The sequence below is a fragment of the Oncorhynchus masou genome, unplaced genomic scaffold (genome assembly GCF_036934945.1).
Source record: "Oncorhynchus masou masou isolate Uvic2021 unplaced genomic scaffold, UVic_Omas_1.1 unplaced_scaffold_1798, whole genome shotgun sequence".
NCBI classification, from domain to species: domain Eukaryota; kingdom Metazoa; phylum Chordata; class Actinopteri; order Salmoniformes; family Salmonidae; genus Oncorhynchus; species Oncorhynchus masou.
Window position 1 is genome coordinate 46472 of NW_027008183.1, and position 65501 is coordinate 111972.

Consider the following 65501-nt stretch of genomic DNA (forward strand, 5'->3'; position numbering starts at 1 on the left):
CTGAGTTCTGAATAAGCAGTCTAGAAGCTCTATCTCAGGTCAGAATCACAGTGTGATACCAATATGTTGTGATGTTGCTAGCTACTGTTAGCTCTATGTATAGGACTGTTTTACAATCCCACAAACAGTGGCCTTTTCTGTTGTGAAATCGTGTGGAACATTCCTTGCTGTCAATCACTCAAACTGCCAACTTAACAGGGGTGGGCTAAATTCAAACAAATCCAGGCATTCTGCAGAAATGTGAAAAGTCTGGAGTCGAGGAAACATAATTTAGACTACTTCAGAAAATGTACTATTTCTAGTCTAATCTAATGTTGTAATTTATAGGTTGAGCTCTCCTGGGCAAGATCATCTGCTGAAAGCATGTATGCCAATGAAAATGTCCAAATATCTGATATTATGTCAAGAAAGAATGTGGGGGAATAAAGGGAGTATTCAATTCAAACCAAAACACAATACAAGGCTTCTCCTGTGAATTAATGGAAAAACATTCTGTTTTAGACAGAGGTGCGGAGATACAGTGTTAGGGCCGAAGTGTTTGACTGGGATGCGATCCATGTTCTGTCAGCCACTCTGGGAAGACAGCCCTGTGTGTGTGTGTGTGTGTGTGTGTGTGTGTGTGTGTGTGTGTGTGTGTGTGTGTGTGTGTGTGTGTGTGTGTGTGTGTGTGTGTGTGTGTGTGTGTGTGTGTGTGTGTGTGTGTGTGTGTGTGTGTGTGTGTGTGTGTGTGTGTGTGTGTGTGTGTGTGCGTGCGTGTGCGTGCGTGCGTGCGTGCGAGGCCAGCTATTCCCTGGCTGGCGCTGCTCCAGTCGTAACATTGTGTGGTGTGTTGGTCTAAGGTCCTGTATGGGTTGGGTTTAGTCCCAGTCCGGGTGGAGAGGGATGCTGGAACAGTCCCTTCCTGACTGTATGTGTGTTCTCATGAGACTGTTACAGAACCGGGAGACACACACACACAAACACACTCCTCACTGTGAGATGCTTCTGAAGAATACGGAAACTACAGGTCTTCAACTTGTTCACACATCCACACAAACAAGCAGGGCAGTGGACCCACACACACACTAACATGCAGGGCAGTGGACCCACACACACACCAGCATGCAGGGAACTGGAACCCACACACACCATCATGCAGGGCAGTGGACCACACACACACCAACATGCAGGGCAGTGGACCCACACACACCAACATGCAGGGCAGTGGACCCACACTAACATGCAGGGCAGTGGACCCACACTAACATGCAGGGCAGTGGACCCACACTCACACTATCATGCAGGGCAGTGGACCCACACCAACATGCAGGGCAGTGGGCCAACACTAACATGCAGGGCAGTGGACCCACACTAACATGCAGGGCAGTGGACCGACACCCACACTAACATGCAGGGCAGTGGACCCACACTAACATGCATGGCAGTGGACCCACACTAACATGTAGGGCAGTGGACCCACACTAACATGCAGGGCAGTGGACCCACACTAACATGCAGGGCAGTGGACCGACACCCACACTAACATGCAGGGCAGTGGACCCACACTAACATGCATGGCAGTGGGCCCACAATAACATTCAGGGCAGTGGACCCACATTAACATTCAGGGCAGTGGACCCACACTAACATGCAGGGCAGTGGACCCACACTAACATTCAGGGCAGTGGACGTTCGCCCACACTAACATTCAGGGCAGTGGACCCACACTAACATTCAGGGCAGTGGACCCACACTAACATGCAGGGCAGTGGACCCACACTAACATGCACTAACATTCAGGGCAGTGGACCCACACTAACATGCAGGGCAGTGGACCGACACTAACATGCAGGGCAGTGGACCCACACCCACACTAACATGCAGGGCAGTGGACCCACACTAACATGCAGGGCAGTGGACCCCACCCAATAACATTCAGGGCAGTGGACCCACATTAACATTCAGGGCAGTGGACCCACACTAACATGCAGGGCAGTGGACCCACACTAACATGCAGGGCAGTGGACCCACACTAACATGCAGGGCAGTGGACCCACACTAACATGCAGGGCAGTGGACCCAGGGCAGTGGACCCACACTAACATGCAGGCAGTGGACCGACACCCACACTAACATGCAGGCAGTGGACCGACACCCCCACTAACATCGAGGGCAGTGGACCCACACTAACATGCAGGCAGTGGACCGACACCCACTCCAACATGCAGGGCAGTGGACCCACACTAACATGCAGGGCAGTGGACCCACACCCACACTAACACGCAGGGCAGTGGGCCCACGCCAACATGCAGCGCAGTGGACCCACACCCACACTAACACGCAGGGCAGTGGGCCCACGCCAACATGCAGGGCAGTGGACCCACACCCACACTAACTTTCAGGGCAGTGGACCCACACCCACACTAACATGCAGGGCAGTGGGCCCACGCCAACATGCAGGTCAATGGACCCACACCCACACTAACATGCAGGGCAGTGGACCCACACTAACATGCAGGGCAGTGGACCCACACTATCATGCAGGGCAGTGGACCCACACCAACATGCAGGGCTAGACCCACACTAACATGCAGGGCAGTGGACCCACACTATCATGCAGGGCAGTGGACCCACACTAACATTCAGGGCAGTGGACCCACACTAACATGCAGGGCAGTGGACCCACACTATCATGCAGGGCAGTGGACCCACACTAACATGCAGGGCAGTAGACCCACACTAACACAGGGCAGTAGGCAGTGGGCCCACACTAACATGCAGGGCAGTAGGCCCACACTAACATGCAGGGCAGTAGGCCCACACTAACATGCAGGGCAGTGGACCCACACTAACATGCAGGGCAGTAGGCCCACACTAACATGCAGGGCAGTAGGCCCACACCATGCAGGGCAGTGGACCCACACTAACATGCAGGGCAGTGGACCCACACTAACATGCAGGGCAGTAGACCCACACTATCATGCAGGGCAGTAGGCCCACACTAACATTCAGGGCAGTAGGCCCACACTAACATGCAGGGCAGTGGACCCACACTAACATTCAGGGCAGTGGCCCACACTAACCCAGTAGACCCACACTAACATGCAGGGCAGTGGACCCACACTAACATGCAGGGCAGTGGACCCACACTAACATGCAGGGCAGTGGACCCACACTATCATGCAGGGCAGTGGACCCACACTAACATGCAGGGCAGTGGACCCACACTAACATGCAGGGCAGTAGGCCCACACTAACATGCAGGGCAGTGGACCCACACTCAGTTCTCTGGCACCAGCTACAAGGTAACCCCAGAGGGAGAAGCCTATTGAATGATTACAATCGGACTCATACTTTATCATTAGAAAACACCTGGAAACATAGTAATGTCATACAGATTCTACACAGAATGATGGATGCATTAATGTCTATGTTTTGACACAGTTTGCTAGTGCGATGTAATATGTTTTCTCATCATGCCTATTAGTTGTGACTTAGTTCTATGTCGACTATGTCATTTGAGACGGGTCTGCTCAGCCTCCTTGTTCAGATCTTTTGTGGAGCCAATGGAACCCTGCCCATTCTCCCACATCACATACAGACAAGTCTATACAACATAAGTGAAATTCAAGAGCTTGTTAAGGTAAAGCAGCCAGTGTGTTTGCCTGTTCCCTGTTCCGAGGCCAGGTGTTTTTCTGTCTAACGGCTGTGTTGGAGCCTCCAGGGAAGTCACCCCTAGAGCGGGCAGACACAGGGAGTGGTGGGTAGAGAGAAAGAGAGAGAGTGGTATTAGAGGGGAGGCGTGAACCACGTGTTCTGGTGGGCACACACACGGCTGCTGGCACTCACTGGCACACTGGCTGCTGACTCACAACACTCACAGCACGCTCCTCTGACTGACACCTACAGCACACTCCTCTGACAGTGAGGAACAGAGAGAAACAGAGAGAGAGACACCCACAGACTCCTCTGACAGTGAGGGAACAGAGAGAAACAGAGAGAGAGACACCCACAGCACACTCCTCTGACAGTGAGGGAACAGAGAGAAACAGAGAGAGAGACACCCACAGCACACTCCTCTGACAGTGAGGGAACAGAGAGAAACAGAGAGAGACACCTACAGCACACACTCCTCTGACAGTGAGGAACAGAGAGAAACAGACACCCACAGCACACTCCTCTGACAGTGAGGGAACAGAGAGAAACAGAGAGAGAGACACCCACAGCACACTCCTCTGACAGTGAGGAACAGAGAGAAACAGAGAGAGAGACACCCACAGCACACTCCTCTGACAGTGAGGGAACAGAGAAACAGAGAGAGAGACACCCACAGCACACTCCTCTGACTGGGCAGTGTGGGAACAGAGAAACAGAGAGACAACAGCATGCTCCTCTGACTGAGCAGTGAGGGAACAGAGAGAAACCCACAGCACACTCCTCTGACTGGGCAGTGTGAGAGACACCTACAGCACACTCCTCTGACAGTGAGGGAACAGAGAGAAACAGAGAGAGAGACACCCACAGCACACTCCTCTGACAGTGTGGGAACAGAGAGAAACAGAGAGAGACACCCACAGCATGCTCCTCTGACTGGGCAGTGTGGGAACAGAGAGAAACAGAGAGAGAGACACCCACAGCACGCTCCTCTGACTAGCTGACAGTGTGGGAACAGAGAGAAACAGAGAGAGAGACACCCACAGCACACTCCTCTGACTGGGCAGTGTGGGAACAGAGAGAAACAGAGAGAGAGACACCCACAGCACGCTCCTGACTGACAGTGTGGGAACAGAGAGAAACAGAGAGAGAGACACCCAGAGAGAAACAGCACACTCCTCTGACAGTGTGGGAACAGAGAGAAACAGAGAGAGACACCCACAGCACGCTCCTCTGACGCTCCTCTGACTGACCAGTCAGGGAACAGAGAGAAACAGAGAGACACCCCACAGCACACAGTGAGGGAACAGAGAGAAACCACAGCACACTCCTCCTGGCCTGAGGGAACAGAGAGAAACAGAGAGAGACACCCACAGGCTCCTCTGACAGTGAGGGAACAGAGAGAAACAGAGAGAGAGACACCCACAGCACGCTCCTCTGACAGTGTAGAACAGAGAGAAACAGAGAGAGAGACACCCACAGCACACTCCTCTGCAGTGAGGGAACAGAGAGAAACAGAGAGAGACACTCACAGCACACTCCTCTGACAGTGAGGAACAGAGAGAAACAGAGAGAGAGACACCCACAGCACGCTCCTCTGACTGGGCAGTGAGGGAACAGAGAGAAACAGAGAGAGAGACACCCACAGCACACTGACAGTGAGGGAACAGAGAGAAACAGAGAGAGACACCCACAGCACACTCCTCTGACTGGGAACAGAGAGAAACAGAGAGACACCCACAGCACTGAGCAGTGGGAACAGAGAGAAACAGAGAGAGAGAGACACCCACAGCACGCTCCTCTGACAGTGACACCCACAGCACACTCCTCTGACAGTGTGGGAACAGAGAGAAACAGAGAGAGAGACACCCACAGCACACTCCTCTGACTGAGCAGTGAGGGAACAGAGAGAAACAGAGAGAGAGACACCACAGCACACTCCTCTGACAGTGAGGGAACAGAGAGACAACAGCACGCTCCTCTGACTGGCCAGTGAGGGAACAGAGAGAAACAGAGAGAGACACCCACAGCACATCCAGTGTGGGAACAGAGAGAAACAGAGAGAGAGACACCTACAGCACACTCCTCTGACAGTGAGGGGAACAGAGAGAAACAGAGAGAGAGACACCCACAGCACACTCCTCTGACAGTGAGGGAACAGAGAGAAACAGAGAGAGAGACACCTACAGCACACTCCTCTGACAGTGAGGGAACAGAGAGAAACAGAGAGAGACACCACAGCAGCTCCTCACAGTCCTCTGACAGTGAGGGAACAGAGAGAAACAGAGAGAGACACCCACAGCACACTCTGACTCTGACAGTGAGGGAACAGAGAGAAACAGAGAGAGACACCCACAGCACACTCCTCTGACAGTGAGGAACAGAGAGAAACAGAGAGAGACACCCACAGCACACTCCTCTGACAGCCAGTGAGGGAACAGAGAGAAACAGAGAGAGAGACAGTGAGGGAACACAGCACGCTCCTCTGACTGGCCAGTGAGGGAACAGAGAGAAACAGAGAGAGAGACACCACAGCACACTGACTCCTCTGACTGAGCCAGTGAGGGAACAGTGAGGGAACAGAGAGAAACAGAGAGAGAGACACCCACAGCACGCTCCTCTGACAGTGAGGGAACAGAGAGAAACAGAGAGACACCCACAGCAGATGCCAGTGAGGGAACAGAGAGAAACAGAGAGACACCCACAGCACACTCCTCTGACTGGCCAGTGAAACAGAGAGAGAGACACCCACAGCATGCTCCTCTGACTGACAGTGAGGGAACAGAGAGAAACAGAGAGAGAGAGCACACCCACAGCACTGACAGTCCTCTGACAGTGAGGGAACAGAGAGAAACAGAGAGAGACACCTACAGCACACTCCTCTGACTGGCCAGTGAGGGAACAGAGAGAAACAGAGAGAGAGACACCCACAGCACACTCCTCTGACAGTGACAGAGAGAGAGACACCCACAGCACACTCCTCTGCCAGTGAGGGAACAGGGAACAGAGACGCTCCTCTGAACAGTGAGGGAACAGAGAGAAACAGAGAGACACCCACAGCACACTCCTCTGACAGTGTAGAACAGAGAGAAACAGAGAGAGAGTGCACACTCCTCTGACAGTGAGGGAACAGAGAGAAACAGAGAGAGAGACACCCAGTGAGGGAACAGCACACCTACAGCACACTCCTCTGACTGGGCAGTGTGAACAGGGAACAGAGAGAAAGCATGCTCCTCTGAGAGAGAGAGAAACACCCACAGCACGCTCCTCTGACTGGGCAGTGAGGGAACAGAGAGAGAAACAGGAGAGAGAGACACCTACAGAGACAGAGAACAGAGAGAAACAGAGAGGAGAGACACCCACAGCACACTCCTCTGACAGTGAGGGAACAGAGAGAAACAGAGAGAGAGACACCTACAGACACTCCTCTGGACAGTGTGGGAACAGAGAGAAACAGAGAGAGAGCACAGCTCCTCTGACTGGGCAGTGAGGGAAGGGAACAGAGAAACAGAGAGAGACACCCACAGCACACTCCTCTGACAGTGAGGGAACAGAGAGAAACAGAGAGAGAGACACCCACAGCACACAGTGAGGGAACAGAGAGAAACAGAGAGAGAGACACCCACAGCACACTCCTCTGACAGGAGAAACAGTGAGAGGACACCCACAGCAACAGAGAGAAAGAGAGAAACAGAGAGAAACAGAGAGACACCCACACGCTCCTCTGCACGCTCCTCCTCAGACACCCACAGCACACTCCCACTGGCCAGTGAGGGAACAGAGAGAAACAGAGAGAGGAACACAGAGAGAGACACACACGCTCCTCTGACAGTGAGGGAACAGAGAGAAACAGAGAGAGAGACACCACAGCACACTCTCTGACTGGCCAGTGAGGGAACAGAGAGAAACAGAGAGAGACACCCACAGCACGCTCCTCTGACTGAGGGAACAGAGAGAAACAGAGAGAACAGACGCACGCTCCTCTGACTGGCCAGTGAGGGAACAGAGAGAAACAGAGAGAGAGAACGCTCCTCTGACAGTGAGGGAACAGAGAGAAACAGAGAGAGACACCCACAGCACGCTCCTCTGACTGGCCAGTGAGGGAACAGAGAGAAACAGAGAGAGACACCCACAGCACGCTCCTCTGACTGGGCAGTGAGGGAACAGAGAGAAACAGAGAGAGAGACACCCACAGCACACTCCAGTGAGGGAACAGTGAGGAACCCACAGCACACTCCTCTGACAGTGAGAACAGAGAGAGAGACAGTGAGGGAACAGAGAGAAACAGAGAGAGACACCGACAGCACGCTCCTCTGACTGGCCAGTGAGGGAACAGAGAGAAACAGAGAGAGAGACACCCACCATTCCTCTGACTGGAGCAGTGAGGGAACAGAGAGAAACAGAGAGAGAGACACTACACACTCCTCTGACTGGCCTGAGGAACAGAGACAGTGACTGGGAACAGAGAGAAACAGAGAGAGACAGACACGCTCCTCTGACAGTGAGGGAACAGAGAGAAACACAGCACACTCCTCTGACTGGCCAGTGAGGGAACAGAGAGAAACAGAGAGAGACACCCACACACACTCCTCTGACTGGCCAGTGAGGGAACAGAGAGAAACAGAGAGAGACACCTACAGCACGCTCCCTGACTGAGCCAGTGAGGGAACAGAGAGAAACAGAGAGACCCACAGCACACTCCTCTGACAGTGAGGGAACAGAGAGAAACAGAGAGAGAGACACCCACAGCACACTCCTCTGACAGTGAGGGAACAGAGAGAAACAGAGAGAGAGACACCCACAGCACACTCCTCTGACTGAGGGAACAGAGAGAAGTGAGGGAACAGAGAGAAACAGAGAGAGAGACACCCACAGCACGCTCTCTCTCCTCTGACAGTGAGGGAACAGAGAGAAACAGAGAGAGAGACACCTGACAGCAGTGAGGGAACAGAGAGAAACAGAGAGAGACACCCACAGCACACTCCTCTGACTGGCCAGTGAGGGAACAGAGAGAAACAGAGAGAGACACCCACAGCAGCTCCTCTGACTGCCAGTGAGGGAACAGAGAGAAACAGAGAGAGACACCCACAGCACACTCCTCTGACAGTGAGGGAACAGAGAGAAACAGAGAGAGACAGAGAAAACAGAGAAAGCAGAAGACACCCACAGCACGCTCCTCTGACTGGCCAGTGAGGGAACAGAGAGAAACAGAGAGAGACACCACAGCACACTCCTCTGACTGGCCAGTGAGGGAACAGAGAGAAACAGAGAGAGACACCCACACACACTCCTCTGACTGGCCCACAGAGAGAGAGACACCCACAGCACGCTCCCTGACTGACTGAGCAGTGAGGGCACAACACGCTCCTCTGACAGAACAGAGAGAAACCAGAGAGACACCCACAGCACACTCCTCTGACTGGCCAGTGAGGGAAGAGAGAGAAACAGAGAGAGACACTCACAGCACGCTCCTCTGACTAGCCAGTGAGGGAACAGAGAGAAACAGAGAGACACCCACAGCACACTCCTCTGACAGTGTGGGAACAGAGAGAAACAGAGAGAGGACACCCACAGCACAACAGTGAGGGAACAGAGAAACAGACAGAGAGACACCCACAGCACACTCCTCTGACAGTGTGGGAACAGAGAGAAACAGACACCCACAGCAGGACAGTGTAAACAGAGAGAAACAGAGAGACACCCACAGCACACTCCTCTGACTGGCCAGTGAGGGAACAGAGAGAAACAGCACGCACCTCCTCTGACAGTGAGGGAACAGAGAGAAACAGAGAGAGACACCCACAGACTGACTGAGCAGTGAGGGAACAGAGAGAAACAGCACACTCCTCTGACTGGGCAGTGAGGGAACAGAGAGAAACAGAGAGAAACAGAGAGAGACACCCACAGCACCACAGCACAGAGAGAAACTGAGAGACACCCACAGCACACTCTGACTGAGCAGTGAGGGAACAGAGAGAAACAGAGAGAGAGACACCCACAGCACACTCCTCTGACAGTGAGGGAACAGAGAGAGAGCAAACAGTGAGGGAACAGAGAGAACACAGAGAGAGAGACACTCACAGCACACTCCTCTGACAGTGAGGGAACAGAGAGAAACAGAGAGAGAGACACCCACAGCACACTCCTCTGACTGGGCAGTGTGGGAAGAGAGAAACAGAGAGAGAGACACTCACAGCACACTCCTCTGACTGGGCAGTGAGAGACACCCACAGCACACTCCTCTGACAGTGAGGGAACAGAGAGAAACAGACAGCACACTCCTCTGACAGAAACAGAGAGAAACAGAGAGAGAGACACCCACAGCACACAGTGAGGGAACAGAGAGAAACAGAGAGAAACAGAGAGAGAGACACCCACAGCACACTCCTCTGACTGGGCAGTGTGACACCCACAGTACACTCCTCTGACAGTGAGGGAACAGAGAGAAACAGAGAGAGACACCCACAGCACACTCCTCTGACTGAGCAGTGATGGAACAGAGCTAGGTCCATGTAACAGACAATATGAAGTACATTGACAAAGCACCCCAAGCCATGACATAATGCCTGTCCTCTACACATGACTGCTCTCTCTGTGTGTGTGTGTGTGTGTGTGTGTGTGTGTGTGTGTGTGTGTGTGTGTGTGTGTGTGTGTGTGTGTGTGTGTGTGTGTGTGTGTGTGTGTGTGTGTGTGTGTGTGTGTGTGTGTGTGTGTGTGTGTTTAGGTCTCTGTGTATGTGAGTCTACAGGGAGTCTTCACCCTGGCCTTTATCTGGAAAACCTGAAGAGAAAACAAAAGTAAAGCACAGCCACTCTGTGAAACCCATTAGCCTGCCATTGTCTCAGCACACTGCCACTGACGTCTGTAATGCATTAACACAGGAAGAAAGGAGACAGGGAGAGACAAAGGGAGAGATGGAAGAAGCAAAGGAACGAGGAAGAAGATGGACAGACAGGGAGAGAGGAAATGGACAGTAGGAGGGAGGGATGAGGGGAGACAGAGAGGACAGGAGACAGGCGAGAGAGAGCTAGATAGAGAGAGCGGGACAGAGAAAGAGATACAGAGAGAGTGGAGCAGAGAGAGTGAGAGACGCGGCAGACAGGCAGCCCCAGACTGAACCATATGCAGAGTAACAGAAACCCCAGCCTGTTGAGCCGAGGTAAAAGTCAGGGTTTAGCTCCCCCAGGGCTGGAACAGTAACAGACAAAAAAAGCTTGTGTGTGCGTGTCGTATGTGTGTGCACGTGTCTGTGTGTACATGTCTGTGTGTGTACGTGTGTGTGTGTGTGTGTGTCTGTGTATGTGTGTGCAAGCAGCATCTGCTGCTCAACTGATCCTCCTGCCAAGTCAGCCGTTTCATGGGGGCTGTCACCCCTCGTCTCTCTCTCCTCTCCATCCATCTCCCCCTGCCTCCATCTAGCTCCCTCCCTCGTTTAGGCCTCCACTGTCCTCTCTCCCTCCCACCCTCATGGAGTGTGTGACTTCAGTAAACGAGGGGTGGGTGAGGGAGGGGGTGTTAGATGGATGAGGTAATGCTAGATGTGGCCCAGCTCAGCTTGGAGGAAACCAAGGCAATGAATTTCCGAGCTCCAGTTTGCAGATGAGCTTCCCTTTTGAAGTCAGAGAGGGTGAAGGAGCAGGTTATTACAGCGTGAGATAAAGTGTGCACAACATCCATAATTATGTCTACCTCACAATTATCAAAATGAGTATCTCTTTGTCACTTCTTGATGCTGGGGGATACTGTAAAAACAGTTTGTGTGTGTGTGTGTGCGTGTGTGTGTGTGTATTAGTTATTATATGTAGCTGTACGTTTCAATTGACCTTTTCCTCTGCTGAGTTGCGTTCTCTCTGTTTTAGGGGGATTGTCCTTGTGTAACTGTGCTTGTCTGTCTGCCTCAGACTGTTGTCTCTCTGTTTTAAGCCTAATGTATACCTGAAGGAGGTTAGCAGTTATTCTAAAGAAATGGTAGTAAACTCACATATACTGTAGCTAGCAGAGTGTGGCACAGGACAGGCTCCGTGGGTCGTCAAGATGCTTCTGAGAACCTGTGAGCTGACAGAAGCTCATAGACAACCATTGACCCGACATGACCCACAAGGCTGCATCACCCCAGACATAAACGTACAGAGAGAGACAGCACCCAGACACACACACACAAACATATATAGTACACACAGGCATGCACACACACAGACTAAAGAAAACAAAACAATGTACGTTCTCTCACTCACACACACACAAACACACAAACACACACACAAAGCTAGATAGTCCCCCATACTCATATACAAACAATAGTAGATAAACAACCTGAAACAAGACTAGCACAACACTGGGATACATTTCACTGCCAATGTAAAGTACACAACAAACAATCACTGCTTCCTCTGTAGCCTGGTTGCCAGTCTCTTTCCACTTCTTTAGCTAACTCCTTTGTCCTGGCTATTGTTAGGCTAGTTCCTTTGCTAGTAAGGCCAAACAGCGGAAGGTACAGTAAGACAGCAGAGGCAGGAGATCCAGACAGAACCATGTAGGGAGGGGTGTTGGTCTGGCTGCTGCCCTAGTTCAGGCTGTGTTTCTGGGCTAGTTTGCCTAGACAGGTCCCCTTTAGGTCTGGGACTCTCTCTCTCTCTCTCTGTGTGTGTCAGTGGACTCATTAAAAATACATCCCCACCGATTACACTGCTGGCCAACTGCAGCTCCCTGAAATCTGTTTTCAATCTCCTCCAACTTTATGTAACGTTATTAGTTTAACAGAAGGGGATTTTTATACAGTAGATTCTGGCACCAGACAAACGCATACACGAGGACATGGACGGACGGACGCACGCACACACGCACACACACACACACACACACACACACACACACACACACACACACACACACACACACACACACACACACACACACACACACACACACACACACACACACACACACACACATCTAAATCACACCTGACACCTGACTAATGTTTCAAAAAGTGTGCATTTCAACCATTACCCATGAGCTTTTGCTTCTGGCAGCACTCAGCAACTTGATAAATAATATATGGATGGACCCCCGCCCATGAGTCTGTCTCACGGACACACACACACTCCCCTGGAGGCAATGACACACACACACACACACACACACACACACACACACACACACACACACACACACACACACACACACACACTCTCACACACACACACACACTTTCTAAAGTTGTGTTAGCCCCAAGCCAAGAAATATATACAGTACCAGTCAAAAGTTTGGATACACCTACTCATTCAAGGGTTTTGCTTTATTTTTTGCTATTTTCTACCATGTATAATAATAGTGAAGACATCAACACTTTTAAATAACACAAGGAATATGGAATCATGTAGTAAACAAAAAAGTGTCAAAATATATTTTATATTCTTCAGATAGCCACCCTTTGCCTTGACAGCTTTGCACACTCTTGGCATTCTCTTAACCAGCTTCACCTGGAATGATTTTCGAACAGTCTTGAAGGAGTTCCCACATATGCTGAGCACTTCTTGGCTGCTTTTTCTTCACTCTGCGGTTCAACTCATCCCAAATCATCTCAATTGGGTTGAGGTTGGGTGATTGTGGAGGCCAGGTTATCGGATGCAGCACTCCATCACTCTCCTTCTTGGTGAAATAGCCCTTACACAGCCTGAAGGTGTGTTGGGTCATTGTACTGTTGAAAAACAAAATGATAGTCCCACTAAGCGCAAACCAGATGGGATGGCATATCACTGCATAATGCTGTGGTAGCCATGCTGGTTAAGTGTGCCTTTAATTCTAAATAAATCACAGACAGTGTCATCAGCAAAGCACCCCCACACCACCTCCTCCATTCTTCACGGTGGGAACCACACAAAAATCTAAAATTTGGACCAAAGGACAGATTTCCACCGGTCTAATGTACATCACTGGGACTAAGCTGCCTGCCATCAAGGACCTCTACACCAGGTGGTGTCAGAGGAAGGCCACCCCAGCCACCCCAGTCATAGACTGTTCTCTCTACGACCGCATGGCAAGCAGTACCGGAGTGCCAAGTCTAGGACAACAAGGCTTCTCAACAGTTTTTACCCCCAAGCCATAAGACTCTTGAACAGGACTATTTGCATTGTGTGCCATCCCCCCCCCCCCCAACCCTCTGTTTATCATATATGCATTCACTTTAACTATAGATTCATGCTACCAACCAGTCTGTTCATCATGCCACCCACCAACCCTCTTTTGCATAGTCACATTTAACCATATCTACATGTACATACTACCTCAATCAGCCTGAATAACCGGTGTCTGTATGGAGCCTCGCTACTTTTATAGCCTCTACTACTGTATATAGCCTGTCTTTTTACTGTTGTTTAATTTCTTTACCTACCTATTGTTCACCTAACACCTTTTTGCCCTATTGGTTAGAGCCTGTAAGTAAGCATTTCACTGTAAGGTCTACACCTGTTCTATTCGGCGCACGTGACAAATAAACTTCGATTTGATTTATTGCTCCTGTTTCTTGGCCCAAGCAAGTCTCTTCTTATTATTGGTATCCTTAAGTAATGGTTTCTTTGCAGCAATTCGAACATGAAGGCCTGATTCACGCAGTCTCCTCTGAACAGTTGATGTTGAGGTGTGTCTGTTACTTGAACTCTGTGAAGCATTTATTTGGGCTGCAATTTCTGAGGCTCTAATGAATTTATCCTCTGCAGCAGAGGTAAGTCTAGGTCTTCCTTTCCTGTGGCGGTCCTCATGAGAGACAGTTTCATCACACCACAGCAGAGGTAACTCTGGGTCTTCCTTTACTGTGGCGGTCCTCATGAGAGACAGTTTCATCACACCACAGCAGAGGTAACTCTGGGTCTTCCTTTCCTGTGGCGGTCCTCATGAGAGACAGTTTCATCACACCACAGCAGAGGTAACTCTGGGTCTTCCTTTCCTGTGGCGGTCCTCATGAGAGACAGTTTCATCACACCACAGCAGAGGTAACTCTGGGTCTTCCTTTCCTGTGGCGGTCCTCATGAGAGACAGTTTCATCATACCACAGCAGAGGGAACTCTGGGTCTTCCGTTCCTGTGGCGGTCCTCATGAGAGACAGTTTCATCACACCACAGCAGAGGTAACTCTGGGTCTTCCTTTCCTGTGGCGGTCCTCATGAGAGACAGTTTCATCACACCACAGCAGAGGTAACTCTGGGTCTTCCTTTCCTGTGGCGGTCCTCATGAGAGACAGTTTCATCACACCACAGCAGAGGGAACTCTGGGTCTTCCTTACCTGTGGCGGTCCTCATGAGAGACAGTTTCATCACACCACAGCAGAGGGAACTCTGGGTCTTCCTTACCTGTGGCGGTCCTCATGAGAGGCAGTTTCATCACACCACAGCAGAGGTAACTCTAGGTCTTCCTTTCCTGTGGCGGTCCTCATGAGAGACAGTTTCATCATACCACAGCAGAGGTAACTCTAGGTCTTCCTTTCCTGTGGCGGTCCTCATGAAAGACAGTTTCATCATACCACAGCAGAGGTAACTCTAGGTCTTCCTTTACTGTGGCGGTCCTCATGAGAGACAGTTTCATCATACCACAGCAGAGGGAACTCTGGGTCTTCCGTTCCTGTGGCGGTCCTCATGAGAGACAGTTTCATCACACCACAGCAGAGGTAACTCTGGGTATTCCTTTCCTGTGGCGGTCCTCATGAGAGACAGTTTCATCACACCACAGCAGAGGTAACTCTGGGTCTTCCTTTCCTTGTGGCGGTCCTCATGAGAGACAGTTTCATCATACCACAGCAGAGGGAACTCTGGGTCTTCCTTACCTGTGGCGGTCCTCATGAGAGACAGTTTCATCATACCACAGCAGAGGTAACTCTGGGTCTTCCTTTCCTGTGGCGGTCCTCATGAGAGACAGTTTCATCATACCACAGCAGAGGGAACTCTGGGTCTTCCTTTCCTGTGGCGGTCCTCATGAGAGACAGTTTCATCACACCACAGCAGAGGGAACTCTGGGTCTTCCTTTCACACCACAGCCCTGGGTATTTTCCTGTGGCGGTCCTCATGAGAGACAGTTTCATCACACCACAGCAGAGGTAACTCTGGGTCTTCCTTTCCTGTGGCGGTCCTCATGAGAGACAGTTTCATCACACCACAGCAGAGGGAACTCTGGGTCTTCCTTACCTGTGGCGGTCCTCATGAGAGACAGTTTCATCATACCACAGCAGAGGGAACTCTGGGTCTTCCTTTCCTGTGGCGGTCCTCATGAGAGACAGTTTCATCATACCACAGCAGAGGGAACTCTGGGTCTTCCTTACCTGTGGCGGTCCTCATGAGAGGCAGTTTCATCATACCACAGCAGAGGGAACTCTGGGTCTTCCTTACCTGTGGCGGTCCTCATGAGAGACAGTTTCATCATACCACAGCAGAGGTAACTCTGGGTCTTCCTTTCCTGTGGCGGTCCTCATGAGAGACAGTTTCATCATACCACAGCAGAGGTAACTCTGGGTCTTCCTTTCCTGTGGCGGTCCTCATGAGAGACAGTTTCATCACACCACAGCAGAGGTAACTCTAGGTCTTCCTTTCCTGTGGCGGTCCTCATGAGAGACAGTTTCATCACACCACAGCAGAGGTAACTCTAGGTCTTCCTTTCCTGTGGCGGTCCTCATGAGAGACAGTTTCATCACACCACAGCAGAGGTAACTCTGGGTCTTCCTTTCCTGTGGCGGTCCTCATGAGAGACAGTTTCATCATACCACAGCAGAGGGAACTCTGGGTCTTCCTTACCTGTGGCGGTCCTCATGAGAGACAGTTTCATCATACCACAGCAGAGGTAAGTCTTCCTTTCCTGTGGCGGTCCTCAAGAGAGACAGTTTCATCACACCACAGCAGAGGGAACTCTGGGTCTTCCTTACCTGTGGCGGTCCTCATGAGAGACAGTTTCATCATACCACAGCAGAGGTAAGTCTTCCTTTCCTGTGGCGGTCCTCATGAGAGACAGTTTCATCATACCGCTTAATGGTTTTTGCATCTGCACTTTCAAAGTTCTCCACCTTTTCTGGATTGACTGACCTTCATGTCTTCAAGTAATGATGGACTGTCATTTCTCTTTGTTTATTTGAGCTGTTCTTCCAATAATATGGACTTGGTCTCTTACCAAATAGGGTTTTGGCTATCTTCTGTATACCAGGTGTCACAAAACAACGGATTGGCTCAAACACATTAAGAAGGAAAGAAATTCCACAAATGAACTTTTATTGTGATTTGATTTGTTAAACACTTTTTTGGTTATTTCTTTATTTTTTTGAATTTTACCCCTTTTTTCTCCCCAATTTCATGGTATCCAATTGTTGTCTCATCGCTACAACTCCCGTACGGCTCGGGAGAGACGAAGGTTGAAAGTCATGCATCCTCCGATACACAACCCAACCAGCCGTACTGCTTCTTAACAAAGCACCATCCAACCCGGAAGACAGCCACACCAATGTGTCAGAGGGTACACCGGGCACCTGGCAACCTTGGTTAGCGCGCACTGCGCCCGGCCACAGGAGTGGCTGGTGCGCGATGAGACAAGGACATCCCTACCGACCAAGCCATCCCTAACCCGGACAATTGTGCGTCGCCTCCCGGTCGCGGCCGGTTACGACAGAGCCTGGGCGCGAACCCAGGGACTCTGATGGCACAGCTGGCGCTGCAGTACAGCGCCCTTAACCACTGCGCCACCCGGGAGGCCACTTTTTCGGTTATTACATGATTCCATATGTGTTATTTAACAGTTTTGATGTCTTCACTATTATTCTACAATGTAGAAAATAGTAAAAATAAAGAAAATCCCTTGAATGAGTAGGTTATTTCCATATTTTGTTGTTACAGCCTTATTCTAAAATGTATTGAATAGTTTTTTTCTCCCCTCATCAATTTACACACAATACCCCATAATGACAAACCAAAAACAGGTTTGTAGACATTTGTGCAAATGTATTAAAAAAACAAAACCCAGAAATATCCCATTTACATAAGTATTCAGAACCTTTACTCAGTACCATTACAGACCCGAGTCTTCTTGGGTACGATGCTACAAGCTTGGCACACCTGTATTAGTAGAGTTTCTCTCATTTCTCTCTGCAGATCCTCTCAAGCTTTGTCAGTCTGGACAAAATGCTGCACGCCAAAATTCTGCAGTTTGAAAATGCTGCACGCCATTTTCAGGTCTCTGTGCCTAGACACAATCCTGACTCGGAGCTCTACAGACAATTCCTTCGACCTCATGGCTTGGTTTTTGCTCTGATATGCACTGCCAAATGTTATATAGACAGGTGTGTGCCTTAAAACAATTTCATCCATTTTAGAATCAGGCTGTAACAAAAATGTAGAGAAAGTCAAGGGGTCTGAAAACTTTCCCGAATGCTGCTTCACAGCAGGATTCTAAAACGGATCCCTAACTTTTAGACAAACACATCACCTGAGAAAATGGCTCATGGTCACATAGAAAAGCAACCACACTAAGGTTCTACAATTATGTACAAAGGGTGGACCATTTGATTTTCTTGTTCATAACTGCTCGGTTTGTGATTCATGTTATTTAAACATATGTCTGTGGATTACAATTTTCACCACTGTCTACAGTGGTTGGAACCTCCTAGCAGGCGAGGGATACATTCACTGTGTTGTGACAGCTCTAGCAAGCAGGATGTATGTCTACCGTCTCTCCCTCCCTCCCGCTCACTCTCTCTAATCTCCCTGTCCTCTCGGCCCACTCTTTTTAACATCCTGTGCTCACCGGGAAGACGCTTTGTGGCACTGACAACATCATTCCCTAGCTTCCAAGAGAGTCGTATTTGAAAAAAGAATAACAGTTGTGAGAATTGAAGGCCTGGAAGAGAAGCCAAGCTCAACTATTGTGACGAATGATGACGTTCTTTGAAGAGTAATCGTGGTCTTCAGGAAGTAATTCAAGATATCAGCATATCTAAAGTTTAGTATATACAAGAATAGGAAATGTGGGCAAATGTGGTTTCTGGGTAAACCATTTAAATGACAAGGGAAGATAAGATAGATGTTATGGTCCACAAGGACAAATTTGTATATGGACATCATAGCTGTACCATCACAAAAATACATGTTATATGCAAGACAAAATAGATTGAATGGCCACAATTTTCTTCCCGTCATATGAACTGATGTGAAAGAACTTGTCGGGTGAAAGCAAAGTCCTGGAAGGCATCTTCCATATTGCTTTGGTCAATTTGCTGAACAGTGTAGATGGAGGGAACAAGCAGAGGAGGCTACTTCAGACGATCAAGATGCACCCCGTGCCAACTCGAATCTTAAAACCCTTTCCTGGTGTAACGACCAATAGATGGACATACTAGCTCACAATCATTCAACCCATTACCAATCAAGCTCAGCCATTGGCCAGTGTGTTTTAACTATTTTGTGCCGTCTCCTGTTACTTTACACGTGTGCACACACACACACCTCATTAACCGTTGGTCTCCTTTGTTTTCTTGGTGGAGAAAGAGATCTTGGAGGAGGTGAGTGGGCGGGCGGGAAGGACAGGGGTCAGACAACACAATGGGAACAAGTCTGTGAGAGGAGTGGAGAACTAGGGGAATGAAGAGGGAGAACTTGTAGAGCAATTCTAGACAGTTGTTCTAGTACATGGATTGAAGTGCAAGGTGTTTCCCAGTGATGGCAAACTGTCTCATAATTATCTTAGGGGAACACACACCCTCTAATCTGCAAAAAGGATACATTATTAATTCGGTGTGTCTGAATAATGTGTTATTGGTATTACTCAATGTAAATAAAGGGAAATTGAGAGCAAAATGATTAATTATATCACTTTAGTAAATTATTTCAAAAAGGGTTAATGTACATCGTGGCCTCATCTAGTAAATTCCTCAATTACCTAAAATGTGTCATTGGTGTTATCATAATGGTAACAATTATTTAATGTCATTAAGCTACCATATTATTTGATTTAGAATGGGAAGATGTACCCAAATACATTTAAATTAAATCTAGAAACATTAAGTAATTATTTTCCAAAATGCCATGTCTAAATGCCACCACATCTCAAGAACTACCCACACACATATCACTCCTGATTAATTAAACAAAAAACACACCATTTTCTTTCTTTATTGATTTCTGGTAAATACTGTACATTTTGCTTTATGTCTTGTACACAGATACCTTACCCAGAGCTCAACATAGCACATCAACAAGGCTATAGCTCGCTCGCGTTGTCCCGAAATAATTACAAAACATACAATCCCACTTTGCATCATATTTCTGTTTTTCCAAATTAAATGCTGCTCTTCAGGGGCTGGGTACTGCAATTCAATTAGGTTGAGAGCAGAAATGAATTCAAGCCACTTCACTTAACAGAAAAACTGGATTTGAACGGGAACAGTCAATTATGCATAGCTGGAAGGGATTCTCCCGGGTAACGACACAGCTGCATGTCCAACCCATTGGGCCGGTTTCCTAGACACAGATGAAGTCTAGTTCTGGACTAAAAACATTTTCTGCTCCGTAATATAAAAGCATCAGTGGCTCATGTTGAGTGACAGTTAGAGGGGTGATGATGGTGGACGATGGGGGACACTATCCACTGGATGCTCTTTATGATGTCTGTCTCAGGTGTGTTAGTAGGAGTCAATCAGGAAACACACACACAGGCCTATTTGTTCTTGCTCAGTGTTCTCTGTTTCTCGCCGTGCTCCACTATCTTCTCCTCCACGTACAGCCCTTTACGCCGCCGAACACCGTTCATGTATTTCAGAGCCTGATTGGCGGAATCGGCCTTCTCTCCAAAGTGGAGGTACTCCTCTTCTGTGGTAGGAACCCAGGACGGATCACTGGAGATCACCTTGAGACACACACAGAGACAGACAGAGAGAGAGCGATTTAATTTCAAATACATGAAGACAGATTTAGTTTGAAGTCCACCACTGAGCAGGATAATGCTTCATTAAATGGACTATAGATACAAAGATCAGGACCTGTATCCCCAAAACATCTCAGAGCCAGGTCAACCCTGTCCATATTATCTTATTCTTTACGACTGAAAAGGCTAAACAGATCCTAGATCAGCACTCCTACTCTGAGACACTTTGTGGATACGGGCCCTGACCCATAAACATGAACAGATGTAAAGCATGGAGCGGACACTGGAATCTACCCCACATGACAAAGAACCCCGTATTGGCTAAGCATTGCTCAGCAGTGGTGGCAGACAAGGAAAAGATCATGACTACTGTTATCCAACTCAGCTGCTCCCTGTCTTTCTCTCTCTACCTCTCTCCCCCTCTAGCTCCCTACCTGGCTCTCTCCCCCTCTAGCTCCCTACTTGGCTCTTTCTCCATTCCCCTCTAGCTCCCTACCTGGCTCTCTCCCCCTCTAGCTCCCTACTTGGCTCTTTCTCCATTCCCCTCTTTCCCCCTCTAGCTCCCTACCTGGCTCTTTCTCCATTCCCCTCTCTCCCCCTCTAGCTCCCTACCTGGCTCTTTCCCTACCTGGCTCTTTCCCTACCTGGCTCTTTCTCCATTCCCCTCTCTCCCCCTCTAGCTCCCTACCTGGCTCTTTCCCTACTTGGCTCTTTCTCTATTCCCCTCTAGCTCCCTACCTGGCTCTCTCCCTACCTGGCTCTTTCTCCATTCCCCTCTCTCCCCCTCTAGCTCCCTACCTGGCTCTTTCTCTATAACTCTCTCTCCCCCTCTAGCTCCCTACCTGGCTCTTTCTCTATTCCCCTCTCTCCCCCTCTAGCTCCCAACCTGGCTCTTTCTCCATTCCCCTCTCTCCCCCTCTAGCTCCCTACCTGGCTCTCTCCCTACCTGGCTCTCTCCCTACCTGGCTCTCTCCTACTCTAGCTCCCTACCTGGCTCTCTCCCCCTCTAGCTCCCTACCTGGCTCTCTCCCCCTCTAGCTCCCTAATTGGCTCTTTCTCCATTCCCCTCTTTCCCCCTCTAGCTACCTACCTGGCTCTCTCCCCCTCTAGCTCCCTACTTGGCTCTTTCTCCATTCCCCTCTTTCCCCCTCTAGCTGCCTACCTGGCTCTCGCCCCCTCTAGCTCCCTACCTGGCTCTTTTTCTCTATTCCCCTCTCTCCCCCTCTAGCTCCCTACTTGGCTCTTTCTCCATTCCCTCTCTCCCCCTCTAGCTCCCTACCTGGCTCTCTCCCCCCTAGCTCCCCTGGCTCTCTCCCCCCTACCTTGGCTCTTTCTCCATTCCCCTCTAGCTCCCCCCTAGCTCCCTGGCTCTCTCCATTCCCCCTCTAGCTCCCTACCTGGCTCTCTCCCCCTCTAGCTCCCTAATTGGCTCTTTCTCCATTCCCCTTTCCCCCTCTTCCTACTTGGCTCTTTCTCCAGCTTCCCCCTACCTACCCTGGCTCTCTCCCCCTCTAGCTCCCTACCTGGCTCTTTCTCCATTCCCCTCTCTCCCCCTTCTAGCTCCCTACCTGGCTCTTTCCCTACCTGGCTCTTTCTCCATTCCCCTCTCTCCCCCTCTAGCTTTTCCCTACCTGGCTCTTTCTCTATTCCCCTCTAGCTCCCTACCTGGCTCTCTCCCTACCTGGCTCTTTCTCTATTCCCCTCTCTCCCCCTCTAGCTCCCGACCTGGCTCTTTCTCCAGCATCCCAACCTGGCTCTCTCTACCTCTCCAGATCCTTCTAGCTCCCTACCTGGCTCTCTCCCTACCTTGCTCTTTCTCCATTCCCCCTCTCTCCATCCAGATCAACAGCTCCTAGAGGAGAGACTGTGTGGACATTCAGATCAACATTGTGTTCTAGAGGAGAGACTGTGTGGACATTCAGATCAACACTGTGTTCTAGAGGAGAGAGACTGTGTGGACATCCAGATCAACACTGTGTTCTAGAGGAGAGAGACTGTGTGGACATTCAGATCAACACTGTGTTCTAGAGGAGAGAGACTGTGTGGACATCCAGATCAACACTGTGTTCTAGAGGAGAGAGACTGTGTGGACATCCAGATCAACACTGTGTTCACGAGGAGAGACTGTGTGGACATTCAGATCAACACTGTGTTCTAGAGGAGAGAGACTGTGTGGACATTCAGATCAACACTGTGTTCTAGAGGAGAGAGACTGTGTGGACATCCTCCATCAGGCTCTGACAGTAGAGGGGAGACTGTTGGACATCCAGATCAACATAGAGGAGAGAGACTGTTGACTCAGATCAACACTGTGTTCAGTCAGTCACACTAGAGGAGAGAGAGACATCCAGATCAACACTGTGTTCTAGGAGAGAGAGAGACTGTGTGGACATCCAGATCAACACTGTGTTCTAGAGGAGAGACTGTGTGGACATTCAGATCAAACACTGTGTTCCAGATAGAGGAGAGGAGACTGTGTGGACATCCAGATCAACACTGTGTTCTAGAGGAGAGGAGACTGTGTGGACATCCAGATCAACACTGTGTTCACGAGGAGAGAGACTGTGTGGACATCCAGATCAACACTGTTCTAGAGGAGACTGTGTGACTGTGTTCACGAGGAGAGACTGTGTGGACATTCAGATCAACACTGTGCTCTAGGAGACATCCAGATCAACACTGTGTTCTAGAGGAGAGAGATGACATCCAGATCAACCTGTTCTGAGGAGATGAGGAGGGCCTGGCATGTGCAACCTGCTGAGGAGATGAGGCAATGCCTTCTGTTGCACACACACACACTATGCCACAATTACTGTACCAGTGTGTACGCGGGCCCCTGCACCTGGCCGTTAGGGGCCCCGAGTGACAGACTCTGGTTGCAGGCAACAGATGGTAGAGGAGGAACAACACCAGACAGATTATGAGGTTGCACACACACACACACACACACACACACACACACACACACACACACACACACACACACACACACACACACACACACACACACATTTTGGCACAATTGGGTCCAGTAGGGCGAATGGGTGTGTGTTTCATTGTGTGTGTACGTGTGCAGGGTTAGAGTGGCGGGTGCTCAGCTCTAACTGTAACGGGGGCAATGTAACAACAGGGGGGCTGAAACACATGAACACACTAGTTTGCACGAGTGCACACAAGCAAAGACACACACAGGTCTTTGATTTAATCTGCTCTCTGCGGCCCCTGTTGTGTGCATCCCTTCAGTTACTTATCTTTTCAGGGGCCTTTGTCTCGCTGCTGTGTGTGTGTTTGTGAGTGAGTGAGTGAGAGAGAGAGCTTTTGTCATTGCGCTCCATGAAGCGTGTCAGTGGGCCTCACCTACATTAGCCTGAATGAACACACACACACACACACACACACACACACACACACACACACACACACACACACACACACACACACACACACACACACACACACACACACACACACACACACACACACACACACACACACACACACACACACACACACTTACAGCAGATGCTAGTCCGTGAACTACAACACAATGGGAGAAAAAAGTTATTGTCACAACCTCTTTCTCATGCTAATCTAATGTAAGTCCATAACATTACACACATAGCTAACACAACAATACAACACTCACAGAAGAGCTCTCTGTCACTAAACACTATTCATATGTTAAATAAATATGAAGTCCATAGCAAATCAATGATAAACTAAATGCTAACAGTAGCTTGCATCTAATTTAAATAGACTAGATGTATAGAATAGATTCGGATAGTATCAAGGTGGAGTCTACGAAAAGCCCATTGTTATCGTCTATGGAGTAACCATCTGTTGTCATGATCGTCTATGGAGTAACTATCTATGTTCTAATGATTGTCTATGGAGTAACGATCTATGTTCTAATGATTGTCTATGGAGTAACTATCTATGTTCTAATGATTGTCTATGGAGTAACCATCTGTTGTCATGATTGTCTATGGAGTAACTATCTATGTTCTAATGATTGTCTATGGAGTAACTATCTATGTTCTAATGATTGTCTATGGAGTAACTATGTATGTTCTAATGATTGTCTATGGAGTAACCATCTGTTGTCATGATTGTCTATGGAGTAACTATCTATGTTCTAATGATTGTCTATGGAGTAACTATCTATGTTCTAATGATTGTCTATGGAGTAACTATCTATGTTGTCATGATTGTCTCTGGAGTAACTATCTATGTTGTCATGATTGTCTCTGGAGTAACTATCTATGTTCTAATGATTGTCTATGGAGTAACTATCTATGTTGTCATGATTGTGTCACGCCCTGGTCTTAGTATTTTGAGTTTTCTTTATCTATTTGGTCAGGCCAGGGTGTGACATGGGTTTTTGTATGTGGTGTGTTTTGTCTTGGGGTTTTTTCACATGTATTGGGATGGTAGCTTAGTGGGATGTTCTAGGTGTATCTATGGCTGTCTGAAGTGGTTCTCAATCAGAGGCAGGTGTTTATCGTTGTCTCTGATTGGGAATCATATTTAGGCAGCCATATTCTTTGAGTGTTTCGTGGGTGATTGTCCTTATGTCCTTTTGTTCCTGTTCGGTGTTAGTTTACACCAGTATAGGCTGTTTCGGTTTTCGTTACGTTTCTTGTTTTTATATTTTGATTCGTGTTTACTTTTGTTTATTAAACATGGATCAATCACATCATTTTGGTCCGACTCTCCTTCGCATATAGAAAACCGTAACAGATTGTTTGAGTCTATGTTCTAATGATTGTCTATGGAGTAACTATCTATGTTCTAATGATTGTCTATGGAGTAACTATCTATATTGTAATGATTGTCTATGGAGTAACTATCTATGTTGTAATGTAACAGATTGATTCTATGGAGTAACTATTCTATGTTGTCATGATTGTCTCTGGAGTAACTATCTATGTTGTAATGATTGTCTATGGAGTAACTATCTATGTTGTCATGATTGTCTATGGAGTAACTATCTATGTTGTAATGATTGTCTATGGAGTAACTATCTATGTTGTCATGATTGTCTATGGAGTAACTATCTATGTTGTAATGATTGTCTATGGAGTAACTATCTATGTTGTCATGATTGTCTATGGAGTAACTATCTATGTTGTCATGATTATCTATGTTGTATGCTGTCATGACTGTCTATGGAGTAACTATCTAACTGCTGCAGATAATGACAGAGTAACGTAAATTAAACCGGACAGACGTGTTTTAATGAAGCTCACACACAAAGGCTGACAACAATGTGCTAGTAGGGGGTGGGTGTGTGGAGCAACGGGGGAATCTAATACTGAGTGACATGCTGTGTGTTGTAATGAATTTGCATAGCGTGTGTGTCGCATCTAGTTTCAAGTTTCAAGGTTTATTCGCCATCTGCCAAGAACAGCTGTAAAACAATACAGTAACATTCTTACCTTGAGAGCTCTTTCCCAACAGCATTTATAATAAAAATAATAATATAGATAATAATAACAAATAAAAGCAGTGTGTGGTGTCTCTTCTTCCTGGCAGTGTGACATCAGGTCAGACCGTAAAGCTGTTCACTAGGCTTGTGTGTGTGAGTGTGTGTGTGTGAGAGAGAGACACCGGGCCGCACACGCTCATTAACAATGTCCGGCTCTCTCAGCCAATTAAATTAGCCGACCTTGAACAATAACCACTTAAACCCCCAGACAGACAGACAGGAGCACGCACGCACACCACACCACACCACACCACACCACACCACACCACACCACACCACACCACACCACACACACACACACACACACACACACACACGACATAGATACAGTGGGGTCTGAAATTATTGACCCCCTTGATAAAGATGAGCAAAAATGTCTGTATAAAATAAATGATAAAACTACAGTACATTGTATTAGGCTGGAGAGGTACCCAGATTTTCAAAATGTCATACTGTTCTTCTGCCATCCTGGGATTTGCGTAATTACCGGCATAGCACACAAAGGGGCACTAAAAACAAAAAGCCCATTGGAATGCTAACAAAATGAGCACAAGTAATAGCAAAATCACATATACCTTGTTAGGTAAATGCTAACAAGCAAAAATGAACAAAATAATTGCAAAGAAAAGCAAATCCAGCTCATAAAGTTATACAAGTATAGCTAGTAGTTACCGAATGTCATTTTCGGTGAATCTGGACATTTACAAGCGTATGTGAATGAGAGAAATTGTGCAAATGAACCAAATGTTATGATGCATGTTTTTCTGAAGGAAAAGCATCATGTGTACACGGAGCAGAGTGGAGAAGAATGGAAAATGGAAAAAACGCTCGTAGGAAGCACAGGGGGAAAAATGGCAGCTGTACAGAACTCCGATAACAGAGCTCTCAGACTTCTAAAACACGGTAGAAAGCAGTTCTAATATATCTGATGGAAACATTTAGTGGTGAATGAAAACCGGTGTAACTTGTTCACCTCATGTCTGCCACACAACAGAGACTCTGATAGATCGCCGGCTTTGGACTCAGCAGCTCCTCTTTCTCTTGTTTCTTGCTCTTTACAACAAACACGTGACTGGCTCAACTGTTCTAGGAACTGTAAAATAGTGTGACAGGTGAAATGAAGAACGAGATCTGCTTTATCTCCTAACGTATTGCACAAGTTGGGGTTCAATGGGGTTCAAGTCCGGTAAAGCTCCGCCTTATCTCAGTTCACGGGTCACGATGGCAACACCCATCCGTAGCACGCGCTCCAGCAGGTGTATCTCACTGATCATCCCTAAAGCCAACACCTCATTCGGCCGCCTTTCGTTCCAGTACTCTGCTGCCTGTGACTGGAACGAATTGCAAAAATCGCTGAAGTTGGAGACCTTTATCTCCCTCACCAACTTCAAACATCAGCTATCTGAGCAGCTAACCGATCGCTGCAGCTGTACATAATCTATTGGTAAATAGCCCACCCATTTTCACCTACCTCATCCCCACAGTTTTTATTTATTTACTTTTCTGCTCTTTTGCACACCAATATCTCTACCTGTACATGATCATTTATCAATCCAGTGTTAATCTGCAATATTGTAATTATTCGCCTACCTCCTCATGCCTTTTGCACACATTGTATATAGACTCCCCTTTTTTTTCTACTGTGTTATTTGACTTGTTAATTGTTTACTCCATGTGTAACTCTGTGTTGTCTGTTCACACTGCTATGCTTTATCTTGGCCAGGTCGCAGTTGTAAATGAGAACTTGTTCTCAACTAGCCTACCTGGTTAAATAAAGGTGAAAAAATAATAATAAAGTTGACTGCAGGTATTGACTTAAATGTAGCTACAAATATTCACATTTATTGAAAAACTCCAAATAACTATTGTTGAAGGTATTAAGAAACCATCCACTGGCTTTTTTGCAAACATTTTTTTGTGAAATTATATTATTTTACACTAATACCATTGGTCAAAGAAAGAGACCCTGTTTTCGATACCTCACCTTGTGAGGATAACGACACTGAGCCCATTTCTAAAATGTTTGAGGAGATGGAGAACACATTGGGAGGGATCTTAGACCATTCCTCCATACAGAATCCTTCCAGATCCTGGATTTCCTTCATCTGCACTTATGGACTGTCCTCTTCATTACAAACCACTGGTTTTCAATGGGGTTCAAGTCCGGAGACTGATGGCCATCGCAGCATGTTGTTTTTGGGGCCAATTAACCATTTCTTCATGGACTTTGATTTTCTGCTTGGGGTTATTGTCTTGCTCGAAGATCCACTTGCAGCCAAGTTTCAGTTTCAGCCTCCTAGCAGAGGCAACCAGATTTAGTAAAAAACAGATTTTGTAAAAATCATGATGCTGTTGACCTTAACAAGGGCCCCAGGACCAGTGGAAGCAGAAAATCCCCATAACATCAATGATCCACCACAATATTTTACAGTAGGTTTGGGGTTCTGCTTATTCCTTCTCATTTCAACACCAAACACAACACAGGTGTGCGTGGCCAAAGAGCTCACACATAACTGAAGACAGACACAGATATTTGAATAAAAATTAAAATATGGGTGCTAAAAACATCCACGCCAGTTCGGTTGATTATTGTAAGGGCTCAGATTCAGGCCTCCCAAAACTACTTTTAGCAAGGGCTCTGGTCGAAAGTAGTGCTCTATATAGGGATTAGAGAATAGAGTTACCAGGACAAAAGTAGTGTACTATATAGGGAATAGGGTGCCCAGGTCAAAACTAGTGCTCTATATAGGGATTAGAGAATAGAGTTGCCAGGACAAAACTAGTGCTCTATATAGGGAATAGGGTTCCCAGGTCAAAATTAGTGCTCTATATAGGGAATAGAGGTGCCCAGGTCAAAATTAGTGCTCTATATAGGGAATAGGGTGCCCAGGTCAAAACTAGTGCTCTTTATAGGGAATAGGGTTCCCAGGTCAAAACTAGTAATAAGAACAAATTCTTATTTACAATGACGACCGAGGAACAGTGAGTTAACTGCCTTGTTCAGGGACAGAAAGACAGCTCAGGGATTCGATCAAGCAACCTTTCAGTTACTGGCCCAACGCTCTGACCACTAGGTTACCTGCTGGTTACTGTCCCAACACTCTAACCACTAGTCTACCTGCTGGTTACTGGCCCAACACTCTAACCACCAGGCCACCTGCTGGTTACTGGCCCAATGCTCTAACCACTAGGCTTCCTGCTGGTTACTGGCCCAACGCTCTAAAAACTAGGCTACCTGCTGGTTACTGGCCCAACACTCTAACCACCAGGCCACCTGCTGGTTACTGGCCCAATGCTCTAACCACTAGGCTTCCTGCTGGTTACTGGCCCAACGCTCTAAAAACTAGGCAACCTGCTGGTTACTGTCCCAACACTCTAACCACAAGGCTAACTGCTGGTTACTGGTCCAATGCTCTAACCACTATTCAACCTGCTGCTTACTGGCCCAATGCTCTAACCACTAGGCTACCTGCTGGTTACTGGCACAACGCTCTAACCACTAGGCTACCTGCTGGTTACTGGTCCAATGCTCTAACCACTAGGCCACCTGCTGGTTACTGGCCCAATGCTCTAACCACTAGGCTACCTGCTGGTTACTGTCCCAACGCTCTAACCACTAGGCTACCTGCTGGTTACTGTCCCAACACTCTAACCACTAGACTACCTGCTGGTTACTGTCCCAAAGCTCTAACCACTAGGCTACCTGCTGGTTACTGGCCCAATGCTCTAACCACTAGGCTACCTGCTGGTTACTGGCACAACGCTCTAACCACTAGGCTACCTGCTGGTTACTGGCCCAACGCTCTAACCACTAGGCTACCTGCTGGTTACTGGCCCAACGCTCTAACCACTAGGCTACCTGCTGGTTACTGTCCCAACACTCTAACCACTAGGCTACCTGCTGGTTACTGTCCCAACACTCTAACCACTAGACTACCTGCTGGTTACTGTCCCAACGCTCTAACCACTAGGCTACCTGCTGGTTACTGGCCCAATGCTCTAACCACTAGGCTACCTGCTGGTTACTGGCCCAACGCTCTAACCACTAGGCTACCTGCTGGTTACTGGCCCAACGCTCTAACCACTAGGCCACCTGCTGGTTACTGGCTCCAACGCCACCTCTAACCACTAGGCTACCTGCTGGTTACTGGCCCAACGCTCTAACCACTAGGCTACCTGCTGGTTACTGGCCCAACGCTCTAACCACTAGGCTACCTGCTGGTTACTGGCCCAACGCTCTAACCACTAGGCTACCTGCTGGTTACTGGTCCAATGCTCTAACCACTAGGCCACCTGCTGGTTACTGGCCCAACGCTCTAACCACTAGGCTTCCTGCTGGTTACTGTCCCAGCACTCTAAAAACTAGGCAACCTGCTGGTTACTGTCCCAACACTCTAACCACTAGGCTACCTGCTGGTTACTGGTCCAATGCTCTAACCACTAGGCTACCTGCTGTTTACTGGCCCAATGCACTAACCACTAGGCTACCTGCTGGTTACTGGCCCAACGCTCTAACCACTAGGCTACCTGCTGGTTACTGTCCCAACGCTCTAACCACTAGGCTACCTGCTGGTTACTGTCCCAACGCTCTAACCACTAGGCTACCTGCTGGTTACTGGCCCAACGCTCTAACCACTAGGCTACCTGCTGGTTACTGGTCCAATGCTCTAACCACTAGGCTACCTGCTGGTTACTGGCCCTGCTGGTTGCTCTAACCACTAGGCTACCTGCTGGTTACTGGCCCAACGCTCTAACCACTAGGCTACCTGCTGGTTACTGGCCCAATGCTCTAACCACTAGGCTACCTGCTGGTTACTGGCCCAATGCTCTAACCACTAGGCTACCTGCTGGTTACTGGTCCAATGCTCTAACCACTAGGCTACCTGCTGGTTACTGTCCCAACACTCTAACCACTAGGCTACCTGCTGGTTACTGTCTCAACGCTCTAACCACTAGGCTACCTGCTGGTTACTGTCCCAACGCTCTAACCACTAGGCTACCTGCTGGTTACTGACCCAATGCTCTAACCATTAGGCTACCTGCTGGTTACTGGCCCAACGCTCTAACCACTAGGCTACCTGCTGGTTACTGGTCCAATGCTCTAACCACTAGGCTACCTGCTGGTTACTGTCCCAATGCTCTAACCACTAGGCTACCTGCTGGTTACTGTCCCAACCACTAGGCTACCTGCTGGTTAACCACTAGGCTACCTGCTGGTTACTGACCCAATGCTCTAACCACTAGGCTACCTGCTGGTTACTGGCCCAACGCCCTAACCACTAGGCTACCTGCTGGTTACTGGTCCAATGCTCTAACCACTAGGCCACCTGCTGGTTACTGGTCTAATGCTCTAACCACTAGGCTACCTGCTGGTTACTGGTCCAATGCTCTAACCACTAGCCTACCTGCTGGTTACTGTCCCAACACTCTAACCACTAGGCTACCTGCTGGTTACTGTCTCAACGCTCTAACCACTAGGCTACCTGCTGGTTACTGTCCCAACGCTCTAACCACTAGGCTACCTGCTGGTTACTGGCCCAACGCTCTAACCACTAGGCTACCTGCTGGTTACTGTCCCAATGCTCTAACCACTAGGCTACCTGCTGGTTACTGGTCCAATGCTCTAACCACTAGGCTACCTGCTGGTTACTGGTCCAATGCTCTAACCACTAGGCTACCTGCTGGTTACTGTCCCAACGCTCTAACCACTAGGCTACCTGCTGGTTACTGGCCCAACGCCCTAACCACTAGGCTACCTGCTGGTTACTGGTCCAATGCTCTAACCACTAGGCCACCTGCTGGTTACTGGTCTAATGCTCTAACCACTAGGCTACCTGCTGGTTACTGGTCCAATGCTCTAACCACTAGGCTACCTGCTGGTTACTGGCCCAACGCTCTAACCACTAGGCTACCTGCTGGTTACTGTCCCAACGCTCTAACCACTAGGCTACCTGCTGGTTACTGGTCCAATGCTCTAACCACTAGGCTACCTGCTGGTTACTGGTCCAATGCTCTAACCACTAGGCTACCTGCTGGTTACTGGCCCAACGCTCTAACCACTAACCACTAGGCTAACCTGGCTACCTGGTTACTGGTCCCAATGCTCTAACCACTAGGCTACCTGCTGGTTACTGGTCCAATGCTCTAACCACTAGGCTACCTGCTGGTTACTGGCTCTAACCCAGGCTACCTGCTGGTTACTGGTCCAATGCTCTAACCACTAGGCTACCTGCTGGTTACTGGTCCAATGCTCTAACCACTAGGCTACCTGCTGGTTACTGGCCCAACGCTCTAACCACTAGGCAACCTGCTGGTTACTGTCCCAACGCTCTAACCACTAGGCTACCTGCTGGTTACTGTCCCAACGCTCTAACCACTAGGCTACCTGCTGGTTACTGGTCCAATGCTCTAACCATTAGGCTACCTGCTGGTTACTGGCCCAATGCTCTAACCACTAGGCAACCTGCCCCAAAACAAGAAGGTATACAGAAGGTGGTAAAGAAGTGGGACTTTTTCTGTTGGCTGACCCAACACTGTCCCTAGACTACCTGCTGGTTACTATAAAAGGGGTATAATAAGGATGAGCCAGAGAAGTCATGTATTGATGTCAATGGGAGACTAGTTAGGATTCACCTCATACTGGAACTAATAGGGAACAGGGCTATGAGTTCTAGAGACAAGGGTGAAATAAAAACTGATCCTTGTTCAGCATTGTGATTAAATTATTAAGAGCTAAAAATACAAGCACCTGTTTTCAGACTGATGAGTTGCAGCTCACAACCCCCCCACGGAGTGAGCCTTGCATGTGTTTTTGTCTGTGTGTGTGTGTTGTATGCCTGCTGTGTGTGAGTTGTATGCCTGCTGTGTGTGTGTCTGCACAAGGATGCACACGACAGGGTGTATGTGTGAGCGCGCCTCACCTCCCAGTGGCTGAAGACCAGTTGTGGACTAGCCAATCCACTGGTTCTCTTGCGTATCTCATCAGCGAATCCGAAGCTCTCGGCCACAGGAAGGACAGCCTTGATGATGAACATCTCCGTCCCCTCCTTCATCTCCTCCTGTAACACTCGGCCCTCCCTCTTCCCCAGGACCCCGTACACACGACCTGGACACACACACACACTGTAATTAGTAGAAGTGGCTTAATGTGTACTCTGACCATGTATACAGTGTGGCCAGCTATATACAATCTAATCAAATGATTGTGTGTGTGAATCGATGTGGTCAATCTAATCCAACTATGTATACAATCTATTTATGCATGATCTTATCCAACTATTGATTAGATCTAAATAATGGACACGATGTAATGAAAGTATTGATGAAGTCTATTTCTACACTAAATGTTACGCAACCAACATCTACTATAATATACATCATGGAATTAAAATATGGATCACATTCATCGATACTAATGAAACCAAGTTCTCCTAATAGGGCCACATTTAAAGGGATGCTAGCGTTGCAGAAGTGAGTAAAAAGTCATATTGTTTCTGAAATTGGTGATTTGGCTGGCTGGAAATGGATGTGACTGCTAAAAGTGCTGTTAAGATATGGTTTATTGATTACCCGTAAAAGAAGTTGGGCAAGGCTCATTTGAATCTTAATGATGACCAAAAGTAGTGCACTATACAGGGAATGGGGTGCCATTTGGGACCAACTTAGAAAACAAGAGTTGATCACTGACACTACAAAGACAAATATTAGAATAGTTCTAGAGCATAGATAGTAATAATGAGGGTTGTCAAATCACATTTTATTGGTCACATACACACATTTAGCAGATGTTATTGTGGGTGTAGCGAAATGTTTGTGTTTCTAGCTCCAACAGTGCAGTAATATCTAACAATTCACAACAATACACACAAATCTAAAGTAAAATAATGGAGTTAAGAAATATATAAATATTAGGACGAGCAATGTTGGAGTGGCATTGAATAAATACAGTAGAATATAGTACATACATATGAGATGAGTAAAGCAGTATGTAAACATGATTAAAGTGACGAGTGTTCCATTATTAAAGTGGCCAGTGTATATAGGGCAGCAGCCTCTAAGGTGCGGGGTTGAGTAACCGGGTGGTAGCCGGCTAGTGATGGCTATTTAAATATCAACGAATACTGTACCATCATCTTTTGTCTGTGTTTCAGTGGACGAGGTAAGAGCTGTGTTCCTACACCAGGGATGGGAGAATACACCAGTCCAATGGACTCCTATCACACTAGAATGGGAGTTGTGTGCAGCAACTCACCCTCCACCTGGTGGAACATTCTTGGTAGTTTAGTTGTCATGTTGTGGCTTGAATGTCCTGACAAGTTGTATCACAGTCATTTGTATCTGAATAGAAGCTGCTATAATAATTCCCTCAACCTCCTCCTGTGTGGTTTAGATGTAAGGCAGTAATGCCTCCAGGAAAGATTGAAGAAGAAGATTTGAAGATGTGTGTGTTGTGTTTTAGCTATTTACCTAAGATCTCAGTGGTTAGTTTGTGTTTTGCCCAGCGTGTGTTCTATTGAGTTTGTGTGTGTGTGTCTGTGTGTTATATTGTGTGTATTATATTGTGTGTGTGTGTGTCTGTGTGTTATATTGTGTGTGTGTGTCCGTGTGATATATTGTGTGTGTGTCCGTGTGATATATTGTGTGTGTGTGTGTGTCCATGTGTTATAGTGTGTGTGTGTGTCCGTGTGTTATATTGTGTGTGTGTCCGTGTGTTATATTGTGTGTGTGTCCGTGTGTTATATTGTGTGTCCGTGTGTTATATTGTGTGTGTGTCCGTGTGTTATATTGTGTGTGTGTCCGTGTGTTACAGTGTGTGTCCGTGTGTTACATTGTGTGTCCGTGTGTTATATACATTTAACATTGTCCGTGTGTGTGTGTGTCCGTGTGTTATATTGTGTGTGTGTGTCCGTGTGTTATACTGTGTGTGTGTGTCCGTGAGTTATATTGTGTGTGTGTACGTGTGTTATATTGTGTGTGTGTCCGTGTGTTATATTGTGTGTCCGTGTGTGATATTGTGTGTCCGTGTGTTATATTGTGTGTCCGTGTGTCATATTGTGTGTCCGTGTGTTATATTGTGTGTCCGTGCTGTTACTGCCCGTGTTCTGTCCGTGTGTTCTGCCGCGTGTCCGTGTGTTCTGCCGCGTGTCCGTGTGTTCTGCCGCGGGTCCGTGTGTTCTGCCGCGCATGTCCGTGTCCGTGTGTTCTGCCGCGTGTCCGTGTGTTCTGCCGCGTCTGTGTGTTCTGCCGCGGGTCCGTGTGTTCTGCCGTGTGTCTGTGGTCCGTGTGTTCTGCCGTGCGGGTCCGTGTGTTCTGCCGTCTGTGTGTCCGTGTGTTCTGCCGTGTCTGTGTGTTCTGCCGTGTGTCTGTGTGTTCTGCCGTGTGTCTGTGTGTTCTGCTTTGTCTGTGTGTTCTGCCGTGTGTTCTGCCTTGTCTGTGTGTTCTGCCGTGTCTGTGTGTTCTGCCGTGTGTCCGTGTGTTCTGCTTTGTCTGTGTGTTCTCCGTGTGTTCTGCCTTGTCTGTGTGTTCTGCCGTGTCTGTGTGTTCTGCCGTGTCCGTGTGTTCTGCCGTGTGTCCGTGTGTGTGTTCTGCCGTGTGTCTGTGTGTTCTGCGTGTCGTGTGTCTGTGTGTTCTGCCGTGTCTGTGTGTTCCGCCTTGTCTGTGTCTCCGTGTTCTGCCGTGTGTCATGTGTGTGTTCGTGTGTTCTGCCGTGTGTCTGCCGTGTGTGTGTTCTGCCGTGTGTTCTGCCCTGTGTGTTCTCCGTGTCTGTGTTCTGCCGTGTGTCCGTGTGTTCTGCCGTGTGTCTGTGTGTTCTGCCGTGTGTCCTTGTGTGTTCTGCCGTGTCTGTGTGTTCTGCCGTGTCTGTGTGTTCTGCCTGTGTCTCCGTGTGTTCTGCCGTGTGTGTTCTGCCGTGTGTCCGTGTGTTCTGCCGTGTGTCTGTGTGTTCTGCCGTGTGTCTGTGTGTTCTGCCGTGTCTGTGTGTTCTGCCGTGTGTCCGTGTGTTCTGCCGTGTGTCCGTGTGTTCTGCCGTGTGTCCGTGTGTTCTGCGTGTGTTCTGCCTGTCTGTGTGTTCTGCCGTGTGTCTGTGTTCTGCCGTGTGTCTGTGTGTTCTGCCGTGTGTCCGTGTGTTCTGCCTTTGTCCGTGTGTTCTGCCGTGTGTCCGTGTGTTCTGCCGTGTGTGTCCGTGTGTTCCGTGTGTGTGCCGTGTGTCCGTGTGTTCTGCCGTGTCTGTGTGTTCTGCCGTGTGTCTGTGTGTTCTGCCGTGTGTGTGTCTGTGTGTTCTGCCGTGTCTGTGTGTTCTGCCGTGTGTCTGTGTGTTCTGCCGTGTGTCCGTGTGTTCTGCCGTGTGTCCGTGTGTTCTGCCGTGTCTGTGTGTTCTGCCGTGTGTCCGTGTGTTCTGCCGTGTGTCCGTGTGTTCTGCCGTGTGTCCGTGTGTTCTGCCGTGTGTCCGTGTGTTCTGCCGTGTGTTCTTGTCTGTGTGTTCTGCCGTGTCTGTGTGTTCTGCCGTGTGTCCGTGTGTTCTGCCGTGTCTGTGTGTTCTGCCGTGTGTTCTGCCTTGTCTGTGTGTTCTGCCGTGTCTGTGTGTTCTGCCGTGTCTCCGTGTGTTCTGCTTTGTCTGTGTGTTCTGCCGTGTGTTCTGCCTTGTCTGTGTGTTCTGCCGTGTCTGTGTGTTCTGCCGTGTCTCCGTGTGTTCTGCCGTGTCTCCGTGTGTTCTGCTTTGTCTGTGTGTTCTGCCGTGTGTCTGCCTGTGTGTTCTGCCGTGTGTTCTGCCGTGTGTCCTGCCGTGTGTGTCCGTGTGTCCGTGTGTTCTGCCGTGTCCGTGTGTTCTGCCGTGTGTTCTGCCGTGTGTTCTGCCGTGTGTGTTCTGCCGTGTGTCCGTGTGTTCTGCCGTGTGTCCGTGTGTTCTGCTGTGTGTCCGTGTGTTCTGCCGTGTCTGTGTGTTCTGCCGTGTCTCCGTGTGTTCTGCTTTGTCTGTGTGTTCTGCCTGCCGTGTCTGCCGTGTCTGTGTGTTCTGCCGTGTGTCTGTGTGTTCTGCCGCGTGTCCGTGTGTTCTGCCGTGTCTGTGTGTTCTGCCGTGTGTTCTCCGTGTGTTCTGCCGTGTGTCCGTGTGTTCTGCCGTGTCTGTGTGTTCTGCCGTGTCTGTGTGTTCTGCCGTGTCTCCGTGTTCTGCCGTGTGTCCGTGTGTTCTGCCGTGTGTCCGTGTGTTCTGCCGTGTGTCCGTGTGTTCTGCCGTGTGTCCGTGTGTTCTGTTCTGTCCGTGTGTTCTGTGTGTTCTGCCGTGTCTGTGTGTTCTGCCGTGTCTGTGTGTTCTTTGTCTGTGTGTTCTGCCGTGTGTCCGTGTGTTCTGCCGTGTGTCCGTGTGTTTCTGTCCGTGTGTTCTGCCGTGTGTCTGTGTGTTCTGCCGTGTGTCCGTGTGTTCTGCCGTGTGTCCGTGTGTTCTGCCTGTGTGTGTTCTGCCGTGTCTGTGTGTTCTCGTGTGTTCTGCCTGTGTCTGTGTGTTCTGCCGTGTCTGTCTGTGTGTTCTGCCGTGTCTGTGTGTTCTGCCGTGTGTTCTGCCGTGTCCGTGTGTTCTGCGTGTCTGTGTGTTTCTTCCGTGTGTCTCTGTCCGTGTGTTCCGTGTGTTCTGCCGTGTGTGTGTGTTTTGCCGTGTGTGTACTGGTAAGCCTCTTACCTAACACCTCTGCTGTAGCCATGATTTCACAGGTGTACATAGCAGCCATGAGTCTCTGAGGTTTGGCCTGGAACGCGTGCCGACAAGCCTCCTTCACAGCAGCTATGAGCTGGCCAGAGAACGGCCCGTAGCAGTCCACTAGCCCGGCCACAACCTCCGCCCTGCGTCTCCCCTGGCTCGCCCCAGCCACGGCACCCTCTGCCTTGGAAGGCGTCTCACCCGCTCCCCCTGCCTTGCCTGAGGCCTCCTGCTGACCTGCAGCCTCACCGGGGCTTTCGGAAACAGATGCATCAAGGGAGTTGGAGTCTTCTTCAGTCACAGAGTCCAGGTGGGTGCGCTGGGTGGGGAAGTTCATGTCCCATCTCTCCACAGAGAAGCAGACACCCATGAGGGGCTCCTCACACATTGGACCGGAGAGGGTGGCGAGCTGGAAACCGCTGACAACGCTGTTGTCAAAGTCTCGGATGGCGCTGGCCTCAGCTGTTCTGCCCCTCCCTCTTTCTCTCCTTTCTCTCGTTCTGAGGCCGTGTGCCACACGGATGGTCTCTGGTACCCCTCTATGCTGTTAAGGAGGATGTTTGGTCCATACCTAATAATAACAAAATGGCCATATTAATTACCATGAAATACCTGCATAGCACACAATTTCATCTCATATAAAATACCATGAAATATCATCCCAACCCATATGAAATACCTGAAATACCTGCATACCCTCTCATCCCAACCTATATGAAACACCCTGAAATACCTGCATACCCTCTCATCCCAACCTATATGAAACACCCTGACCCTGATAATACCTGCATACCCTCTCATCCCAACCCATATGAAACACCCTGAAATACCTGCATACCCTCTCATCCCAACCCATATGAAACACCCTGAAATACCTGCATACCCTCTCACCCCAACCTATATGAAACACCCTGAAATACCTGCATACCCTCTCATCCCAACCCATATGAAACACCCTGAAATACCTGCATACCCTCTCACCCCAACCTATATGAAACACCCTGAAATACCTGCATACCCTCTCATCCCAACCTATATGAAACACCCTGAAATACCTGCATACCCTCTCATCCCAACCTATATGAAACACCCTGAAATACCTGCATACCCTCTCACCCCAACCTATATGAAACACCCTGAAATACCTGCATACCCTCTCATCCCAACCTATATGAAACACCCTGAAATACCTGCATACCCATCTCATCCCAACCTATATGAAACATCTGAAATACCTGCATACCCTCTCACCCCAACCTATATGAAACACCCTGAAATACCCTGCATACCCTCACATCCCAACCTATATGAAACACCCTGAAATACCTGCATACCCTCTCATCCCAACCTATATGAAACACCCTGAAATACCTGCATACCCTCTCATCCCAACCTATATGAAACACCCTGAAATACCTGCATACCCTCTCATCCCAACCTATATGAAACACCCTGAAATACCTGCATACCCTCTCATCCCAACCTATATGAAACACCCTGAAATACCTGCATACCCTCTCACCCCAACCTATATGAAACACCCTGAAATACCTGCATACCCTCTCACCCCAACCTATATGAAACACCCTGAAATACCTGCGTGGTCCAAAGGCCCATATCCGGTCCACAGCGTTTCTCCACTTCCTCCCCTGCAGCAGGACCTCCAGCCTGCTCTTCAGCACCATCAGGGCATCTAGGGTCCAGGTACTCATGTCCAGGGTCCTCCCCTCCCTCTGGGCCTGACCTGCCTGCTCCAGGGTCCGGATCAAGTCAGCACTACCCTCCAGTAGAAGAGTCACCTCTACACAACACAGGACACTTTTTGATCAGGATCAGAGCCCAGATTTACAAAACTTTCTTAAGAAGAAATGTCTTCTTAACTGCCATTTTCCCCATTAACTATAGACATAACATAAGAAAGTTAAGCAAAGTTGCTATTCCTCAAAAAGGCTATTGGAAATGTTCTTGCTCTGTTTCTGTTTCTCCTTAAGCAAAATGTTAAGTCCTTCCTATAGTCTGACAACAACAAACATCAACACACACACCCTCACCAACTCAACTCTCTCTCACCTTCGGGTAGTGGTATGGTGCACCCCCACGGTGGCCTGTCTGTTTGGGGTGGTGAGGGTCACCAGGCCACTGGGGTCCAGGTGCAGGGTGTCTGACTCTTTCACCTGGTGGATCACAGCCACCTAGACAGACACAGACACACACACACACACACACACACACACACACACACACACACACACACACACACACACACACACACACACACACACACACACACATACCACATACCTCACATCCCACGAGAGTAGAGTTAGCTACTGCAAATAGACTGCTGCTGCCTCTTCAATTGTAGCACACTACTAATATATGGGGTGTCGTTTGAGATGTCAACAGATCAGATATAAGATAGACACACACACCACACCCCAACATACACACACACCTTCTGTTGTTTCCCCAGGTCTTCATTGACCATGTCCACTTTGGGTGGTCTGATCACGGTCCTCTGAATGGGATGATAGGCTTGGAGGCACTGATCTCAATCTTGGCAAACCTGGACGATGAGAAGAACACAGAGAGTCAGATGTAGGGATCCCAAAACTGGTACATTTCCACAAATTCCCAGGTTTTCCAGAAATCCCACTAGGAAGATTCCTGAATCTCATCCCAGAAATAAGCAGAAATTCTGGAATCCTCCATCCAGGATTTCTGGAAAAGCTGGAAAAGTTACAAAGATGTGTAGTGAGAAGGAGATGGAATACTCACATGCCAACACAAATGAAGTAAGAGCAAGTAGGACAACCCATGCATTGTAAATGTGCTGTATTACTGGGTACGAGAGCCAGAACAAACTCAACAGAATACTATACATAAAGACACATTGGTCTCTTAAGAGAGCGCTGAAAACTTTCACGTCTGCCTTTTTATTTTCCAAAACAATAACACCTGTCAGATATTATTAGGCACTCCTGTCCATGCTGAGCCAAGCACAGCATATTCAAATCATCTGTCATAGCTCACCTTGCACCCACTGACACGCACACACACTCACTCACTCACCACCACTCACTCAACACACACACACACACACACACTCACACTACACAACACACACCTGCTTCATCAATCTTTCTAAACCACACAGGAGGAGGATGAGGGAAATATAGCAGCTTCTATTCAGATACAAATGATACATCTTGTCAGGACATTCAAGCCACAACATGACAACTGCAGGGCAGCAGGTAGGCTAACGGTTAGAGCATTGGGCCAGTAACGGAAAGGTTGCTGGTTCGAATCCCCAAGGTGAAAAGAATCTGTTGATGTGCCCTTGAGCAAGGTACTAAACCTCATTGCTCCTGTAAGTCACCTAGATAACGTCTGCTAAATGATTCAAATGGTTTTAAAAATATAGATTAAAAAAACTAACAAGAATTTTACATTAAGTGGGGGTGAACTTGCACCTAAACGTTAATCTTTGGTCATTTTCCCCACTGATGGTTAAGGTTAGGATTAGGGGAGGGAAGCTGATCCTAGATCTGTACCTCCGTTTTCTGCCTAATGAACACAACCCTGTGCTGGTGAGGCCAAGCTTCAGGTCTGGTTCTCCTATAAAATGACGTCATTAGGTTATCACTGATGAAACACTCAGAGGGATACAGAGAGGGTCACTTTAGGATAAGAAAAAAGTGTGCTTCCCAAATGGCACCCTATTCCTGTAGTGCACTACTTTAGACCAGGGCCCATAAAGCTCTGGTCAAAAGAAGTGCATTACATCGGGAAAATGGTTCCATTTGGGACACTGTCTGTCACTACCTGTGGAGAAAGAAGAGGTGATGTAGCTCTCCGGCTGCCAAGACCAACAGCCAAGTACTGTCAGGCAATCCCTGTTTGTGGGTTCATCCTAAACTGGCTGTGTGTGTGTGTGTGTGTGTGTCAGTGTTTGGGCTGAGAGATGTCACGACTTCCGTCCACACTACCAGAACCAGCTCATCTCGTTATCCAGCGTGTGACGTTATAAACACGCACACTCTCTCACAAACGTGCGCAAACACACACACACATGCATGTGCTCTCTTTCTCACTCTCTCTCTCACACACACACACACACACACACACACGCACACGCACACACACACACACACACACACACACACACACACAACACACACACACACACACACACACACACACAGAACGGGCACATATAATCCAGTTAGAGTCAGTCCATACAACAACAGGGCAGAAAACAAGTCATCCTCTCCCCTTCCATCTCTCTCCATTCCTCCCTCTCTCTCCTTCCTCTCTCTCTGATGTTTAGTAGAAGCATCTCAGAAGCGCTGGAGCGTTCCCTGAATCCAATGTAGACAGCAGACTGTGTGGTTGTTTGAAGATGGGGTTATTCTGGGTGCTGTGGGTGTTCGTTGTTTCTTTAAATCTCACTAAGACTTGGAATGCATCCCAAATGGCACCCCACTACCTATATAGTGCACTCCTTTAGACCAGAGCTCTAAATGGATGTAGTTCTGTCCTTGAGCTGTTCTGGTCTATTTAATGTTCTGTATTATGTCATGTTTTGTGTACCCCAGGAAGAGTAGCTGCTGCTTTTGCAACAGTTAATGGGGATCCTAATAAAATACCAAAAGGGTCCTGGTCAAAAGGAGTGCACTATGAAGGGAATAGGATGCCATTTGGATTAGAATGTGTTCTTCCAACAGAGCAGACGCACTCTGAACGATGCTTCCAGACTTATTACTAATTTAGCTAAACATTGTCAACTCCTCAAGCAGGGAGCTATGACTTATTCAGGGAAATACACACATCCAGTAATCAAGCAGGGAGCTATGACTTATTCAGTGGGAGAGGAGAAATACACACATCCAGTAATCAAGCAGGGAGATATGACTTATTCAGTGGGAGAAAACGGAAACACCCAGTAATCAAGCAGGGAGCTATGACTTATTCAGTGGGAGAGGAGAAACACACACTCCAGTAATCAAGCAGGAGCTATGACTTATTCAGTGGGAGAGGAAAAACACACATCCAGTAAAAAGCAGGGAGCTATTTGACTTATTCAGTGGGGGTGAACTTGCACCTAAACGTTAATCTTTGGTCATTTTCCCCACTGATGGGGAGTTAGGATTAGGGGAAGCTGATCCTAGATCTGTACCTCCGTTTTCTGCCTAATGAACACACACCCAGTAATCAGGTCAGGGAGCTATGACTTATTCAGTGGGAGAGGAGAAACACACACACCCAGTAATCAAGCAGGGAGATATGACTTATTCAGTGGGAGAGGAGAAACACACACATCCAGTAATCATTTGGGAACTGTCTGTCACTACCAGGGAGAAATGACTTATTCAGTGGGAGAGGAGAAACACACACATCCAGTAATCAAGCAGGGAGCTATGACTTATTCAGTGGGAGAAATACACACACCCAGTAATCAAGCAGGGAGCTATGACTTATTCAGTGGGAGAGGAGAAACACACACATCCAGTAATCAAGCAGGGAGCTATGACTTATTCAGTGGGAGAGGAGAAACACACACATCCAGTAATCAAGCAGGGAGCTATGACTTATTCAGTGGGAGAGGAGAAACACACACACCCAGTAATCAAGCAGGGAGCTATGACTTATTCAGTGGGAGAGGAGAAACACACACATCCAGTAATCAAGCAGGGAGATATGACTTATTCAGTGGGAGAGGAGAAACCACACAGAAAACACATCCAGTAATCAAGCAGGGAGATATGACTTATTCAGTGGGAGAGGAGAAACACACACACCCAGTAATCAAGCAGGGAGCTATGACTTATTCAGTGGGAGAGGAGAAACACACACATCCAGTAATCAAGCAGGGAGATATGACTTATTCAGTGGGAGAGGAGAAACACACACATCCAGTAATCAAGCAGGGAGATATGACTTATTCAGGGGAGAGGAGAAACACACACACCCAGTAATGGTCTCCAGGGAGATATGACTTATTCAGTGGGAGAGGAGAAACACACACATCCAGTAATCAAGCAGGGAGATATGACTTATTCAGTGGGAGAGGAGAAACACACACATCCAGTAATCAAGCAGGGAGATATGACTTATTCAGTGGGAGAGGAGAAACACACACATCCAGTAATCAAGCAGGGACTATGACTTATTCAGTGGGAGAGGAGAAACACACACATCCAGTAATCAAGCAGGGAGCTATGACTTATTCAGTGGGAGAGGAGAAACACACACACCCAGTAATCAAGCAGGGAGATATGACTTATTCAGTGGTCTATTTAAGGAGAAATACACACATCCAGTAATCAAGCAGGGAGATATGACTTATTCAGTGGGAGAGGAGAAACACACACACCCAGTAATCAAACAGGGAGATATGACTTATTCAGTGGGAGAGGAGAAATACACACATCCAGTAATCAAGCAGGGAGATATGACTTATTCAGTGGGAGAGGAGAAACACACACATCCAGTAATCAAGCAGGGAGATATGACTTATTCAGTGGGAGAGGAGAAACACACACATCCAGTAATCAAGCAGGGAGATATGACTTATTCAGTGGGAGAGGAGAAACACACACATCCAGTAATCAAGCAGGGAGATATGACTTATTCAGTGGGAGAGGAGAAACACACACACCCAGTAATCAAGCAGGGAGCTATGACTTATTCAGTGGGAGAGGAGAAACACACACATCCAGTAATCAAGCAGGGAGATATGACTTATTCAGTGGGAGGGAGAAACACACACACCCAGTAATCAAGCAGGGAGATATGACTTATTCAGTGGGAGAGGAGAAACACACACACCCAGTAATCAAGCAGGGAGATATGACTTATTCAGTGGGAGAGGAGAAACACACACATCCAGTAATCAAGCAGGGAGATATGACTTATTCAGTGGGAGAGGAGAAACACACACACCCAGTAATCAAGCAGGGAGATATGACTTATTCAGTGGGAGAGGAGAAACACACACATCCAGTAATCAAGCAGGGAGATATGACTTATTCAGTGGGAGAGGAGAAACACACACACCCAGTAATCCGGTGCTAGACAGAAACAAAAGTAATAAATAACCAGACCAACTTGACCTGATGAAGATCACCCTATTCCATGTGTAGTGGATTACTACCTTGTCCCTGGGCAACAGTCCTGCACTACATGTTTGTGTGTCTTGAATAAATCAAAGAGTTGAGGACATTCATTATTTTTATCACTAACTCACACCGCGTTGAAGATATTGGTGTCCCCCAGATGACAACCTATGGGCCCTGGTCAAAAGTAAGTAATCAAGCCTGGGATAAGTCTGCCTCGTCTGAGCCAGAACGGCCCAGAGCTGCTCCTGGTCAAAAGTAGTGCACTTGGGGAACATGGTGTCAGTTGAGACGCAGCCTATGAGTCTCCATCCTGAACACTGTTGATTTACAGCCTCGTTTAGGAACCCTCTTCTTCTAATCATTTGGACATTTCTCCAACGCATCGTGAGTTGGAAAACCATAACTGCATACAGGAAATGGTTTTATTGCTGCGGCATTATAATCTAGAGGTGATTTGGAGCCACTGTAACTATGGCTGCGTGTGTGTGTGTAGTGTGTGGTTTTGTGTGTCTGAATGTGTGTTTTGTGTGTACATGTTGCCTACATTATCAGGACCAGAATGTCCTGACAAGGTAAGATATTATTTTATTTTTCAGGACATTTTAGGCGTAAGGGTTAGGGAAAATTGGATTTTGAATGGGAATACATTTTTACACCCAAAAAGTCCAGAAAATTCACATGAAAAAAGCTGTGTTTTGTGTGTGTGTGCATTAGTGAGCAGAAGAAAAAGTTTGAATGGTTCATCCCAGTTTTAACTTGGTCAGGATCAGATGACCCACTTTCCAGGGCAGCGAGACAACCCTGTTTTGGCTTCAGACTCCTGACGCTGTGACGTCACAGTCCCACGTGCCACATGAGTGGCTAAAACGGGCTCGACCTCTTACAGAGCTAGAGAGTGAATGGCCATGGACCAGTCTGTGTGTGTGTGTGTGTTGTTGTGATGTCACAACGGGGTCAGTCAGCATTCACAGCCAACACGGTTCCCCTTCCTCTGTCCTGCACTGCTCTTTGCCCGACTAGCTGACTGACTGGCATATTTTCAAACATAGAATAAGAATTGCAGTCATCCCCTGATTAAATGCAGTGGGGACCACAGAGATAGAACACAAAGACAAAAACTGTTCTCTCTCTACGGCTGGGACTGTTATTCACCAAACAGGAGAATACAAGGTCATTCTAGTGTTTCACCTGCCTGGGTGACCTAATCAGGCTGGCCTGGACTATTTGTAAACATAGAATTATATTTACTAGATGGGATCCAGTCCCTGGATGCCCTGTCATTCCGGCTGGTTGAGGACTGTTTCTAAATCACCCTGTGTTATCTTCCAGGGGGAAAGCTGTAAAGATCCCTGAGACTCTTTATAAATCTGGTCAGTGTGTTTGAGTGTTAACCAATGGAGCCATCGATCATTCTGTTGTGGGAGGATTACCAGTTTGACTGACTGGCTGAATGAAAAGCCCTCTCATCAATACTCGCTCTTCTACATTCATAAGTTATACAGATGAACTGAGTGACAAGGACAACGTATGCAGATAGATGCAGATTTAGTTAGTCCCAAGGTTACACCGAAGGACATGTTCTCTCTAACTCCCATTCATTCTTCTGGGGAATTAACGCTTTAGGACTATGGATATTCACCATTAGCGATGTAAAATTCCAGTTATTAAATTCCCAAGTTTCCCAGAAATCCCAATTCCCTCATGATTTCAATAATCTCCCAGAGATTTATCTGGACATACTAATGTATGTTAAAGAGATAATGCACCTGAACATCTATATACATGTACATCTATATTTAGGATTGAGGCCTGCACATGTGTCACACTGCAACACACTGCATGTCATTTGGGACACAGGCCTAGACTCCACTGTACTTTGTATCACTTTCAAAGTATCAAAGCATATGGAAATCTTTGATTTATGGGGTTACGAAAACTCCATTTGAAATAAAGCTGTGAAATATCTATTTTGATGTGTTCACACATCTCCCCACCTCACACCTTCAACGATACACATGTTGATGTGGGGCTCTTTCATACCGTCCCTGGGGGGGGGGTGTGTCACTTGAGTGGGTTGAGTCACTGATGTGATCTTCCTGTCTGGGTTGTGCCGTGGCGGAGATCTTTGTGGGCTATACTCGGCCTTGTCTCAGGATGGTAAGTTGGTGGTTGAAGATATCCCTCTAGTGGTGTGGGGGCTGTTCTTTGGCAAAGTGGGTGGGGTTATATCCTTCCTGTTTGGCCCTGTCTGGGGGTGTCCTCGGATGGGGCCACAGTGTCTCCTGACCCCTCCTGTCTCAGCCTCCAGTATTTATGCTGCATTAGTTTATGTGTCGGGGGGCTAGGGTCAGTTTGTTATATCTGGAGTACTTCTCCTGTCCTATTCGGTGTCCTGTGTGAATTTAAGTGTGCTCTCTCTAATTCTCTCTTTCTTTCTTTCTCTCGGAGGACCTGAGCCCTAGGACCATGCCTCAGGACTACCTGACATGATGACTCCTTGCTGTCCCCAGTCCACCTGGCCGTGCTACTGCTCCAGTTTCAACTGTTCTGCCTTATTATTATTGGGCCATGCTGGTCATTTATCAACATTTGAACATCTTGGCCATGTTCTGTTATAATCTCCACCTGGCACAGCCAGAAGAGGACTGGCCACCCCACATAGCCTGGTTCCTCTCTAGGTTTCTTCCTAGGTTTTGGCCTTTCTAGGGAGTTTTTCCTAGCCACCGTGCTTCTACACCTGCATTGCTTGCGGTTTGGGGTTTTAGGCTGGGTTTCTGTACAGCACTTTGAGATATCAGCTGATGTACGAAGGGCTATATAAATAAATTTTATTTTATTTGATTTCTTTATGTACTAATACACATAGATAATACAGGATCTTAGCAGGACTGGACTGATAAATGCTACATTCACATGTGTGGGTGGTCTTACAACAGCTTTAGGTATTGATTATGAGTAGCTATACATAGGACCTGGTCCCTCAACATCAGAGGGAGGCTGGTGAGAGTTTAGTTTATGGCAGGGGTGGAGGGTAACTGGTCTTAGGATGCAAATGAAATTAGCTGTATTTAACATCTCTGTACGGAACGCTTTAAACCCCTCCCTCTCTCTCTCTCTCTCTCTCTCTGTCTTTTCTAATATGACATGATCAGAGTGGAGAAGAGACATCTAAAGACAATCACACATGACTTTTTATAGAGAGAGAGACACCCACTCTCAGTCAGAAACATTACACACACACACAGAATCATCATGTCAATCATCAGTGTGTGAGACTGGGCCAGACGGTGTAAAAGCTGAGTCATCTCAAACTGAGCCGTCTGCTGCTCATCTACACTCTGTTACAGGGCGTCTGGTCAAAATGTCACTACTATTGACTAGATTTCAAATCACAGACAGACAAAGATAGATAGATAAGATACAGCCATAAAGACTGACTGACAGACCTCTCTGTGCAGAGCTCATGTTTAAGTGATGATGCTCCCGGCTTCAGTCTCATAATATACTTCTCCAACGGAGGCCGGGGTTCAATCCCTGCGTCCAACCTTCCTACTGTTTCTCCCTCTCTGTTTCCACCTGTCGAAATAAACCGTGGAACTCGTCAATCAAAAGAGGAAACAAGAGGCTCACCTCTCTCGGAGGTCGTCCAGACAGCGTTGCAGGTGGACCTCTCCGGCCGTGACCAGTACGTGTTCTCCTGTCTCCTGGATCAGAACCTCAGCACACGGGTCAGCCTGGTTCAACAGCCTCATACCCCGTACCAGCTTAGGCATCTCACCTTGACATACACACACACACACACACACACACACACACACACACACACACACACACACACACACGATTGTAGAAAAGTACTTCTTAGTAGACTAAGCATGAATCATTTCCATGTATGAGCCCTACTGCACATAATACACCCTGGATTCAAACCTACATTTGTTTTTCGTTAAGAAACCTTAGACTGAAACCTTTATCCAGAATTAACTGCTAATTTTCATTTTCTGTCGCAAAACATTTTCAAACACTTTCTGATGAGTGCCCTGATGAACATAACCCAGGACGGGTTTGAATTTTCAGGGTTACAGGTCAGCTCAACTACTAAGTGCAACTACTTAAAAGAAAACAAACAAACACTATTTGAAGCTTCCCAAAATAGTTATCCTGAAACTAAAATACCAGCCATCTTTCTAAGACTAGCTAACTAACTGACTGACTGCTAGTTGACTAACTTCCTCCATGTGAGGCAAATGTTGCCCTCAGCTATAATACTAACGAATACCACGGAAGAGCTGCAGGAATGTCTGACTATCTGTGGACCAGCTGACTGGCTGACTGACTGGTTGAATAGCTGGTTGGTTGACAGAATGGCTGGCTGACTGGGGTGCTGGAGGAACGTTAGCTTCTCAACATTAGCATCTTACCTCAGATGACAGACAACAAAAACATCACTGACAGGCAACAACCTCAACAAATTCACAATGTGGTGTAAGTGTGTTTGTGTTTAACCGTGTGTGTTTGACACTTACTTGGGTGTTTGGGTTCGATGGCCACTCGTACGATGGGAGTAGCTTCGAAGTTGAGGGGGATGAAAGGGGGGAGGGCAGGGGAGGTGGAGAGGGTCGCAGACTTCAACACACACTCCTCGAGACCGCCAATACCTAGGGAATCAATCCATCAATCAATGAATCAATCCAGCACGTTCTACAAACACATGTCACAGTGATTGACAACAGCTGGAGCCTAAAGAGTGATCAGAGAGACAGTAGTGACAAGGAAACAGTCCCTAGGTAGGAAGAAACCATAAGAGGAACCAGAGTCACGAGAGGGAGTTGAACCTGCTCTGACTGGGACGAGGAGATTAGAGGAGGAGAAGCATAATGAACAAGATTATATGAAGAGCAGAGGACCTGATCCTAGATCAGAACTCCTGCTCCGAGAATTCAGACACCTGGAGATAAGATAACGTCATTATTAGGGCAGCTACCACTTCAATGGTGAACAGTTCATTAAAAATTAACCTTCATAGGCTGTGTCCAAATGGCACCCTATTCCTTTACAGTGCACTACTTTAGACCAGAGACCTATAGTGGTCTAGTCAAAAGTAGTGGAGTATGAGACACAGAGAGAGAGAATAATGAGACCAGGGAATAGGGTGCCATTAAGGACGTGCAAGCCCTGCAATGTCTCTCTGTGGAAGAGAGCAGAGTAACTCACAAGTGAGGGAGAGAAAGGGGAAAGAATAATGAGACCAGCTTTGTCTCTGTTTCAGACACAAGTGAGAGAATAATGAGACAAACTTTGTCTCTGTTTCAACACAAGTGAGGGAGAGAAACACAGAGAGATAGTTTCAAACAAGTGAGTGAGAGAAACACAGAGAGAGAGAATAAGAGAAATGTCAGACACAAGTGAGAGGAAGGAGGAGACAAAAGGCCAAGAAATGTGCAAGAGAGAAAGAGAAAGGAAGAGTGAGAGAGAACTAGAGAGAGAGACAGATTAGAAAAGAGAGGGATGAAGAGAGAGGGGCAGGGAGAGAAAATAATTTCCCTGCTGTCAGAAGGTTCAGGGCTCTGAGGAACACTGAGGCTAATGTAGCCTGGGGGGGAGAAAGAGGTAAGGGAAGATAGAGGGGAGGAAAGAGGAGATGGTTTTGTACTGTAGCAGTGGAAGAGGGCCCTATCCATAACCTACCCATATAGCTGAGTAGGGAAGGTTGCCTGGTGGCTCCTGACAAAGGGGAGAACATATCCCTTCCTCTAGCTCTCCTTCTTTCCTTTCTTTTATCACTCTCTCTCTCCTTCTTTCCTTTCTGTTATCACTCTCTCTCTCTCTCCTTTCCTTTCTGTTATCACTCTCTCTCTCTCCTTCTTTCCTTTCTGTTATCACTCTCTCTCTCTCCTTCTTTCCTTTCTGTTATCACTCTCTCTCTCCTTCTTTCCTTTCTGTTATCACTCTCTCTCTCCTTCTTTCCTTTCTGTTATCACTCTCTCTCTCCTTCGTTCCTTTCTGTTATCACTCTCTCTCTCTCTCTCTCTCTCCTTTGTTCCTTTCTGTTATCACTCTCTCTCTCTCCTTCGTTCCTTTCTGTTATCACTCTCTCTCTCTCCTTCTTTCCTTTCTGTTATCACTCTCTCTCTCCTTCATTCCTTTCTGTTATCACTCTCTCTCTCTTCTTTCCTTTCTGTTATCACTCTCTCTCCTTTCCTTTCTGTTATCACGCTCTCTCCTTCTTCCCTTTCTGTTATCACTCTCTCTCTCCTTCTTTCCTTTCTGTTATCACTCTCTCTCTCCTTCTTTCCTTTCTGTTATCACTCTCTCTCTTCTTCCTTTCTGTTATCACTCTCTTCCTTTCCTTTCTGTTATCTCTCTCTCCTTTCCTTTCTGTTATCTCTCTCTCTCCTTTCCTTTCTGTTATCTCTCTCTCTCCTTCTTCCCTTTCTGTTATCACTCTCTCTCCTTTCCTTTCTGTTATCATCTCTCTCTCTCTCTCCTTTCCTTTCTGTTATCACTCTCTCTCTCCTTTCCTTTCTGTTTACTCTCTCTTCTTCCCTTTCTGTTATCACTCTCTCTCCTTTCCTTTCTGTTATCACTCTCTCTCCTTTCCTTTCTGTTATCACTCTCTCTCCTTTCCTTTCTGTTATCTCTCTCTCCTTTCCTTTCTGTTATCACTCTCTCTCCTTTCCTTTCTGTTATCACTCTCTCTCCTTTCCTTTCTGTTATCACTCTCTCTCCTTTCCTTTCTGTTTATCACTCTCTCTCTCTTCTTTCCTTTCTGTTATCACTCTCTCCTTTCCTTTCTGTTATCTCTCCTTTCCTTTCTGTTATCTCTTCTCCTTTCCTTTCTGTTATCACTCTCTCTCCTTTCCTTTCTGTTATCACTCTCTCTCCTTTCCTTTCTGTTTATCACTCTCTCTCCTTTCCTTTCTGTTTATCACTCTCTCTCCTTTCCTTTCTGTTATCACTCTCTCTCCTTTCCTTTCTGTTATCACTCTCTCTCCTTTCCTTTCTGTTTATCACTCTCTCTCTCCTTTCCTTTCTGTTATCACTCTCTCTCCTTTCCTTTCTGTTATCACTCTCTCTCCTTTCCTTTCTGTTTATCCTTTCTGTTATCACTCTCTCTCCTTTCCTTTCTGTTATCACTCTCTCTCCTTTCCTTTCTGTTTATCACTCTCTCTCTCTCCTTTCCATTCTGTTTATCTCTCTCTCCTTTCTGTTCTGTTATCTCTCTCTCTCCTTTCCTTTCTGTTATCTCTCTCTCTCTCTCCTTTCCTTTCTGTTATCACTCTCTCGAGTCCATTCTACCGTGTCAGAGCTGAGAGACCAGACTGTATCCAAAGAGTTAGTCGTTCTTTATTTTCAATTCTCTGATGATGTTTTGTTCAACTGAACTGTGATGTTGAATAGTGTTTTGGATTAATTAAACTGGAGGTAAGATGAGCCTGGTCCCAGATCTGTTTGTGCCGTATGGCTGACGCCTATTGGTGTTTGGCATGACATTGACCATAAGAGTTGGCAAGACAGCACCAACAGCTCTGTGACCAGGCTACGATTAGCTAGCTTTAGTGCAGTAATGGATGAGCAGGCTAGGCCAGGGTCATGTTCATTAGGAAGCAAACGGAAGAACACGGACTGAAACAGGAAGATAATTCATCCAATGAGTAGTATTGATTTTCCTTTTTCTGTTGCAAAATATTTTTGGTCGCATGCCCCAATCAACCCAATCCAGGACTGTAATGGAGAATGGAGGCTGGACACGGGCCTTCTTTGTGTCCATTTTAAGGGGCTCAGCCGGCCTCAACTACACCGCCATCTTTATCCTACCGCTGATGACTTCCTGTGATCGCACACAAAGCGGGGGCCGGGCAGGAGACTCTGGCAAATTTAAGCGTGACTCTTTAAAACAGCAGGCTGAACAGTGAGCCATAGCTTCAGATAGTATTTTAATGAGTACTACATACTTCCTGCCACTCTTCAACGCTTCACCTCAGTCACATACGCTTCTACACGGAACAAAAATATAAAACGCAACATGTAAAGTGTTGGTCACATGTTTCATGAGTATAAATAAAATAACCCAGAAATGTTTAAAATGTTGTGCACACATTAGTTTACATCCCTGTTAGTGAGCATTTCTTCTTTACCAAGATAATCCATCCACCTGCAATTGGCATGCTGACTGCAGGAATGTCCACCAGAGCTGTTGCCAGAGAGTTGAATGTTCATTTCTCTACCATAAGCCGCCATAATGTTCATTTTAGAGAATTTGTCATTACGTCCAACCAGGCCTCAAAACATGCCTCGTGTGGGCGAGCAGTTTGCTGATGTCAACGTTGTGAACAGAGTGTCCCATGATGGTGGTGGGGTTATGGTGTGGGCAGGCATTTACTACAGACAATGAACACAATTGCATTTTATCGATGTCAATTTGAATGCACAGAAATACCAAGACGAGATCCTGAGGCGAATTGTGAGGCCCACTTGTTTTAAAGGTATCTGTGACCAACATATTCCCTTATATGAACTACAACTCAGTAAAATCTTTGAAATTGTCGGAGTGGTATTAACTAAAATTCTCTCTCGAAGCAGTGCGGCTTGGCAGGGTCGTGTTTCAGAGGACGCATGAATCTTGACCTTCGCCTCTCCCGTGTCCGTACGGGAGTTGCAATGATGAGACAAGACTAACTTACAAATTGGGGGGAAAAATAACTATAATAATTATAAAAATATATATAAAAATAAGAGGTAAAAAACAAAAGTTAAAAAAAATACATTGAACAAAAAAATGGAATACTGTCTGCATGAACTTGGTCTTATTTCTACCTAGAAACCGACTTACAACTGGATATATGCACACCATTATAAGAAGTTGATCGAGCACACGCACACACACACACACACACACACACACACACACACACACACACACACACACACACACACACACACACACACACACACACACACACACACACACACACACACACACACACACACACACACACACACACACGTTCAAGCGGAACAGATGCTAGACATCTAACTGGGGTCTGGTGTGTGATGTGTGTATGTAGCCAGAAAAGCTGATGACTCAGAAGTTGAGCTGACTCCCTGTGATCCAACCCACAGCCCACTCAGTCACACAAAGAACAATACAACTAAGGAACAAAAGCCTTCCTTGGCTAAAGACCTTAACTGACTGACATGCGGAGGGCACAGGAACCTGATCTAGCCTAAATGCTTTGAGATGCTGTGTGTGTGTGTGAGTGAGTGAGTGAGTGAGTGAGTGAGTGAGTGAGTGAGTGAGAAATCTATCCAACTAGAGCCAATCACACCGTGATTGTTGAATTGTCCAGGTGTGTAAGTTAGTTTCAGTTGGTCGTTGCTGGACCTCGTTTCAGTTGGTCGTTGCTGGACCTAGTTTCAGTTGGTATTTGCTGGACCTAGTTTCAGTTGGTATTTGCTGGACCTAGTTTCAGTTGGTATTTGCTGGACCTAGTTTCAGTTGGTATTTGCTGGACCTAGTTTCAGTTGGTATTTGCTGGACCTAGTTTCAGTTGGTATTTGCTGGACCTAGTTTCAGTTGGTATTTGCTGGACCTAGTTTCAGTTGGTATTTGCTGGACCTAGTTTCAGTTGGTATTTGCTGGACCTAGTTTCAGTTGGTTGCTGGACCTAGTTTCAGTTGGTATTTGCTGGACCTAGTTTCAGTTGGTATTTGCTGGACCTAGTTTCAGTTGGTATTTGCTGGACCTAGTTTCAGTTGGTATTTGCTGGACCTAGTTTCAGTTGGTATTTGCTGGACCTAGTTTCAGTTGGTATTTGCTGGACCTAGTTTCAGTTGCTGGACCTAGTTTCAGCTGGTCGTTGCTGGACCTAGTTTCAGTTGGTATTTGCTGGACCTAGTTTCAGTTGCTATTTTTCTGGACCTAGTTGCTTGTAGTTGGTTCCGATTCAACATGTGCAATCTGCCATGGACAGTTGGACCTTACCCCAAAAAACATTGATAGTTGGTTGGCTGTAGTTTTATTCAGACACAGATTGATTATTACAAGACAAACTGTGATTCATAGCAACATACTTACACTCCACTGAACTGTGATTGTGTATGTTTTGTAAGTGGTTCAACACATTGTTCTATATTAAGTAGGTTTTTTACTTTTTTTAAAGCTGCACACAAACTGCCCTCCTGGGACAATGCAGATTTACTGAACTGAACCAATGAGTAGAACAGTCCAGTCTGAACTCTACCAGGCTCTAGATGAACCCATGAGTAGAACAGTCCAGTCTGAACTCTACCAGGCTCTAGTGAACCCATGAGTAGAACAGTCCAGTCTGAACTCTACCAGGCTCTAGTGAACCCATGAGTAGAACAGTCCAGTCTGAACTCTACCAGGCTCTAGTGAACCCATGAGTAGAACAGTCCAGTCTGAACTCTACCAGGCTCTAGTGAACCCATGAGTAGAACAGTCCTGTCTGAACTCTACCAGGCTCTAGTGAACCCATGAGTAGAACAGTCCAGTCTGAACTCTACCAGGCTCTAGTGAACCCATGAGTAGAACAGTCCAGTCTGAACTCTACCAGGCTCTAGTGAACCCAAGTAGAACAGTCCTTCTGAACTCTACCAGGCTCTAGTGAACCCATGTTAGAAAGTCCAGTCTGAACTCTACCAGGCTCTAGTGAACCCATGAGTAGAACAGTCCAGTCTGAACTCTACCAGGCTCTAGTGAACCCATGAGTAGAACAGTCCAGTCTGAACTCTACCAGGCTCTAGTGAACCCATGAGTAGAAAGTCCTGTCTGAACTCTACCAGGCTCTAGTGAACCCATGAGTAGGCCAGTCCTGTCTGAACTCTACCAGGCTCTAGTGAACCCATGAGTAGAACAGTCCAGTCTGAACTCTACCAGGCTCTAGTGAACCCATGTGTAGAACAGTCCAGTCTGAACTCTACCAGGCTCTAGTGAACCCATGTGTAGAACAGTGTGTGTCTGAACTCTACCAGGCTCTAGTGAACCCTAGTCCAGTCTAGCCAACTCTACACAGATTATTACATTAAAGCTGAACCCATGTGTAGAACAGTCCAGTCTGAACTCTACCAGGCTCCACTGAGGCTCAAAAAAAATATAGTTTTGGACAACAAAGATTCCTTTACCAAGTTAAAATGGGACTTCAAAGCCAATAATACGGCAGAATGTACCAGTCACTTTACGAAGGAAATGGGTCTTATTTGAAGAGGAGAGAGAAGCCAGACTGGAAAACACTGAATGTTATACTAGATGTTCTTTGGCTGGAGATAGCTAAAATGTGTGTAATGTGTAATATAACCAATATTCGGTTTTATTAAGTACAAGGCCAGAGCCTTGGAAATCTGCTTCTTCTTACATCCTATGGAATCTCCCTTCACTGGAAAGTCCCTATTTGACTCTGACAGTGTATGTGTGTGTGTGTGTGTGTGTGTGTGTGTGTATGTGTGTGTATGCATTGGCAGGAGAGGAGGGGATGTACCTTTTAGCCAACTAATACACTGATTATTACATTAAAGCTTCTGTCCTCTGGCTAGAGAGAGTAGTTGGGGGTGAACTGACAAAGACCTCTTTAATATATACATTCAAATGGACAGACAGATTTCTGGACGCTATGAGACAGGGACAACATTCCATTCTCAATCAAATAGGAATTATCTTTGCAAAAAATCTACAAGAACAAAGCAAAATAAAATTGAGTGATTGATTGCCCAAAAATGAACCATCACTGTTCTTTGCCTGTAGGCCACGAGGGTTAATGTTAATACTCAACCAACTATGACTTCATGACAACTATGTCATGACACTATGTTCTTCATGACAACTATGGACTTCATGACAACTTCATGACAACTAAACTTCATGACAACTATGGTGACAACTATGGACTTCATGACAACTATGGACTTCATGACCATAGCTGGTTGAGTTTAGGTTAAAATGTATTAAGAGACAAGAAGAACGGGATCCTTTTGGATCCTAAAGCACGTGTCACTGCCCACATCTCCCTCCCTCTAACCATTGTGATATCACTGCTCCAACAGGCATCCTGAACAAGGGCTGCCAGGACACCTTTCTGCTCACTTGAGTCATTCCCCCACTTTCTTCATCGTGGTGGCACACACACACACACTAAACAGTTGTGCACTGCCATTACACACACACTCTCTGTGAACATCTACATTCCACACTAAACAGGGACCAGCCCACTACAATCCACACTAAACACTGAACAGGGTCCCATTACATTCCACACTAAAACACTGAACAGGGTGCCATTACATTCCACACTAAACACTGAACAGGGTGCCATTACATTCCACACTAAACAGGGTGCCATTACTGAACTAAAGGGTGCCATTACATTCCACACTAAACACTGAACAGGGTGCCATTACATTCCACACTAAACACTGAACAGGGTGCCATTACATTCCACACTAAACACTGAACAGGGTGCCATTACATTCCACACTAAACACTGAACAGGGTGCCATTACATTCCACACTAAACAGGGTGCCATTACATTCCACACTAAACAGGGTGCCATTACATTCCACACTAAACAGGGTGCCATTACATTCCACACTAAACAGGGTGCCATTACATTCCACACTAAACACTGAACAGGGTGCCATTACATTCCACACTAAACACTGAACAGGGTGCCATTACATTCCACACTAAACACTGAACAGGGTGCCATTACATTCCACACTAAACAGGGTGCCATTACACTAAACACTGAACAGGGTGCCATTACATTCCACACTAAACACTGAACAGGGTGCCATTACATTCCTAAACATTAAACACTGAACAGGGTGCCATTACATTCCACACTAAACACTGAACAGGGTGCCATTACATTCCACATTAAATACTGAACAGGGTGCCATTACATTCCACACTAAACACTGAACAGGGTGCCATTACATTCCACACTAAACACTGAACAGGGTGCCATTACATTCCACACTAAACAGGGTGCCGTTACATTCCACACTAAATACTGAACAGGGTGCCATTACATTCCACACTAAATACTGAATAGGGTTCCATTACATTACATACTATCAATCTAATTTTATTGGTCACATACACATGGTTAGCAGATGTTAAAATGCGAGTGTAGCGAAATTCTTGTGCTTCTAGTTCTGGCAATGCAGTAATATCTAACAAGTAATCTAACAAATTCACAACGACTAACTTATACACACAAATGCAAAGGAATTAATAGGAATATGTACATGAAAATATATGGATGAGCGATGGCCGTGTGGCATAGGCAAGATGCAGTAAATGGCATAGAATACAGTATATACATATGAGATGAGTAATGTAGGATATGTAAACATTATTAAAGAGGCGTTATTTAAAGTGACTAGTGATACCTTTATTAAGTCCATTTATTTAAGTGGCCAGAGATTTGAGTCTGTATGTTGGCAGCAGCCTCTAGTGTGAAAAACAGCTTCTCTCTCAAGGCTCTCGGTCCCAGCTTTGATGCACCTGTACTGATGATGCGTTGTGCAGACCTCACTACCCTCTGGAGAGCCTTGCGGTTGATGGAGGAGCAGTTGCCATACCAGGCGGTGATACAGCCCGACAGGATGCTCTCGATTGTGCATCTGTAAAGGTTTGTGAGTATTTTAGATGACAAACCACATTTCTTCAGTCTCCTGAGGTTGAAGAGGAGCTGTTGAGCCTTCTTCAACACGCTGTCCGTGTGGGTGGACCATTTCAATTTGTCCGTGATGTGTACACCGAGGAACTTAAAACTTTCCATCTTCTCCACTACTGTCAGGTTGATGTGGATAGGGGTGTGCTCCTTCCGCTGTTTCCTGAAGTCCACGATCATCTCCTTTGTTTTGTTGACGTTGAGTGAGAGGTTATTTTCTTGACACCACACTCCGAGGGCCCTCACTTCCTCCTTGTAGACCGTCTCGTCGTTGTTGGTAGTCAATCCCACCACTGTAGTGTCGTCTGCAAACTTGATGATAGAGTTGGAAGCGTGCATGGCCATGGAGTCATGGGTGAACAGGGAGTACAGGAGGGCTGAGAATGCACCCTTGTGGGGCCCCAGTGTTGAGGATCAGCGGGGTGGTCATGTTGTTTCCCACCTTCCTACCGGTTTTCTACATTCCTACCTGGGTGGGTGGCCCGTCAGAAAGTCCAGGACCCAGTTGCACATGGCGGGGCCGCTTAATGACGAGTTTGGAGGGTACTATGATGTTAAATGCTGAGTTGTAGTCGGTGAACAGCATTCTCACATAGGTATTCCTCTTGTCCAGATTTGATAGGACAGTGTGCAGTGTGATGGCGATTGCATTGTCAGTGGACCTATTGGGGCGCTAAGCAAATTGGAGTGGGTCTAGGGTATCAGATAGGGTGGAGGTGATATGATCCTTGACTAGTCTCTCAAAGCACTTCATGATGACAGAAGTGAGTGCAATGGTGCATTAGTCATTTAGTTCAGTTACCTTAGCATTCTTGGGAACAGGAACAATGTCAGCCATCTTGAAGCATGTGGGGACAACAGACTGGGATAAGTATTGATTGAATATGTCCATAAACACACCAGCCAGCTGGTCTGCTCATGCTCTGAGGACACGGCGAGGGATGCCGTCTGGGCCGTCAGCCTTGCGAGGGTTAACACGTTTAAATGTCTTACTCATGTTGGCCATGGAGAAGGATAGCCCACAGGCTTTGGTAGCGGGCCGTGTCAGTGGCATTGTACTGTCCTTAAAGCGAGCAAAGAAGTTGCTTAATTTGTCTGGGAGCAAGACATCGATGTCCACGACAGGGCTGGTTTTCTATCTGTAATCCGGAATTGTCTGTAGACCCTGCCACATATGTGTTTGAGCCGTTGAATTGCAACTCTACTTTGTCTGTACACTGGCGCTTTGCTTGTTTGATTGGCTTGCGGAGGGAATAGCTGCACTGTTTGTATTCGGTCATGTTTCCGGCCGCCTTGCCATGATTAAAAGCAGTGGTTCGCGCATTCAGTTTTGCGTGAATGCTGCCATCAATCCATGGTTTTTGGTTAGGAAAGGTTTTAATACTCACAGAGGGCACGACATCTCTTATGCACTTGCTAATAAACCCACTCACCGAGTCAGCGTATACATCAATGTTATTGTCTTGAGGTTATCTGGAACATATCCCAGTCCACGTGATCAAAGCAATCTGGAAGCGTGGAATCCGATTGGTCAGACCAGCATTGTATAGACCTGGGCACGGGTGTTTCCTGTTTTAGTTTCTGTCTATAGGCTGGGAGCAACAAAATGGAGTCGTAGTCAGATTTGCTGAAGGCGGGGGGGGTAACTTCCGTGCATGCATCACGGAAGTTACAGTAGCAATGATGCAGAATGCTACCAGCTCGTGTCGCGCATTGGATATGCTGATAGAATTTAGGAAGTCTTGTTCTCAGGTTAGCTTTGTTAAAATCCCCAGCAAATGCAGATGTATGGTTTCCAGAGCCCAGTGATGTTCTTTCAGGGCCGACGAGGTAGCTGATTGGGGGGGGGTGATCAAAGAGATGTCTGTTTCTGTCGGCGCGTTGAATGTAGGAACATAAACACTGAATTTGTGCCAACATTTCACAACATAAACACTGAATAGGGTGCCATTACATTCCACACTAAACACACTAAAGCAGTGTGCTATAGAGGGAATAGGTTGCCATTTGGCAGTTCAGGAAAACTCCCTCACTTTCAGCAGAAACTCCAGGCACATCATCTTCATACAACTGAAGGAGACATTGCAGGGAACATCACTCAGTTTAAGTAGACAATGTCTGTGTCCCAAATGGCTCAACTACACTAAGTCTATAAGGAAGAGAGTCTGGGCTTTGTTCTAGATCAGAGAGGCAGTCTGCAAGCAGATACTGAAGCACCGTCTAAGAAGAGAGAAAAGTTTGTTTAGGGTCAATGGGCATATCTCAAATGCAGTGTGTCTGTGTGTGTGTTTGTGTTCTGATCTAAAGTAGTTCACTATGAGGATTCAGGGTGCCATTTGGGATCTACAAATTTTGTTGGCACTGGTCAAAAGCAGCGCACTATTTTCATTTCCATTTCAGTCATTTAGCAGACGCTCTTATCCAGAGTGACTTACAGAGCTATTAGTGTTAAGTGCCTTGCTCAAGGGCATGTCGGCAGATTTGTGTCAGCTTGGAGATTTGAACCAGCAACCTTTCAGTTCCTGGTCCAACGCTCTAAACACTAGTGTACAATTTGGGATGCAAACATCATCTTCCTGGCATAAAGGGGGAACGAGAGGGGCATGAGGCAACCTTATCTCTTAACAAACAACGGCTTACAACAGGAGAGCACTGGGCAACTCCAGTCCTGAAGGTATGAAATACTGGCCTTCCAGCTGGGCTGGAGCAAAAGTCTACACACCGACTACAAGACCCCATGCACACAACCCTGGCTGCACACAATGTCAAGTCATTACAGGATCTCTGTCTGTATAGGACATGACCAGATCAGGGGGAAACAGGATATAACCAGCAGGAGGTTTTAACCATTAAATCAAACACCACCATAAAATCACTTCATATATTAATCCTACCCTGGATCCTTTTACATACAAAACTGTGTGAGTGGGCTGGCTGGGGACATATGAGCTATAGGAAGGGTTGGGGGCTGGATCATCGGTTGTGTGTGTGTGCACAGCGGGGTCTTAGGTCTGAAATAACACTAGTAGATTACACTGGGGATGATTTGTGAACAATGAGTGCAGGAGGATGTTTGATCCCTCGTACAGCAAAGTAGTGACAGGCAAGGTTTTCCTTCAATGAATACATTCTCGACCCTAGAATATCTGAGACCTGGCGGCTCCATTTCCTGTTTTAATGCGTGAGCGATAGATCAGAGACAGATAGATACAGTGCATTCGGGAAAGTATTCTGTCCATTTTGTTACGTTACAGTATCACATCCTGACCATAGTTTGCTTTGTATGTTTCTATGTTTTGTTTGGTCAGGGTGTAATCTGAGTGGGCATTCTATGTTGGATGTCTAGTTTGTCTGTTTCTGTGTTTGGCCTGATATGGTTCTCAATCAAAGGCAGGTGTTAGTCGTTGTCTCTGATTGGGAACCATATTTAGGTAGCCTGTTTTGTCATTGTGGGTTGTGGGTGATTGTCTATGTTAGTTGCTTGTGTCAGCACATTTTGGTATATAGCTTCACGGTCGTTTTTTCGTTTATTGTTTTGTATTCAGTGTTCAGTGCTTTTCTTTAATTAAAATATCATCATGAACACGTACCACGCTGCATTTTGGTCCGCTTCTTACAACGATCATGACAGAATCACCCACCAACCAAGGACCAAGCGGCGTGGTAACGGGCAGCAGCAGCAGCAGCCAGCATCACAATACTCAGGGACATGGGAGGACGAGTTGGACGGAAAAGGTCCCTGGACAGAGCCAGGGGAATATCACCGCCCCAAAGCAGAGCTGGAGGCAGCGAAAGCAGAGAGGCAGCGTTACGAGGAGCTGTCACGGCAGCGCGGCTGGAAGCCCGAGAGGCAGCTCCAAAAATGTATTGGGAGGGGCACAGGGAGAGTGTGGAAGAGTCAGGAGTCAGACCTGAGCCAACTCCCCCTGTTTACAGTAAGGAGCCAAGGAGGAAACCAGAACCAGAGCCGGTGTTGGAGGTGAGCGAAGCAGAGACAGTGAAGGAGTTAATGGGGAAATTGGAGGAGAGAGTTATGAGGGAGGTGCTGTGTTGGTGTATGAGGCACAACATTCGCCTGACGTAGCGTGTCGGGATTTGATGGCACCTGGGTCAGCTCTCCATACTCGTCCTGGAGGTGCGTGCTAGTTGTCTGGTGAAGACTGTGCCAGCCTCACGCACCAGGCCTCCTGTGCACCTCCCTAGCCCTGCACGTCCTGTGCCAGCTCAGCGCTACAGTGCTCCTAGCAGTGCTAACTGTGGCGGGCGTTGTACTGGTCAGGCACCGTGTTATGCGGTGGAACGCACGGTGTCCCCAGTACGCGTGCTTAGCCCGATGCGCTACATCCCATCTCCCCACATCTGCCGGGCAAGGGTGAAGATCCAGCCAGGGCGGATGGTGCCAGCCCTGCTCTCAAGATCTCCAGTACGCCTTCACGGTCCGGTCCATCCAGTGCCACCTCCACGCACCAGCCCTCCGGTGGCAGCCCCCCGCACCAGGCTGTCTCTCCGTCCTTTGTCTACAGGTGCTCCCGCCTGTCCAGCGCCGCTAGAGCCTTCCTCCTCTCCAACGCCGCCAGAATCTCCCGTCTCTCCAGAGCTGCTAGAGTCTCCCGTCTCTCCAGAGCTGCTAGTCTCCCGTCTCTCCAGAGCTGCTAGTCTCCCGCCAGTCCAGAGCTGCCAGAGCCGCCAGCCAGCCAGGAGCTGCAAGAGCCGCCAGCCAGCCAGGAGCTGCCAGAGCCGCCAGCCAGCCAGGAGCTGCCAGAGCAGCCAGCCAGCCAGGAGCTGCCAGAGCCGCCAGCCAGCCAGGAGCTGCCAGAGCCGCCAGCCAGCCAGGAGCTGCCCCTCAGTCCGGAGCTGCCCCTCAGTCCGGAGCTGCCCCTCAGTCCGCAGCTGCCCCTCAGTCCGCAGCTGCCCCTCAGTCCTCAGCTGCCCCTCAGTCCGCAGCTGCCCCTCAGTCCAGCAGCTGCCCCTCAGTCCAGAGCTGCCCCTCAGTCCAGAGCTTCCCCTCAGTCCAGAGCTTCCCCTCAGTCCAGAGCTGCTACTGTCACATCCTGATCATAGTTTGCTTTGTATGTTTCTATGTTTTGTTTGGTCAGGGTATGATCTGAGTGGGCATTCTATGTTGGATGTCTCGTTTGTCTGTTTCTGTGTTTGGCCTGATATGGTTCTCAATCAAAGGCAGGTGTTAGTCGTTGTCTCTGATTGGGAACCATATTTAGGTAGCCTGTTTTGTCATTGTGGGTTGTGGGTGATTGTCTATGTTAGTTGCTTGTGTCAGCACATTTTGGTATATAGCTTCACGGTCGTTTTTTCATTTATTGTTTTGTATTCGGTGTTCAGTGCTTTTTCTTTAATTAAAATATCATCATGAACACGTGCCACGCTGCATTTTGGTCCGCTTCTTACGACGATTGTGACATACAGACTTATCCTAAAAATGTATTCATTATTTTTTTTTACCTCAATTAACACACAATACCCCATAATGACAAATTGAAATCAGGTTTAGACATTTTTGCAGAAATACCTTATGTAAATAAGTGTTCACTCTCACTGCTAAGAGACTCGAAATTGAGCTCAGGTGCATCCTGTTTCCATTGATCATCCTTGAGATATTTCTTCAACTTGGAGTCCAGCTGTTGTAAATCCAATTGATTGGACATGAGTTGGAAAGGCACATATTGTCTATACAAGGTCCCAAGGTTGACAGTGCCTGTCAGAGCAAAAACCAAGCCATGAGGTTGAAGAAATTGTCAGAGAGCTCCGAGACAGGATTGTGTCGAGGCACAGATCTGGGGAAGGGTACCAAAAATGTCTGCAGCATTGAAGGTCTCAAAGAATACAGTGGCCTCCATCATTCTTAAATGGAAGTTTAGAAGCACTAAGACTCTTCCTAGAGCTGGCCGCACGGCCAAACTGAGCAATTGGGGGAGAAGGGCCTTGGTCAGGGAGGAGACAAAGAACACGATGGTCACTCTGACAGAGCTCCAGAGTTTCTCTGTGGAGATGGGAGGACCTTCCAGAAGGACAACCATCTCAACCATCTCTGCAGCACTCCATCAATCAGGCCTATATGGTAGAGTGGCCAGACGGAAGCCAAAGTGATTTTCTTTCAAAAACAAGGACATTTCTAATTGACCCCAAACTTTTGAACGGTAGTGTATGTAAATGTGAGATCAGATTTTTATTTTTAATACATTTGCAAACATTTCTACAAACTTATTTTTGCTTTGTCATTATGGGGTATTGTGTGTAGATTGATGAGGGATTTTTTAAATATTTTTTTCATCAATTTTAGAATAAGGCTGTTACGTAGCACTGTAGATAGATTGACAGACAGGTTGGTCGGTGGGTTGGAGTCAAGTCTCCAGACATTAAGTGCCCTGCTGTATTTTCCACTCAGGCAGAAACATCAGAGCCACATTTATTTCTCCACCTAGTGAATACTGGAGCTCTCCCTCAGCCAGGGTTATTTTAGGACTACTAAGACCCGAAAACCAGCACACACACACACACACACACACAAAAGCAAGCAAGCAAGCACGCACACACACACACACACAAAAGCAAGCAAGCACGCACACACACACACGAAAGCAAGCAAGCATGCACACACACACAGGCACGAACACACACCTTGTATAAGTTAAGACGTCTGGATGTTTTTTCCTCTGGTTTCTATAACAGCTCCAGCATATATTTATTGAGCCTTGGAAACCAGGACACATGATTTAGAAAATATGTTTCTAGACAGGAGGCAGAGTGTGTGTGTGTGTAAATTCATGCAAGTGTGTGTGTGTTCGTGCCTGTGTGTGTGTTTGCATATTTTTGTACGAGTGTGTCTCTGCGTACGTGTGTGTACGGAGCCCTGGAGTAGCAGGTTTGTTTTGAGTTAAAGGAAGAACAGGGTTGGTGAACAGAACAGCCATGTGGAGAAGTAGTGTGGAGAGAGAGATGAACTGCTGTGCTCAGCACTCTGCTACTTGTTGGCT

The 65501-nt window shown here is 47.3% G+C and overlaps 2 pseudogenes; both read right to left on the reverse strand.

The window, feature by feature from the left end:
* LOC135532272 (elongation factor-like GTPase 1) overlaps positions 1 to 2203 on the reverse strand; it is a 27039-nt pseudogene extending 24836 nt beyond the window's left edge.
* Positions 2204 to 20047: 17844 nt separating this feature from the next.
* LOC135532273 (elongation factor-like GTPase 1) lies at positions 20048 to 58854 on the reverse strand (annotated as a pseudogene).
* Positions 58855 to 65501: the final 6647 nt, after the last annotated feature.